Source organism: Phalacrocorax carbo, chromosome 1, assembly GCF_963921805.1.
Source record: "Phalacrocorax carbo chromosome 1, bPhaCar2.1, whole genome shotgun sequence".
NCBI classification, from domain to species: domain Eukaryota; kingdom Metazoa; phylum Chordata; class Aves; order Suliformes; family Phalacrocoracidae; genus Phalacrocorax; species Phalacrocorax carbo.
This window is the reverse complement of record NC_087513.1, coordinates 130385974-130458062: the sequence shown is the minus strand read 5'-3', so window position 1 is coordinate 130458062 and position 72089 is coordinate 130385974. Positions and strand designations below refer to the sequence as shown.

The following is a 72089-nucleotide window of genomic DNA, read 5'->3' as shown; positions in this document are numbered from 1 at the left end:
TTAACTAAAAACACACCTACTATTCTGTTTTATGACTGATGATTCCGAACAGGAAAGGAAAGAAAGAAAAACCTTCTAATTCACTTTTTCCTATTTACTGTTTCCTTTTTAACACTTCATTCAGACAAGAACAATGAAAGGCCTTGTCAGGCTCAGCCTCTGTTTATGGCTACCTTTCAGTTCTCAGGTACTAGTGCCACCTTGCCTCACATACAGGAACAAGGGGAGTATGTTTAAAAATCTATGTGTTTTAATTTTGTGGGGATTTGACATGTCACTAGTGAAAGTGCAGTAAGTCTCCAAGCTTCTGCTTCTGCTATAGACTAAACTAGTGATCATGATCAAGACAATATGACAGGGATTATTAGTCATATTATTACAATTCATATTCACAAATTAATTTTAATCCTGCATGTACCTATTTGCTTTCAAAGAACTATCAAGAATGCAAACGCCACTTTTATATTTAAATCCCTAAAAAGAAGCCATCTACAAAAGCCACTGCAGTTCACCTCTATAATTTCGGGGGCAGATTAAGGAACAGTGCAAATTTTTACTTACACCAAATAAAGTAAGAAGCAATCCAGCATGTATTTGCAACCTTATTCACTGTATTCTTACTGCATGCTCTTTCACAGCCACCTATTCTCTACAAATGGGGAGAGTGAGGGTCAGAGTGGGAAGGATGAAATAGTGGGATGTGGAAGAAGTAATCCTGAAGTCACTGGAGTAATCAATATATAGGTAATATTTTCAAATTCCATACATGTGTAAAAACAAAAACTCAGGATTTAGATATAAATCTGCATATGATATATGAGACTTTTTCTGGAATGACTCCCTGAGAACACATACTGCTGCCCTACTGCTGTGGTTTTCAAAACCCACATCTTTTCTAAAAGGGAAAATGTCTGCACCTAGCAGATTCTAACTTTGTGTGGGTGTGTAACCGACTTGGTTACCAAAGAAACTACTTCATGTTCTACACCACTTAAAACTAATATTACTATTAGAATAAATAATTTGAAGGAGAGGAAGGAGGGGTGGGGGGGCAAACCATGACTGCACTGCAGATTTGTAACAACCAATTAATGGCCAGAGAGAGAAATGCCATAGCCTCTGTCACAAAATTTTCAGTTTCTCTACTCCGACCAAACAAGCCTTTGCTCTCAATGCAAATATTTCAAAACCAAGCCTACACTGCTGTGTTCACGCACCACTGCACTGCCTACATGACGCGTTTTCTGCATAAGTGAAGGAAAGTTGCAGACATCTTGTACTGTTGCCAAGACACTCTGACACTTGCTCAGAGACACTCGGCGGCGGCGGCTGCTGCTGCCGCTGCTCAGAAATGCTTTGACTTCCCACACTTCAGTGCCGAACCAGGGCTGTCCCTAGCTGCTCACACCTTATGTCTTGCTTTCCCACGGCATTGGATTTGCCTTTCTGCTCTGCAGCAGTATCCACCTGTATCTGGAAGGTGAAAAAAACAAAACAAAACAAAACAAAACAAAACAAAACAAAAAATAGAGCCTGACCATTTATTTTGGGTAGAAATATTGTATTGCTTCGTATTTGATATGCTGGCTGGGTGGCACTCACATGCTTAATGCACCCTCACAGAGCAACACCAGTGGCTTTTTGCAGCTAAGGAGCTGAAAGGTCCAATTCAGAGATTTTTAACTTGTTTTCCCAAAACGACACACGACGCCCGACAGCCGCGCTCCCGCCGCAGCCTGCCGCTGAGGCCACGCTTGGTCCCCAGCCGATCTCCGGCGGCCCTTCGCAGGCAGGAAGGCACGGCCCGGCAGCCAGCGCTCCTCCGCGCTTCTACATCGGGAATAACTTCGATGCCCGTCAATGCAAAGCGGGGGCCGAGACCTTGGCCACCAGCTCGGCCCACGCCGCGGGGCCGGGGCACCACAGGAGGCGCCACCAGCGGCCACGAAATGGCTGCTGGGCCCGGCGAGGCCTCCAGGCGCCGGCCCCTCCGCCGTGCCACCCACCGGCGGGCCAAGGCGGGCGGGCAGCGCCCTCAGGGCCGGCCCCCGAGCCACACAGCACCGCCACGGGCGCGGGCGGCAGCCCCGGCCCCCGCCCGGCCCCCGCCCGGCCCCGCCAAGCCCGCGGGAGCGCTGCGCAACACCGCCGCCCCGTGGCCGCCGCCGCCGCCAGGCCGCCCTCCGCGGCCTCCTCGGGGGCTCCCCGCGCCTTCCCTCCCCGACACCCCTTTTTTGCCTTTTTATCTCCCCCCTGAAGGGAAGGGCGCGGGGCTCCCCACTGTCTATGGGGATGGCGGGTACGGCCCGCGGGCAGAGGCGGTGGGAGCCCACAGCAGGGTCTGAGGGCGGGTAGGGGGGGTGGGGGGGGAGGAGGTGTCGGGGCGAGGAGGAGAGGGAAACTGAGGACAGAGTAAAGGAGAACAAGGAATAGCAGAAAACTCAGGGTCTGATATAGAAATAGGGCGTCACAACGCCTTGTGCACCTGCCCAGAAGAAGCAGGGATGTTGCCTCAACACAGGGCCAGGATTTGGCCCCGCAGGTCAGCAGTGCACTGCTGAGCTCCTTCGCAGGCTCCTTCCAAGAACTGGAGGCGAGGGGAATCTACAACATCGCAGTCAGTGTAAATGGAAGGCACTGTTTTCTTTGCAAGAACTAATCGACATTTTTTTCCAGGTAATCCTCTGTGTTTACAGCCTGTGGCGGCTGATGCATCATCGGGCTGGTGGCATCCCCAATGACTGCTGAAAGCAGCAGAGCCTCAGCAATGGCAAATGGGAAGAAATTACAACGCTTTACCAAGAGACAGTGGAGTTTAGCAATCTCTCTCGACCCTGAACTCCACCTTACTGAAGGTTTCCGTTTCTCATTACCTTTTTTCTCATACCTGTGAGCTTGATTGTGCCAAAGCCTGGCCATTCCTCATATCCTGCTCCCTTTCCTCCTCTCTCAAGCTGCAGCCGGTTTCACCTCTGTCCGGGCCATTCCAAGCCACCTGGACCTCCGGCTACAGATCAGTGACCCAGGGATTAGTGTCACTTATCTTCATTTTCTCTTTCACTCAGAGGATGTCCCGGCCCTGACAAGAAGACAGATAACACATTTCAGAAGCTAAGGCTGAGTTCACCCACCTTACTGCAGCTCCTCCCTGCTCAAGCCCTTTCCTGCCATACTTTTACCCAGGCAAAATCGTGCTTCCCAGCTCTCAAGTATAATAGTCCCCAGGCATTCAGACATAGCAGTGATAAGCAAGGACAAAATCTGATTTGCAAGAGGATATACAGCTACATAACTCATGAATCTTTCCTCTTCTTGTCCTCTTTCCTATTCTTTCCAATCACAGCTTCCTTCTAGCACCTACAGCAAATGATGAAAGGTCTGGCCTCCAGGGAACAGACTCATTCCATATGCAACTCTGACTCCTTCCCTAATTGATCCTGGACATCTAAAAAGAAAGGGCTTCATCCTAAAAAAAAGCTAATGCATTACCATGTAAATAAAATATGTGTGCACACTGAGGCCAAATTAAAGTCATATTGGCATCTCAAATTAGGTGTTTCTGAACATTTCAGTGCTTGACTCTGCAACCTGAATGCTCTTTAAATATATGTATCTGTATAGAAATTCTAGAACAGGGCTGGGGGGGGGGTGTTTTTAAAGCAAATGCCTTCCCCTCCTCCACATGAATTCCTGCATGAAGTATTGTCTCAGAGGACCCATTGGCAGACCTGAACTCTTCATAGACAGACTTTGACCTCACAAGCCGAGAGGGAAACTTTCCAAGGGAGGATGAAAGTCTCCCTTTACTGTGATTGTTTTTACTCTTCTCTGGCAACAGAAGAGAGCCAGGAATACAAAGTGGGGGGTGTATGGTGGTGGTTATAGACACATCTCCCTGTTCATTTTCCACTCCTGTATGTAATGTGTTCCCCAAGCCTGGGATTCACTCTCTTGCTGATATATCCCACCTGCTGGTCCCAGTTCCCTTCTGCAGCATTATGCCCCATCAGCTTCCTAAGATTTTTGTATCTCCATGGACCCTCTGTTCCTCTCCATTCCAGTCAGATTAATTCATCTTCCATGACATCAGAGGAGGATGCAGCAAAAAAACCTAGGAAGACTATCTCCCTGAACTTAGCAGAATTGCCAGGGACCAGAGCAGCCCCTGGCTTCCAAAAAAAGCAATTGCAAAGCCCCAGACTGAGCATGCTAAATACAGGGTGGCTTAAGCAGCCATCTCTTAGGAACCATCTGCTAAGCACGTGCAAATAGTGACTTTTGAGATTATTATGATTTAGTGGTTTTGGGAAGAATTTTACAGGAACAGCAAGAGGAGGCTCTAAGTACTACTGTGACATAAATATTACAGAATAATGAAATACCATTTTTAGTCTTAGGAATAGCATTCATCTCCCGTGAACCAAAATGTAAGCTTGCAGCAGCCTTGAGGAAAAAAAAAATACTCTTAATGATTTCCTCAAATGTACAGTAACAGTCTTTCCTTGTATGATATTCCCATGCAGTCAAAATAAAGTGTGTGCTTTCAGGTGCAAAGCCAAACTCAATTAGTATTATACACAAACCAGAATATACCCTGAATTCTGATCAGAGGCAAGCTGATGATTCATACTGCCTTGGTCTGCACGTTCGTATTTGCTAGGAAAACCAGTGTATGGCTTGATAAGGGGTTTTGATCCAAAAATAGGCACATATGCGATTTTAAACATTTGCCTTAGAAATTAGGTTTTGACACTCTGCTTTAATTGTGTGTCATCTAATGCTGATGGGCACTTACCCGGGTAGAAAACCAGCTCCTCGATTAAAATGTAAAATAACATGTTACATTCGCAGTAATAATATAATTCCATATTCATGAGCAGGAAGTGCTGTTTGGAATGCAGCTTTCACAGAAAGCAAACCCGAAAACCCTATAAAGATCAAATGTACATTATACAGTAGGATAATTCCCTGCTTCTGTTTTTATCTCAGGAACATCAGGAACAATTGGAAAATCAAGCCACTCCTATGAAAAGCATGTAAGAGAAAAAGGAATCTGATGTTTTCTTACTTTGAATACACACCTGCTTAAATATCTAATGCTTCTGACCTGAAAATGTACGCCTTACGAATAAGTTCTATCAAATGCTGCATGCATTTCACCTGCTCATAAAATGCACACCTGTGACTTACTGCAGTGGGTTTCTTCCAGCACTGCACATTCCGTGCTTTGTCATGGGAGATCTTTAGTGCTTAAAAATAAAATCTGGCAGTCTGTTGTCTTATCCTAAACACAGTCCTCAAAGAAATCTTCAGCTACTGTCCTGCATATTCTTTGCATGGCAACATGGGGTAAGCAAGTAACAGGACACTTTTAAGTGCTATTCAAATACGGCTATGGTGATTTTTTTAGTGGATCACATGTAACATACAAGATGTTTGAATGGCCAATCCCTGCTTTAAAAAAATGTGGCTGTTTTGTTTTGTTTGTTTGTTTTGCTAATTAAAGGTCCTAACTGGTCCTCTTCTACTATTTTCTCCTGGTTGTAGCCAGTCCCTGATTTAATTCATGGGTACTTAGACCAATGCAGGGGAAAGACATGTTTGTGACAGACAGAAAGGACAGCAGCAGCAGCTCAAGGCACAGCAGAGAAACAGCACGAACGTACATCCAAACTCTTGTCAAGCATCTACTGGTGCAATTTCCTGGAGTATGTTGAGAAAGCACTGGGGCAGGGCTGTGACAATGGCCGTATGGGATCCATTTTTTTGCAGGAAGCTGAAAATGGGCTGGTTAAAGAGCATTGAAAACCCACTTCCCCTTTACTTTTCATTGTATTGCATTCCTGCAGCTTTCAGTCCTTGGTCCATGATCTGTGCGGCATCCTGTAAATGATGCAAAACCTCTATGATATTGTCTAAAATCTAGTCGATCTGATAGCAGTTCATACTCATTTTCTGAAAGATCAGAGAAAAATTAAGATTTTTTTTCTTAAATGTCCTTTACTGAAGGTCTCTCACTTTTTAGCCAACTACACTGTCAATATGACTCAATAGGCAATCTAGATGCAGGTGGAAGAACGTGACAGAGCAGTACGAAGACGATTCTGAGTCAGACTGTGCTGTCCCAAAGCTGTACATCTGTAATTTATATTTAGATAATTGTCTTTACTAACAGCTTTAGAGACACAAAGCCTAGCCAAAGGCTATAAAGGGGACATAAGTCAGAAACGTGAAGCAGTAAGGCGGGGGAGAAATAGGCTGATCAGCCCTGTCTATACAGTTTGGCTGCTCTGCCAGGGACTACCACCAGGCCCATGTTTTCTCTTCCTGTAGGTGAGCTAGGGAGGAGCTGTCCTCCGTGCTCAGCAATAGGTGTCTCTGCATCTGCAGATCGCACGCTATTTTTCTTATACTTCATCAGATGTGGATGCGTAACACCTAACCTATCTTTTGGCGATATCCCAGAGTCACAGGAAAGAGTGCTGGCTGACAGAGACCTCAAGGACACCTAGTCTGTTTTTCTACCCCAAGGTGGGATTAGCAATACTTACTTCCCACCTTACACATTCATCCAGCTTGCTTTTAAAATCCTCCAATACTGGAGAGCCTTCACCCTTCCCAGGTGACCCTAGTGCTCCACATTAATATTAGAAAGACATTACTGTTGGAAAGTTTTGCTAGTATCTGACTTAAATGTCCCTTTCTTTCATTTAAGCCTGTCTATGTAAATATATATATAAGCATTTACATATGTGCCATGTATATATAAATGGTGTACATGTATGTGTGCATTCACATACATGTGTGTATACATGTGTGCGTATGTATGCACTTATTCCTAAATTTGAAATCAGATCCTAAGCTATTTCAATAGGTCCACGTGTTTTCTTCTGCTTTCACTTGCAACTTACTTGTTTTGTCCAGTTTTGCATGAAGACACATAAACAGGAAAAAAAAACCTGAAACATTCACACTATTCTAGGAGTTACACTCTGCCAAAACCCCAGTGTCTCCAGACACATTACTGAACTCCCAGTTAATGTTTTGTTTTATACTAAAACTTGTTTGTCTCTTAAAGCAGTGCTTTACTCTTAAAGCAAAGAAGCCATATATTTTATACTCTTAACTGTGATAGTTAAATTGTAAATTCCTATTTTTCTAAAATCATTTATCTACAAATGATACCTCTTTCTTCTTTTGCTCCCTTGAATCCTGGTTTCTAGTACCATCAGGGTTATTCTAATATGAACTTTGTATTGTGTACACAAGATAGCACATCCATAGCTGTGCTTCTTCATTGGCTCACAGACTTTTTTCCCAAAGGATATATTGTTTAAGTCTGTCCTCTACTTCTTTGGACAAGTTCATGATCTTGACAAAATTCGTGCATTTCCTATTTTTTTAGGAAGCTGCATCATCCGGTTATCTGATACAACTGCGTTCAATTAACAACCAGACTGGGACACCAAGCAGATTTATTGTGCTGTCTTGTCTGCTTGTTTTGTATCTTAAAATGTAGTATGAAAGCTGTAAATTGACTCGTCTGCTTATATTAGCTGTAACATTTCAGTACATCAGGACCATTTAGACTGCATTTCAAAATAAGGACTTAATCCATCTTTCTGCAAGGAAGGACTTTATTTTTTTCAGGCCATAACTGTTTATGGCAAACAAAAGACCCTTCCCTAAGGCTGGCAGAACTGTCAGCAGTCACTGTCTTAAAATACACAGGTGAGAGGCCACGACTAATAATCTGTTCACAGAATCACAGAATCCCAGGTTGGAAGGGACCTCAGGGATCATCTAGTCCAACCTTCCTGGGAAGAGCAGAGTCTAAACAAGACAGCCCAGCACCCCATCCAGCCGACTCTTGAAGGTGTCCAACGTGGCCCAGTTAACCACTTCCCTGGGATCACAAATATTGGATGGCCTAGCCAAAAAATATATCCAGAGAGTGATGGTTCAAAGGCTTCAGGTTAAGAAGCAAGTCTAAATCTAACATAACATGGGAGAACCCTAATAAATGCAGAGCTGTGTTTTTGTGCAGCCTATGCCAATATGCGAGGGAACAGAACCATCCTTCTCCTCTACTGAGTTTTCATACAAGCAGAGAAAACAAGCACAGGCTCCCTGTTACGTTCTGGTTTGTTTTTTCAATCTGTTCATGTTAATGGTACAATTGGGAATCTCCAATTTTTGTGTCATCACTGCCAGCAGCAGGCTAATGGAGCATCTCAGAGACAGACCACAGAACTGCGGTTCCAGCGACACAGGGCACTTCCCTCTTTTTATTACACTCCATAAAAGATAAGTCACACACGCTTTCTCTTAGCAGTCCTCATGAATCAGCAAAGAGCTGCCGAAGAGTGACCATCAGGGCACTCAGGAAAGAATCAGGTGCCAGCTGTCAAAGTATTTCTTGGTGATTTACATTCTTTTTATGTATCTCTCTATCCAGTAGGAGGGAGAGGCCAGCAAGGAGCAAAATTTACATATTTGCATTTTACAGGACAGGCTGCAAAAAGGAGATGTTGTCATGCAGGAGCAGGAGGGAGGATTTCTTGCCTTTTAGCTGATGCAAAAAGATACTCCAGTTCCTGTGACTTCTCCCAAGATCCGCATTAGCAAGTCCAATTCGGGTATGTAGGTCCCATCACGGGTGGCGGAACATCAGGGCACTGGGGAGTGCAACGCCAAAGTGCTTGCACAGCCACAGCTTTACTTCATCTTTCCCTCTCTCTTCCATTCTGCCTGGTGAACACTAGGGGCTTACATGTGCTGAAGGAAAAATTTCAACACAATTGATTTTGGCAGTAGCCTGTTTTGGGAGGTAAGAAATCAGCCATCTTGAATTCTGGCAATGAAACCTCTGGCAATGAAAACTGTGGATGGAGACTGCAAAATGCGTGGCCATCCCTTGGCAGGGTATCGCTTCATGGATTGTACACTGGGTTAAGAAGGCAGCCGTTGTTCAGATAGCCCCATCCTTCATGCCCCGAAGGACTTGTTCTGAGAGAGATCACACATGCCAAAAATTCTGCTTTGATCCTCTATTTCATTCCTGCTTTTTCTGGTTGCAGAGTTTAAAAATCACCTTAGTTTTAGGGTTCTCAAACTCTGATCATGCTGTTCATGCCCATCTGATCATGCTGTTCATGCCCATGATGCCCCATTCTTTGGTGCCAGCCAAGAGAAGATGGGACGGAGGAGACAAAAACAAAAAAGTGAACAGTTTAGTTGATTAAATATAAACTATTAACTGCACTGAGACCACCTTACAATTTCCCATGGCTGCTTCTAGAAAGCCCTTTTCAGGATAAGCAAATTGTCATCCCTGGGGGAGAAGTGCTGCATATATCAGTGAAAAGAGTGATACTTTGGGGTAATCTTCCTACAGTGATGGGACCCAGGCTGGAAATAAGGAGGAAGCCTCCTTCCGCTTTGCTTCTCTGTTAAATGCAAACAGAAAAAAGCTACAAGTTGTGAGGTTCCCTCACCAATCAGCAATGGGAGATTAACTTTGTCGTTAACCTTGTCTGTGCCCTCACCAATTTAATCAGCATTGGCCCAGGTCCCAGACCAAAGGCCAAGAAATACAGAGCAGAGCTTGGTTGGGCGATGCAATGAGAGCTACCGCTCTCCCCAGCCATCCTGGGATGGCTACATGTCGTTTTGATCCCTTGGCACAAAGCACAATGTCTTTCCACATCACCAGCCAGTCTTCCAGCAGGTATAAATGAGTGTAACACAGAGAACTTCAGTGGAAAAGGTTTTGCATCCATTAAGAATCTAGCTGTAATTATTAAACTCTCCTTGATTTTTTTTTTTAGTTCCCTTTAAAAAAAAACAAAGTCTTTGTTACCCATTTCCTCACTGTGGGTAACCTCATTCTCCTCAAGCTCCAGCTGGAACCTGCATCACACATTGCTCAGTGCTCTGTTGCAAAAATCATTCCCCATTCGCAGCACTAAATCGCCTGCACACACTCCTAAAATATCTTCTCTGGTTCCTCATGCCTAACTAAACAACGCAAAATCCTGATTCTCTGCATACCTCCCACAGCCATCCCAGCTGCTCCTGCCACCTTCCCTTTCCCCTAGGCCCTCTTCACTCATCTGAAGTTACTCATCAGGATTCCCCCCTCCAACACGTCCCTCAGCTTTTTCTTTCATTGCATCCCTTTTGGGGAGGTAGGAGGAAGAGGTTATTTTAAATAAAACCTTGTCCACTTCTTCCTCTCACATTAGTTTTAAAAATTGCCGTCGTAACAAGGTTTGAGCTGATGCATAGAGAGATACTCAATTCTGGACATTCAAACCGTCCTGCTTGTGCTTGCAAAGAGCTAAAGGCCTGTGGCCTGGGCTGTGGGGTGCTTGACCCATCCAGGCCTTGCAGACCCTGGAGACGACAGCATGGCCTCATGCTAAGCCACTAGACCTCTTTGGCCTTGAGAGCTCCTGAGTGGGTCGAGGCAGTCTCTTTGCACAGGTCTGTTTCACAGCGGACACACCTGCTCTTGAGAGCAGACTTGAACCCTGTGCAGATGCCATCTTTGTGAGTCACATCTTCTCCATCTCCCTTTTACACTCTGTCCCCACAAGTAGCTGCCCTGAGGCATTTGCTTTGAAAGGACATAATCATATTGTCCTCCCCCTCATTATCCCTATTCTCAGCATCTGCACCTCATTGTATGGCCATCTCTTCCCATCGTTCTCATCTTAATTTAGTTTGGAAACTCTCTAGAGCAATGAGACATCATTATCTATTTTGTAAAACGCCATTCAGAGCTGTAGCAGAGTAGCACGTACACGTGATAGAAATCCTACCCTTCCATTTCCTCCAAAAGACAGGCAGAGCTAGGTAATGCTCAGCAGGTTAATGTGCACTGCCCGGCACGCGTTACCAGCAAGAGCTCCAGTTACTGGAGCTTTCCCCTACAACAGAGGCGAGAGCTCAACCATGCTTTGCTCCTCACAGAGCACTGTGGGAGGCCTCCAGCTGCTCCGCTCCCGACAACCATATTAGCACAGAACATGTTTTGATGGCAATTTTTGGAGTGTCAGAGCAGGGACGGTCAGTAACAAGGTGACTCCACTATCTTCAGAGTCAGGAGTACGCAGGAGGTTTCCCCTCTGGTTTGCTAACATCCATAGGACGCTGGCGGTGTTGTAAAATTCTCGCTCGGTGCCGTTACAGCACGCACAGCTGAGCTGTGTTTCCAGCAGCACATGTCGAGCTGCCTCACATCCCACCCGTAGATGTCCCGCCCCTATGGGCAACCTCACAGACAAAGGCAGAGCAATTCCCTGGGCCAAGGAGAGGCAGAATTTTGTGGGGTGACAACCCACGGCTACCTCTGGAAAGATATCATTTCTGCCGCAGTTAACAGTGCAGTCTGATGCTGGTTACAGCAGGCAATAAAAAAGACGCTGGTCCGGGAAGACGGAGCACCATCCAGCAGAACTGCTGACACATCATTTTTCCTCCCTGCCCCTGCAAAATGGACATATTCTTCCTGGGGTCACCTATAGCTTACCCAGTGGTAATGTGCTGAGAACTGGGCTGGATGTCAGGTCCTCAAATTATTTTTCCTGAGGTACGCTGGAGAACTGCGAATCAGCCACTGGATGGTTACTGAAATAATTAATAATCCCCTTCATTTTTAATAACAATAAAATATATTTAATTGAGACTAAGAAAAAATATATATCAGCACAGATGATACTGTCAGCAGCAATGACAAAAGCTCTTTAGTTGCTGCTAATGACGTAAAGCACCAGGCGCATCCTGATGTCTCCCCTAACATGCAATAACGCGACTAAGCTATGATCTGTGTACGGCTGGACACGGGCAGCGCGGGGAGAGCGCTGGGCTGGGAGACAAGGGACGTGGGCTCTGAGGCCTGGCCTGATACCAGACTTCACCCAAACTTGGGCCCAATCCTCTCCCATGTCTGCGCTTCTGCTTCCATCTCCATCTTGGAGGTTTTCTTCAAATCATATTGCAATTCATTTTTTTTTCTTAAACCGATGGAGGACTGACACGAGCAGTGGGGACCCACCTCTGAGGGAGCGGAACCGAGCAGGGGCGCGATCGTATTACAAGCCCCAGCATCGCTGGAGTGGGCGCTCGAGGTGCCGCCGCGCTGGCCCTGCAGGCAGAGAAGTGCCTGGAGCGCTTCTGGGACTTGGGCGCAAACCCCAGAAGAACCCGGGGACGCCGGGACCCCGCTGCTGCTCAGTCGAGCCACCCGCTCGCTCGCCGCGAGAGGCGGTGAAACGTGGGAAGAGTTTATCATTCAAGCTGTGCGTCCTAGCTGCGAGTGAGGAGACGGGAACGATGTCAAGGAGGTTTTGTGCGTGAAGCGCCCGTGACAAAACATTAGCTTAGGTCAGACACTACTGAAATGTAAAAGGAAGGATGACTGCCAGCCTTTCAATAACCGAAACAAGGATCTGCTGCCGTTTCATGCAGCAACAGGTGTAACGCTGTCAAACAGAAACTTCCCTTTCACCGATTTGTAAAACCACTGGCCTGGGCAGTAACTGGACTCCCAGCACCCACACCTCTGGTTTGAGAAGGATCGGCGAGGGTACTGCTGACAAGCGGTGGGAAGCGGCGTGCCCGAATACGCCAACAGGCAGAGCTGGCACGGCCAGCACCAGCATTTCTGCTCGTTTCTGTTATTTCATTGCATTTTGTGTTTAAAAACGAGGCCGCCCCCTGCCATCGCGCCCCGCGGGGACGGCGTGTACCTACGCACAGGTGGGCAGCCCTCTCAGCCACAACGCCGCCGGGGTTACCGGCTTGAGATTAGGGGGGCGGCAGCGGGCTCCCGCGGCGCGGCGGGGCAGGGCACGGTCCCGCCAGCAGCGGCGGGGCCGGCGGGCGGCCGGGGCGCCTCCGGGGACGACGCCGGGCGGCCGGGGAGCGCCAGGCGGGCACGGGCAGCCCCGCCGCCGGCGCCGGGCTTCCCTAATGGGCATGTGCGAGGTAGCGCCGCCCGCACATGCCCACTGGGGCGGCGCGGGGCCGGCGGGCTGTGCCGTGCCGTGCCGTGCCGCGCCGCGCTGCTCTGCGCGGGGGGTGCCGCCGCCGCGGCGGGCTGCGGGGCGGGGGCGCGACGGCGGGCACCCCGGGCCGCCCCCGGGGCAAGCGCCCAGACGGTTCAGGCGGCGGGTCCCCGGGACAAAGCCCCCCACGAAACACACCCAACTCCCCCTCCACGGCGGGGCGGAGGCGTGCCCGCTCCGCGCCCCCCACTCGCCCGTCCGTCCGTCCGTCCGTCGGGGGCGCGGGCAGCACGCGCTACCCGTCCGTCCCGGGGGCGGCGGCTCGGGCGGGGCGGGGATGTGGCGGCGCGGCGGTGCCGGCGGCAGCGGGCGGAGCCGGCCGGCAGCCGGGCGGGGCGGGGCGGGGCGGGGCGGGGCGGGGCGCGCCGCGGCGGCGTCCCGAGCGCGGCCCGCGGGGCGGCCCCGGCGGGAGGCGGCGCGCTGCGCCCCGCCGCCCCGTGCTAGGCGCTGCCCGGCCCGGCCCCGCGCCCCTGGGCGGAGGGCGGCGGCGGCGGGGGCGCCGCGGAGGGCTTTCCGCGCCCGCCCCGCCTGCCGCGGCCGGGGGATTAGTCAGCAGTCTGCGGGCAGCCCCGCGCCCGCGCAAACTCTGCGGTGGGGGCGGGGAGCGGCGCCTGCCCCTTCCCCTTTCCCGCGGCGAGGGGCGGTGGGGCGGCGGCGGCGGCGGCGGCGGGGCTCCCCCCCGCCTCCCCCCCCCCCCCCGCCCCCAGCGGTCCGCGCCGCCGCTCCGCGGCGAGGGGCGGCGGGTTGGCAAGTGAGGCAACGAGGCGCCGGGAAACTCCTCTCGGGCACGGCGGCGTTGCAGGAGGACGGGCGCCCGAGCCGCCCCGCGCACGCACACGCACACGGGCGGGCGGGCGCGCACACATACACACACACACTCACCGCACGCACACGCACACGCGCGGCGGCGGCCCCCGGCCCCCCGCAGCCGCGGCCGGCGGGGAGGCGGCGCCCGGCGGGGCTGCCCCATGGTCTTGCGGGGGCCGTGGGGGAGCTGCGGGGGCCCCGGCGCGGCGCTCGCCCTCCTGCGCGCCCTCCGCACTAGGATGTTGCGGCAGGTCTTGCACAGGGGGCTGGGGACGTCCTTCTCCCGGCTCGGCCACTTCGTCGCCAGCCACCCGGTGTTCTTCGCCTCGGCGCCCGTGCTCATCTCCATCCTGCTGGGCGCCAGCTTCAGCCGCTACCAGGTGGAGGAGAGCGTGGAGCACCTCCTGGCCCCCACGCACAGCCTGGCCAAGATCGAGAGGAACCTGGTGGACAGCCTCTTCCCGGTGAACCGCTCCAAGCACCGGCTCTACTCCGACCTGCAGACGCCGGGGAGGTACGGCAGGGTGATCATCACCTCCTTCCGCAAGGCCAACATGCTGGACCAGCACCACACCGATCTCATCCTCAAGGTAACCGCGGCGGGTCCCCGGCCCCGGGCACCGCCACCCCGCCTGGCCCGGCGCCCCGCATCCCGCCCCGCTCCCCGCCAGCCCCGAGCCCGGCCTCTGCCCCCCCCCCCCCCCGCCCCACCCGGCCGCCACCGGCGCTGCCACCGCAGCCACCCGGTCACCTCCCTGCAACAGTTGGGATGCCAGCCCGCCGCGGGGAGCCGACACCGCGCTCCCTGCCCGCGCCGCCGGGCTCCGCCGTCCCCCCCAACCCCCTTGTAAATTTTAAAAATCTTTTTTCCCTCTTTCGGTTGTATTTGCTTGGGCCGAGCGAGAAGGGCAGGCTGCTTGCTTAAATAATTTTTCGGTGCCTCTGTACTCGCCTTGCAGTCGTGCCCGCGAGTTAAGGCGACACGGGCTATGGTAAACTCAAACTTCAAAAACAGTTAGGCACCGAGCTGCCGAGAATGCTTTTGGGGGCCGCTGCTGTGCCTGGACTGCACTTCTGCCTGGAGAGGGGTAGCACAAAACCTCCTTCTCACTGCTCGTGAAGGCAAACGACGTAACTCAGCTGATTATTTTTAGCGGGTAGTATTTTCTTCCCCTCCGCTCCCAACCCACCATCACAGAAAATGCTGGTTTCGTAGACGAAGAAAAAGCCGGCTGAGCTGTAGATTGCAGGCATGGTGCAGCCTGCGCTGCCGGTTCAAGTTAGAGCGGGCAGCATCTTTCCCTGTCACTGGAGTGGCACGGAGCGCGCGAGTCGCAATCGAACAGGACATCTCGCCGTACCGTATGTCATAACATGTCGGAAGTCTGCTTTTGTTGAAGCTGGTACTCTAGTTTACACCCCCGAGGTTTCGAAAAATCTTGGAAGGAAAAACAGGGAGGACAGATGCAGAAACTGTGTGTTAAGAGGGCCAAGTTCACCCAAGAAAAAGGAAAGGAACATTTACAAATAACCAGAGGTGTGGCTAGCGCAATCCTGCACGTTCTCACTGTTGCCTTGTGGAAATCCCACAGACTCAGCATGGCTTTTTTTACCCACCCACACACACACCCCCCACCCCACCCCCCCCCGAATGTCAAACTGTCAGCCCATATGAAAGCCAATGTTAATTCTCTTTAATCGCTTCAGGGAGTGTCCCTTCGAAAATGAGAAAATAGATGCAAATACCTATTGTAAGAGACTTTGGGGAGACCTCGCTCATTGCTAAACAAGGAAATAATTGTTACAGTGGATTTATTTATATTTTATTTCCTCTGTAGACACGTACAGAACTACGGTACAGAGCCACTCGGTTTTTTATGTTTTCCTTTTTTCCTGTTGACATATTAATCAGCAAACAGATTGAATGAGCATTGACTCACAAAGTACAGTAACAGGAATGTTACTGGCGAACGAGAAAACTCCAGAGAGATGATTTTTATTCCTTCATTTTCTTGTACCATGAATTGCATTCGCATCCAGTGTGTGCACATTTACTCAGTCATAGGATAATAATGATAATGGATTTTTTCTCAGTACTGTTTTCTCTAGAGATCTGTAGTTTTATCAATAACATACTGACACACAAATAAATGGTACTCAGAATCTTTCCGCAAGCAAACTTCTGCATAAGATTTATCACATCAGCGAGAGAGCTATAACTTAGAAAGTTCTGTCAGTATTTAACACTGCCTCATTTTTAATAGACAGAATTTGCTAACAAAATGATTTTTTTTCATTTAGTGAGATAATGAACACCATTGCTATTTGACTGTTTAATCTTACTGTAAATCTGACATTGTCAGGCGTATTTGATGCATTATTTCCAACTCTTTACTTATCTAATTAATTCCAGTATGTCTTGTGCAGAACAGCTTATGTCCTTTGAACTGATTATTTTTCTGTTTGTGGGCAGAGCCAGGCTCAGGCAGCTGCCTGTCCAACCCTGCGGACGGCCCCGTGGGTCAAAGCACAGCAAAACAGGAGGGAGGGCTCCTAGCTCCCAGTATTGTTATCTGTGGTGATGCAGGACTACATCGTTTTGTGTCCACAGGGCTCACCAAGGGAATGAGAAAGGGAAAGGTGGCCATCAAGGTTTTCATATATACTTATATATATATTTATATGCAGTTGCATGAAGGGAAGGGAGCAAAGGCAGCCCCAGCCCCAGTCCAGAGCCAACTAACTCAAAGTGCTGTGCTTGTAAATAAGTGTCCTGGGTGAAACCATGGAGTAATCCCACCTACGTTCCTGAAAACGCTGCCGCGTAGGCACAGTAGACACGGCAGCGTTTGCTTATCTTTCCTTGCCTGGAGAAGGATGACCTCCCAGAGGGAGAGGTTTTGCTTTAGCAGAGGCGTCAGGTTGGGCACTGGCTCCTCCTGCATGGTTGTTGCTGCATCTCCACCCACTAGCAGGACGATGGGAGACCCAGGAGGATGGCTGCCCCAGGCAGGTGCTGGTTGCTCTTGCAGCGCCTCTTTCTGGTTTCCTTACCTGCCGTATCCCACCTCATCAGCCAAGGAGGGAAAGGAATGAGCCTTGAACAGCTACAGCTACCCTAGTCACATGGCAAAGGAAGGAGAAGATTTCCTCTGGTTTCAGCAGAGGAAGAAGTCAGCTTCCATTACTGTTCCCATAGTAAAGGGATGCAAAGTTTTGGGTCTGAGCAGTTGAAATTGAAACATAACTGGTACTGTCAAAATTTAATAACTCTAACATCCTAATCAATTAATTAGCTAATGAAGTAACTTCTTTGGTGGCATCTCAAAAATACTCTGAAACAGCTAAGTGCAATTCCTCACGGCCGCATTATCAGCCTGAGAAACTCGCTGTTACCACGCCTGCATGATACCCTGTTGGCTGGCTGGGAAGAGATTTAGGGAAGGGTTCAGCCTCACGATTGTCTCGGGCCCGGATCTCAAGCAGCGCTCCCAGAGCAGGAGCTGCCGTAGGGCTCCCCGCTGACAGCATGCATCTGCCAGCGCGACGCTGGCTGCTCACATGACAGTGGCAGGTCTTGCTGAATGTGGAAGCTGCTCCACACAAGGTCTCTCCTGCTCATTAGCAGGGAGGCATGTGGCTGCCTTATATAATAGTTTCGACTTGGAGATGATGCTGAGAACCCTTTTTTATGTATTATTATTTCTGTATAAATCTCCATCCATAGTTCTCTTAACTCCCCATAAATACTTAAACCATTCTAGGCCTGCCATCCCAATGTTGTGCTTCCAGCTAACATAGTGTTTTGAAGAAGAAAGGGAGAAACCTAAACGTATCCTGAATCTCTGGCCTTGAGTAGATGATCCAACAAAAAGCCTCAGTGGAGTCTCAGATATGCAAGAGATGTATCCTGAGACTGAGATACTGTGGGAGGGCAATAATGAAATTTTACTCGCTGCTGTACCTGCTCTATAGCTGGGCACGGGCATCCTGTGCTGTTGGTGTGCGGGACCTTTATTCCTCAAGATCTCACCCTTGAGAGAGAGAGAGAGGTAGGAAATAAAAACACCTGACTGAAGAAAGTGTGCTTTTTACCCCTGTATTTCCAAGAAGTGCTTGGAGAAACAAACATAATTGGGATATTTGGTGTGGACCATCGTGCAGAAGTTCAGATGATCATGTAAAGTCTGTAGAAATCATCTAAGCATAGAATCCCACCTAAAAATAGTGTTAGAGCAGCCCCCTGCCATTTCATGGCGGTATTTCCACTTGCAGCTAGCAATTAGGTAGGTTGAAGGCGTACGGACTCACTGGAAATACAGACCTAGCCAGATTTTTGAACCCCAGAAAATATATTCTGATTTACCCAGAGTTTGAGACACCCATCCTTTTGAGCTTGTTCATTCCCCTATACTTAGAGTGAGTTAACTGTGTTATACTACAAAAGACTTCTTTTTTTAAAATGAAAGGTTTCCTTTTTTGCAGAAGAATATCCTCTCTTCCACTTACGTTATTGTGTTTATAACAATAACACAGTACTAATATTTTTTGGCAAAAACTCCACTTAAGATGACAAGACGCAAAGATGAAAAGGGATTGAAATGTAACATGCCTTTCTGAAGGAGATTGTATTTGCAGTTTGCCTCTATGAAGATCTGTAGATGAGGGGGTTTTTTAAAGAAACCTCTCCTAACTACTTGTTTTCAGATAGTGCTTATATATCACCCCTCTCATATAAAGTAGCCATAAATAGATCTAGATAACTGATTATTAAATATCTATTGAACATGCAAGCAAATAGTAAAATTAGGTATTTCTGTCTGAGGACACATTTATTTAAGAGCTGCATAACTTCTGATTACTGCAGAACAAAATAGTTTAACTTCAAAATTTTGTAGACCTCATATTTCTTGGGGTTTTATCTCCTGTCTCTGCTCCTTAATTATTAATGTTCCTGTTAACGCGGGTGCCTGCATGCTCTGGCTATGGTCTTCCTGGATTTCCCCACTTATTTTCTACATGTGAGGAAACTCTTGAAGGAAATAATCATATATATGTCCCCATGTCTGTGTTGTTTCCAATTGCTTTGCTGTACAGATATGGCATGCTTAAGCCATTATTTTCAGAGTCAGTGGGAGTGGGTTCTGGTTGTTCAGCAGAGCCAAAAGCTGCGTCTGTCATGATCCAGGCTAATGCAAGGTACCGTTTATTTCAAAACTTAAATTACTTCTGCATGCCTGGACACAGGCAGTCAACTGTGGGTCTAGCAGTGGATAAAGTAGGTCTCCACCTTCTCTAGGTAGCTCCGGCACTAAAAACACTTCTACGGAAACAGTCAACAGAACAAATAGTAGATTCTGCTCAAAAAAAAAAAAACCAAAAAGAAGGATGAAGTCATGTCTTTAGAGCAAGGCTGTAAGATGAGGGGAAGAGTCCTAATACAAGAAAAACAAGGGTGTGAAAGCAGCAGAAGTGCAAGCCTGTTGTCATAGCAGCACAATGCTGCAGGGCTAAAATGTATCTTATGCGAAAACAGATGAGAATTAAGATACGCAGGTAAGATCTGGGCACAGCCAGGAAAGAGGAAGATAAACAGCATGCTGCAAGGACGGCGTGGAAGCGTGTGCAGAAACCCCTCTGAGCTCCCAGTGTCCGCAGCAGCAGCTCCTCGGTGTGGTTCCTGCAGGCGAGAGGGTTTGAGCACTCCCGCAGGCACTGGCCAGCAGCTGGAGCAGAAGTCCTGAAGTCGCCCGTGCCTGGGAGGACGACCACATCTCGTGGTACCTGCCACCCCCCTGCCCTGCTTTAGCAGCACCAGCCGGGATGGGGCCCCTCCGCTCTCCCTCCCGCCTCACGCCATAGTGCGATGCTCCCCTGCGGCTCTGCGCCCCGAGCTGCTGCCAGCCAGGCAGCCTGTGCTAGGAATGCCCCGTGCCCCATGTGCATCACCCTTCCTGCCTTGGAAGGTCAGACCTCACCTCCTGTCTAACAGAGCTCATGGGGAACAGATTTTCTCAGTACATGGCTGGACGTGTGTGACAGGGAGTGTCACCCCTCCAGGTGACCCTCTGGGAAAGCACAGCAAGCAGGCAGGGCAGGCGTCAGAGGCCGGGGACTTCCATGTGTCACAGCCACCAAGGCCAGGCCATCGGCACCCCCAGGCAGCACTGCAAGGCTTGAGGAGAGCTGCCGGGGCTCCCCAGCGACCATGTTTGGGCTTCCCAAAAGCTGTGACTGGGCCCTGCCTTTAAGTTGGGTTTTACAGCAGGAGAACCCCCTCTCTCCTGTTGGAAGGGAGAGTGAGAAGCCGAGTCGTTAATTAACACAATATGAACTTGCAACTATTGAGGTTTCCCTGCAGCCAGGAAGGGGCCATTGGTCACACTTCTGCTGGAGGAGCCCATGACAAGAGCCTGCACTGTGTGTCCAGCCGCCAGAGAAGCAGTGTAAGGATGGAGGGGGCGTTATGGAGAGCTCTGGGACACATGGAGAAGGCCAGTGGTGGTAGAGCTGATGCAAGGTTAGCTGCAGGAGCAAAGTTTTCATCTTGTTTTCCCCACCGTGAAAAATCATTCTCAGCCACACACCAAGCTGCGCAGAGGGGTTGCTGCTGCCCAGGCGTTCCGTCCTCCGGCAGCAGTCAGCCTGAAAATGGGAGTGGGCTTCTCTCAGTGGGACAAATTCAGGCAGAATTATCTGGGCGATTGTCAGAATTAAGATGGTTTTGATTAGAAAAGCTTCTCCACTTCAGATCAGAAAAGAAAAATCATATCTAGCAATTTTCTGTAGCTACCAAGAAGACAGATGGAAATGTAAATGCACACACATCTGCCACTTTGAGCACTAATAGTTGTCCCTCAGTTGATGACTTGTAGTTTGAACAATTTTTAGATTCTATTTACATGAAAATTGTTTGGAGAAAATATAATTCACCCTGTTTTGGACGGCTAAAAAAATTACTTGCAAAAATACATAGCTTGCATAATTAGTATCTTCACATCTTTTCAGGAAACCTGATTGTAGGACTGCTAGAAAAAGAGCCCAGCTACCCATAGTGATCCTCACTGCACGCTCTCCAGCTGCAATTTCTAATGTTTATTCTGAGCCGTTAGGATCTGTTGGCTTCCTCCATCGGCTGTGCGCACGCTCTCCATCCCTTGGCCAGACTCGCTTGGGCAGGAGGCTGCTGCCCACCAGCCCCCTTTGAACCTCTGCCCTGGACCTATGGTCTCAGACTGAGAGCAGGGCACAGCCTTATTTGGGGGCTCCCTTGCCTTCCCTCTGTGCACCTTCTTCTGATAAAAATACACTCTTAGTGGTTTAATTCTGCCCATGTTTGCAGAGCCCACTGTGTTTTTGTTCAGGAATTAAGCTGGGAGCTGTGCAAGTCTTTTCCCTCTCATAACCCTTTTACATTTTGGCTGAGGCCATCTCTTGCAGAGAATAGAAAAAGCACTCTGCAAAAATATGAGATTACTGAGATCATAGAAAAAGTGGAGAAATTTATAGCTATCCATTAAAGGCTGCTTCTCTTCTTCGTTTTCCTTGGCACAAGTAACCTGTAAAAATTACCAGAAGAGTAAACCAGCTTCACATGAAAATGAAGCCTATGTTTAAAATCATTGTCTTCATCCTGCTTTCTAGTTTTTCAGTCTTGAACCCAAAACAGTGATGAGTTTTTAAGCAGTAATACATAATGTGTTCATTCTTCACTTTATTTCTGAGCCTTCTTAGGCTTTCCTCCACAACCATGAGATCAGACATTCCTTTTTTTTTTTTTTCATGAAAGCTGAGGTTTTTAAAAAAAAATCACAATACTTCAGGTTCCAGGCCTCAGAGAAAAAACAGACTTGGTCAAAATGACAGTAAAAAGATTGTAAGAGTTGGCAACACTGACTAGAGTGAAGCTTATTTTTAATTCAAACTATCAGACGTAGACTGAAAGACTAAATGGAGTCAAATAATAGCAACAACAACAACAAAAGTAATATGGCATTGCAAAGATCTCACTCCTGTGAGTAAAACATGTCTCTCTCTGTGCCAGATCATTTGCAGTACAGGAGGACATCCGTATATCTAGCTAGTTTTGTCTAGTTGGCCATTCATTGTATGTCAAGTAACAAAGCATAGTCAAGTCCTTACGATGAGCAACATCCCCTATAAAACACCACATGTCACCGCTCAGCAGCAAAACCAAACATATTTTTGTGGTATATATGATAAGCAGGAGGTAGTTGTACACATCCTTCATATTAAAATGGTGGCTGCGACTCTGGTCCAGCTCCCACAGGAGCTGGGATATCTTTCCGTGAGGTGGGAGTAGGAGTTTAGCAAGACTGAAGTGTCCCGTTGCATGTTGCTGTCGCTCTCACCATGGAGTTTCCCGGGGAGCAAAGCTGTGCCGCCAGCGAGGTGAGACCCATGTGGGACACCGGTGGCCGTTGCTGGGCCCTGGTGCCTTGTACCCTTTGCCCATAGCTTTGATCGGGGTAGTAGATTATGTAATGTGGGCTTAAAGGATTTCAGGGATTGGACCATTTTGCAAATGAATCAGCAGTTTCTAACCCCTCCCTGCTGGGATGAGATCTGTTTGCTTCACAGGGAGCCTGCAGACTTTTTTGTTACCTGATTAAATTGACAAAATTCTGGTAATACCTGCTCACTTTTAAATTAAAGAAAGGACTTCCCAGCAAAGCAAAGGGGCTAGAGGTTTTCCTTGCCCCTTATAGCTCCCTGCATCTTTTGCATGGATTTAAGAATAAAATCAAGCTTTTCTTTCTGTTCCGAATATACATCTCTAAGTACAACCCCTTTGCCTTCAGGGCCAGCTTTGCTGCCACTGTTGAAAGTTGTGCCAAGCTCTATACAGGGAAGATCTGTCTCGCAGAGCCCGGTGCGGAGCTTGGCCATCCCAGGACAGACAAGCCGAGCCTACTGGGGGGGCTCTGGTTCCTGGCTCCTGCCTTCCTGTGCTGATGGCAGAGGTGGGAGGACCGGCAGCCAAAAACAGCTTGCAGAAATCTTTGCAGCCATGGCTCGCTGAGGCACTGGAGCAAATGGTTTAGCTCAGGATAAGTGGAGGGATTTTATGTTTTGCCTCCTGGCATCCCCTCCTGGGCCCACGGGCAAAGCCAGCCAGCGGCGCAGTGCGATTTTGCCACCTCTCATCTGTCAGCTGTGCCACGGGCTGAAACATGGTTTGGTGTGGAGGTGTGAGACCAGTACAGCCCTCAACCGGACGTATTTGCAGAAAGGGATTTGTCTCCCGGTTGAAGCCATCTTTCTGTCTAAAATTAATAACCGAGTGAGCATGGGACTTCGAGTAAATAAAGACAAAGACCAAGATGTTACCAAATGCAAATGGCTAAAGGCTGGAGGAGGATAAAACTCTGTTCTAGAAATCTCTGGTGTGGTACGGGACACACATAAACACTGTATTCAGGAGGGATAGGGGAATTGAAAGTGATGGTCACTGTTTAAACAGCAATGATGGGGGGAGGTGGAAGTTGTTATTTCATGCCTGAGTGCTTTCAGGGACAGTGTGCCACCGTGGCAAGGGAGCTTAGGCGATGCTGTGCGGTTCTTATGCTGCAGTGCTCTGGCATCTCGGCAGTAAACTGTTTTTTGGTTCCTTGCACTGTTAGCTAGCTGAAAAAGCTGTGAGTGATGAGCAAGCAGTGCATGTCTCCCTTCAAGAAAAAACAGTCATTCAGCTTTTGTTATTCCTTTAAATCTCCCTTTCTCCTAATAGGATTGCTAAGGATAAGAAAAAAGCTGGATAAATGAGAATCTGGTGGTCAGTCGTTTGTTCCACTACTAGGTGCCAGGTTTATTCGGAATATGGTTCCTTGCTATTAAAATCTGCTGCACTGAGGAGTGCAATATGCATTATGCATTAGCATATTGCTAATGTTGTCCCCATCACACAACGGCCTTTACCATCTCCTGCTAACAAACCAAAGCTTCCTGGGGGACCTCCTGGTGTATCGTAGGCAAGCCAAATTGCAGACTGTGTAATCCCTTGAACTGCTAGGACATGCCCTTGTAACCTCTTGGACCTTCTGTTTTCTGTGGAAGCCAGTCACTGGAAGCTATGGGTGTGGGCTTTGGATGCGAGTGGAAAAATTTGCGTGGCCTCAGTTAAATTCCCAGCATGGCAGCAGAGAGGAGAGTGCCGTGGGACTGCAGTTCTTGGCAGGGAAGAGGCGGCAGCCCCACAGGGCACAGGCTGCCACGGTCAAGCAAAGGGAGAGAGACAGCCTGCAGCCATGCTGCAGCACACCCCTGCCCTGCACAGAGGCGACGGAGGGGTTTTTTCTAGGATCTGGTCTGAAAAAGCAAAGTGCAGGTCAAGTGATGTGTTTGTCTTGAGGATGCAAGTCTGAGTCAGGCTTCCTGGAGCTGCATCCTTGGGCGTGCTGCAGCGGTGCTCAGCATACTTTGCTAGGATGGAGGGAATGGCAGTTTTTCCTCCTTTTTCGCTGTTTGCCTCCAATGTGAGACCAAACATCGTGGCCACCGGCAAAGCTTGGAGTATGTCTCAGAGCTGCTCTACATTGCACAAGCTTGCAGCTGGCTCTGGGGGCTGCTCAGCTGCTTGCTCCCCTCTCCTCCCTGAAGCCCCATCGCTGGGAGGTGCGATGGGCACGTCCACCTCCACACGGCGCCCGGTCCAGCCCAGCATGACCTTGCAGGAAGCACCAGGCCACTGCCACAGAACGGGCTCCTGAGCCTGAAATTATCATTTCCAAGAAGAAATGAGTATTTTAGGTATGACATTTAGCTTCTAGCCTTTCGCTAAAGATGAAGTAACGGCTGTGACAGATGAGGTTGTTTTATAAACTGAATATTAAAAGAGAGTGCTTCAGATGTAGAAGGAAGCAAACGTGGCAGTGAGGCAGGGTAGGTAAATAGCAACACATTGTTTGATAAAAGTTGCATGACAGTTAAGTTTTTTCTGTATTGTGTCACTTGATGGATCTTCTCTGAAGGAGTTGTATTGTAAATCTAATACAGGCAGGAAATTCCTTCTATTCCACCTAGTTGTCCTCAGATGTGCTTCTTTATATGACATCTGATTTTACAACTGTTGTCAATGAAAACCATATAGTAGCTGCCATTGTAAAAAATTTAAAATCGGATATCTGTCTTTGACTCAATAAATCAGGGCATTTTCCCCAAACTGTAACAACATACGTTTGAATTCACACCCCAAAACAGCTTTTGCAAAGTGGAGCTTTGCAGAAGCAAACTATAAGGATGGGAAGAATTCCCCATACAGGCTCATTTCTTTGGCACATTCCTGCAAATCTTTTAATTTGTCTCGTTTTATAAGAAAGTTGTGTAAAAGCCCCTAATCTGTTGCACAGGCAGTTATCTGTTCTTCCACCACGATGGAGAATTTTGGCTTCTCACCATGGCCAGGTATTGTGTTCTCACGGTACTATGAAAAGATTTGTTAGTTCAGTTCATTTCTCAAACCTCTCTTTCAATATTGTTGAAAATTCAATTCAAAACCAGTTCAATATTGAACTGTTCGTCTGTCAAAAATGAAAACTACTCAAGTGTGGAAAAATACACCCCCAAGCTGCTAGAGAAACAGGTTGAGAATAATAGGAATTTTGTAATCTTTCCCTATATGATGTCATACCATCCTGAGGAACAGAGGCAGTGTAACTAAATTTATACCCATCACAGATTATGCAATGTAATCACAAAACAGTCGGATTCATAGTATTGTATAAATGGGGTTTTTTTCCCTGCAAATAGGTCTGAAATAACACACAAAAGTCACTATGACTAACTTCAACAGAAGCAGGATTTTAGCTATGATAATTAGACTTCTTGTCCATTGCCACCAGATGCATAAGCTCTAGTCACCAGTACATAAGCTCTACTGTTGTTGTGTACCCTGTCTTCTAGTTTCTTAATCAGTGTTTGTCTTCAGAAGGAACTAGTTCCATTAAATATCACCTAATCCCAGCCTCTTTACTGGGCATAAGAGCCTCCTGCTCTCTTTGGATTGCAGTGGGAAACAGCATATGCAAGCAGAAAAAAAAAAACAGGAATCATCTCCCTGTAGCCAGTTTTCATTGTCTTGCTCAGAATTGGAAGGCAGAAAATAACTATTCTCCCTTCAAGGAAAATAAATTATAGTGATTTTTAATTTGGCTTTTCAGCTCCCTGGAAGAGCTGTGCTCTCCCCGCTTTGCAGGTGAAGGAGGGCTTCTCCTTATATTTTTGTCAGGCCTGGTTGTGTCGCCACATCTTTGCAGTTCTCCTATGACCGTTTCCCTCAGTGTAAAAGGGACCAAAGGATAAATCCATGCAGCTTTAGAGTGGATCCAGGGATTTGCTCCCACCACGGCAGCAGCCATGGCTGCCCGAGCAACCGGGCTGTGCAGGCTGCCACGTCCACGGGGTCGCTGGGACCAGGCAGCACGAGGGGACTGCATCGTCCCCACTGATACCTCAACAAAATCACATATCTCACTGAGCCATGCTTAAATCATGTACGCAGAGGTGTGTAGGGCTCCCCGCAATTTGGGATTTTGGGTACCCCTGTGCCAGCTGGAAAGAGCAGAGCTACCCCCTTCCTGAACTTCGTGGCTACCCATGAAGAAGGGTATCACAGCTGCAGGTAAAGCCTGCTCAGTCGTCTGGCAGCGCGTAACATCGCTTTGACCTCAGCAGCATCCTTACGGAAGGTCTTAGTACTCTCTGTACAACTACAGCGGCACAGGAGGAGTTAACTGGTGATGGTGGTGGGTGAGGCCTGCACGTTTTGCAAGAAGAACATGCAAAAAAACCAGCTTGCACTTTGCTAAGTCTCCCAACATTAGCAAACTCGATATTCTCCTTTTGAAAACCATTGTAACCTCAGCCTATTAGGGCTATTCCCTTACCATCTTTTGGGTTTCTTGCTTCTTCTGTGTTGACTAAAACAGATTTAGAAAAGGTAGCAAGAATTTTGTATACCTTTTCATGAAAAGAGAGTAATTTTTCTGCCCTTCTGATCCTCAAAAATAACTGATTGCACTTTGGGTTAGAGCTCAGGCATGGCAAATTTCAGAAGGATGCAAAACAACTTACAAAGGAGGCTGCACTAAGAGCTGCTAGACCAAACAATAAGCGGTAACAATCTGCAGGCCCTAAAATTAAGGCCTTTCCTGATGAACAGAACCTCCCGGAGAGAGAAGGAGAAAACCAGTGTCATTCTCTGTCATTACTTCCCGCTCTCAGACTTGCTGAGGATTTGATAGGGGAAAGAGGGAGGGGAAAAGAGGGCAAATTAATTAATGCCAGCTATCTTACTTCTACTACGTGAACAATCTCTGCACTTCGGACATGCAGCTGTGGCCTGTCCTTTACTCAGAGCGAGTGCTAGTCCCCTGCTGCTGCCAGCTGCCAGGCTGTCGGCGCATCCTGCATGGGTGGCACCCTGGTCACATTGCTTTTCTGCCTTCTGTACCTGCAGTTTATCTGTTGAGAACGTAATTTGGCAACCCCGAGCAAGACAGCACCCCCGGAAATGGTCGGGCTGTAGCTCTCCCTTTTATGTTCGCCCACATCACTTGAAAGTGGAGGTCCAGGCTTTTCGAGTTTGCTTGTTTAGAGAGGCCAAACTGCAGGTGCACATGGCACAGATGCAAGTCACAACACACCCAAGTTACCAGCAAAGGACATAGAGGAATAATACTGCTATTTTAATGCATGTTTTCTTTTTTTGCAATGACTGTGCTATTAATACTGCAGTCACCAGAACTTTTGTTGTTGTTGCTTAGATCAAATAGGAAAGGGACGGAGGTGAGGAGCCACTGTTGTTCTGGCTGCTACTATGCGAGATGAACTGATGAATAACGTGTGTGATTTCTCTTTCCCTTGTAGTTGCACTCTGCTGTGACCAGGATCCAAGTTCAAAGACCTGGTTTCAATTACACGTTTGCCCATATATGTATCCTGAACAATGACAAGACATGCATAGTGGACGACATAGTGCATGTACTGGAGGAATTAAAGGCTGCTCGTTCTTCTAATCGAACTAATTTTGCAATCACTTATCCGATTACTCACTTAAAGGATGGCAGGGAAGTGTATAACGGGCATCAGCTTGGTGGGGTTACTGTGCACAGCAAAGACCGGGTGAAGTCTGCAGAAGCCATTCAGCTCACCTACTACTTGCAGGCAATCAACTCCTTGAATGACATGGTAGCAGAGAAGTGGGAATCCATTTTTTGTGACACTGTTGAACTTTTCCAGAAATCCAACAGGAAAGTCAAAATGTATCCTTTTACTTCTTCTTCGCTGAAGGAGGATTTCCAGAAGACGAGCAGGGTGTCAGAACGCTACCTGATCACAAGCTTGGTCCTTGTGGTCACCTTGGCCATTCTCTGCTGCTCCATGCAGGATTGTGTCCGCAGCAAACCCTGGCTTGGCCTGCTGGGATTGCTGACCGTGACCCTTGCCACCCTGACTGCAGCTGGGATCATCAATCTCACTGGTGGGAAATACAATTCCACCTTCCTGGGAATCCCCTTCGTCATGTTAGGTAACTATCTCCTATCTCCTCTCTCTTTTGTGTGTTTGTGCCTCCCTGACGCATTTCCCAGCAAGCAGAGAAGCATCACTGCATGGCTCCCGGTGCCTCCTCCCTGCAGCGCCGCCCCGTGTCAAATCCACACAGCCTCTTTTCCTAAACTGTTTGTACTGCGCCGGGACATTAAAATCATGCCTGGGGCTCCGGTGTGGCATAGCACCCTGCCATAGGATGCGGTGCCTGTGCACTAGTGAAGAACAAGGATGTGCAAATGCCACGCCTTGTGCAGGGTGGGAGCCCTGCTGCTGCTTTTCTGTGGTCATTTGATTCTGGTTTTGGTGGCCGGCATCGGAGGGGACCCTTTGCAGAGGTCCCGTGCCGCAATGACAGCATCAGCTGTGCTGGCAAATCAAAGGGGCTGCGTGCGTTGGGCATTTGGAGCATGCTGGCTCCTTCAGAGAGCAGAGCGGTGCTGTCCCGGCTTGGCGGGCACCCGTCCGTGGGATAAGGACGGTGGTCAGTTCTGGGTTGCGTTTCTCCTGAAGCCCCTATGTTGGCTGAGCGTAGGGAGGGTTTCACAGCCCTGGGGTGGAGAGCTTTGCCTCCCCCAGTCAGGGACGGACCCATCCAGTTAGCGCATCCCGCGGCGGAGGGTTACAGAGGGAAGCAGCATTGGCCGTTCCCTGGCTCTGGTGCCAGCAGAGGTGTCTTCATGTCACCAGTTTTCGTACCACCTTCACTCACTGTGGCGTACAGGGTGGTTTCGTTTTGTTTTGTTTTCCTCAAGTGTAGGAAAGAGGAGGCAAGAAGGGCAGTCAGCTTGCTCCCGACCCGAAATCAGTGCCCTCTCCTGTTGGCACCAGGGGGTTTGCAGGGATGCCCTGTGTTGTATCCAAACAGGCAGGAGGACTTCACGGGAGACAAAACAAGCTCTGGAGACTTCACGGCTTCTTTGTTTGTGTTTGGTTCATAACCAGTGTGAAAAGCTTTGTGCACTGTAGGTGTTTAATATGTCCTCGTTCACGCCATTATTCATTTGTGGAGAACAATACATGCATTGATTCGATCACAGCTTCCCCAGCTGAAAATCAGTGCTCAGTAATACTTCAGGTTTCAAGTGTAAGAGTGTCTCCACTGACTTAGTCACATCGTATAGTGATATGACACGTTTCAGCATAGCTATTTTTATATCCAGCACCAGGTTCCTATGCCATGCCCGTACTGTAGCTGTGGTATTGTTGCATTTTAATTAAAGACTATGCTTCAGTGCATCACACTACCAGTTAATGTACAGAATGTATTCAGTGACAAAGAGAATTCAGCTACCTTACATCAGCTCTCATTTTCAAATGACATCCATGAAAATTAAACTGTATCATAATCTAGAGGAAATGCAGCACGAGAAAGTCAGAGTCAAAAGAAGGCTAGCTTTCTGACCTGAGTCTTTGGTTCTTTTGTGGGTTTTTACACCTGTGCGTGTATTATAAAATTCAATTCCTCAAACTAAGTAGTGTATATTACACATAATATTACATAGGAGGGGATTTCCAGATGTGTTGCAAGAGCAGTAGAAAAGCGGTCTGAAGTCCAGACATAAGAAACGAAAGTACCTGAGGAAACCAACTCAGAAATATGAAATATTAGCTCTGCTTAGGGATCAAAGCATCTGATTGCAGGGACAACATTTCAGATCTTTAATTCACTAATAGTGACTATGCTGAGACTTGAAATACTTGAAGTCTTACAGATAACTCTGAAAAGTTTCACACTTCTATTTTAGTGCACCTTTAACTGCCGAGCTGTATAGCCAACTCTGCTTTTCTTTTCCTTTTTTTCCTGGTTGTTTTTTTGGGTCTTGCTTAGTTGAAGGATTCCAGTCTTAAAAGGAGTAAGTTTCAAACATGCAGCTCAGCTCTCACTGCGAACAAGTCAAGACAGAGCAGCCAAATTCTTGTGAATCTTGCCTGCTTCCCCAGCTGCGTAAAATCTCCTGAGGGACAGGAATATCAACAGGTGAACAGAAGGCACTAAAGACGTTCTGGAGTTTTAATGAGGACTGTTTTAAACCAGCAGACGGCTAGAAAGGCGGGGTTTCCTTTTTTCCCCTGCAGTACAACAGAAAGATTCAGCATGCATTTCAGAATTTATTTCATGCCTATATGTTGTTTTGCTTATAAAGGATGATTCAATTCAAGGTAACAAAGCTAGAGACACAAACCACCCTCCCATTATAGCCCGCCAAACTACTTCCACTTAATTTCAGTGACCATCAGATTAGATCATAGATTAACTGACCTTTAGAAAGCTAAAGGATTTCTTGCTAACAGTGTAGCCCCATAGCTATTACTCATAATCTCATGGCTAAAAGCAAAAATTAGATAGAAAAAATGATTACACTGGACCCATTTCAGGCAAGGCTCCTTTACTAGTATAAATCATTAATGAAGTTTCCCCAGTTTTTAGCAGCTGAGGATTTTTAACTTTTCATCAGCGTTGCAGAGCCGGGGGGAACACTCTCCAGACATCATCTGCCCTCTGCCACAGGACAAGATTACGTCTTTCCTAACAGAAACTTCTCAGTCTGCACTTTGTCTCCTACTTGGGCCTCTTCCCGCCGTGTTTCGCTGCACTACCGCTACAGCATTTGCATCATGTCTATCCTTAATTCCCCTTTGTAACTCAGTTGTCCTCCTTATTTATTCATTGCATCTGGAAAACTATTTATTTTCTTTTTCTTTGCATATTTGGGACCACTCTCGCTTGCTCAGTCCTCTTCCATTTCATCCCAGGTTTCCTCAGACTATGCTTATCGGACTTCCCGCAATCTTCTTGCTCTTGGCCGCTCCACATCTTCTCTGGAGTGTGGTGCCTAAATCCAGGCTCAGGAATCAGGCTGAGGCTTTCAGCAGCAAGTAGAGTAGGAGGATGATTTCGCACATCTTGCATATGGCACTCCTGTTCATACATCCCGATATGACGTTCGTTTTTTTCTCAGCAGTATGAAATGGTTGGCATTTGGTTGGTGGCACATGGTAATTCACAGATCCTTCGTGTCACTTTCTACCCTGTTTGCACAATCAGTTATTCCAACCAACACACAGAAGGTTAGCCTTGTCCTTGCTGAATTATAGCTTGTTTATCTCACACCATTTCTCCTGTTCATTACGTTCATCTTGATACCATCACTGCCCTTCCAAGACGCATTAACTAAAGTTGGTCAGCAATATTTTTGCAATTATCTGTTTTTTCGTACTTTCAAGAATAACTTTTTAAGTAGTTTAAATACTTTGTCCAGTCACAAGCCTGTTCTAATTATTTGGGCGATACGTCTGCAAAATAATCTGTTCCATGTGTTCTTCAGTACTAGATTTCATTCATCCTGTTTGCAGTAACATACCTTCAGCATCAGCCATTTCCAAGAACAAACAAGCTCTAGTGAAGGGTACCAGCCTCTGTAGGTGTTGAATCCTTAGCTTTTGCATCAATAGGACAATTTTAAGTTATTGAATTACAGTGGCTTACCAAGTTACACTCAAGCTCAGACTGTGTAAGTGTAGGCAGGAACATCTTTTGCCTACCCCACCTGTAAATTATGACATACCGGTTTAAACACCTCATGCTTTGGTTTTAACCACCTTCATGATAGTTTATTCTGATTTATTTTACTCTTTAATTAAGGCAGGTTGCTGTAACCCAGCTCACAAAAAGTAACTCATTAAGTCAGAATTACTCAGTCACAGGTAACTTTACATAGCCTGAGTATGTCACTACCATGACGATTTTTATGTCATGGCAAGTTTCTTTTTAGCCCTCACCGACTGCTAACTGAATGGCCAAAATCAAAGCCAGGAGAGATGTTGCCAGGGACCTCCTTCCCTAGCAGGTACCGAAAGTGCAGGGGTCCCCTTTCGTCGCCAGAGGTCCAGCTGTGAGAGCGAGGCAGGAGCCTTGCCTGGGGCTGGCCCAAGCCCCCACAGAAGGGCTGTGCTGGGGGCAAGCTAGCAGAGGAAGGCAGGCTGGCTGTAGCTGCTCTCTTCCCTAGGGATATCTTGTCAAGTCAAACTGGGGACTTTTCTTCTTCAGCGCTGGATTTATACAGGTACTTGTAACGTGAGAGTGAAGCCTAAAACCTGTGAAACTTGGCAGGCTCCCACCATTCGTCTGGGCGTATTTTGAATTAGCATATGCCTCCCCGGTTTTTTAAAACTATCATCTGCATTTGTGTAAACAAATAATTTAAGGACAAGATTACTCACATGCCTAGTTCATGTGGAATACTTTGCTGAGCTAAGGCTATTGATTTTTGACCCTAAGAACCAAATAATTAAATTCTTCAATTTGGCTGAATTTAAAATAGCTGATTTACAGTGTCAGCTGAAAAGCAGAACTAAAATTCTTATTTCCTATTGCCTGCTCCATTAAAAACTACAGATGTTTGGTCTGGCACAGATGCTAATGTATTCATCATAAGTTTCTCTTACGCATTAAATGCTGTTTAATAACTGCCAATCCTTTAAATATACCAGTTTCCTCAAAAAAACCCACAGTGTTACCAAACAAACCATTGGACAACAAGCAGCACTGGCTGAACAAGTTTTTGGCGTGACTTTTTTTACTTCCCAGAGGTGGAGCACAGCATTTAACTTAGGGACTCGAAAGAAAATTGCAATATTGCCCTTTGTACTGAAGAGAAAACTAGCAATCTGTTTCATATTCCTCTAGAAACTCCTACAGTTTATTCGGGGAGAGGCAGCTTTATTCAGCTGCCAAGTTCGTGAAAAGCGTCGGCTCTGGAATGCCAGGCGCTGCCAGATACGGGCAGGGATGCAGGGCCGGCTCCACGGGCTTATATTTAGCCTCCAATGCTGGCAGGGGAAAACCAGTTAGCAGTTATGAGAGCGGCTTGAGCTTACAGCTTGCTGTAAACGGAAACTATAGCCAGCCTTGAGTGAAACTTGGCAAAACAGGGACAAATGCAAATACCTCTTCTTACCGCCTCCGTCCATCCTCCCATCACGTCCTGTCCTGTCGGTACACCCTTTCTGGGAAGAGAGAAGGGGAAAATGGTCAACAGACCAGGTCCAGGGAGAGACGAGTGGGAAGGAGCAGCTGGAAGTGTCAGGCAGGACCCAGGCAGAGTCCTCCCGAGGTTCAGTCACGGGTGGGGAGAAAGTCAGGGGGAGAAGGAGACTGCACAGGGTTGCGTCTGGCAGGAGGGGGCACAGGAGCAGGAGAGGTGCAGAATGCTTTGGGGGGGTACCCAGGGGTACCAGGGCTCACAGGAGCACCTCACAGATGCAGAGAAGTGCCAGTCGCTTCTCAGAAACACAAATCTGTTGGACGCACCTTCCATGTGGCTTGCCTCGGGGAGAGCCATGCTGGTGGAGGAGTGAGCTGAGATATCTGTACAGGGGCTTTATAGATGCAAAAAGTTGGAGCAGCAAAGATGAGATCTGAGGTCAGAGGCCTTTGGGAAAGAAGGTTGGAAGGAAAACGTTAGGGAACATAAGAAGAGGGGAGGTCAGTGTGTTTGATGATGGGAGTGAAAAGCACAGGAGGGCAAGTGAGAGAATTGCTGAAGGTTAGGGACCATGAAGGCAAGAGGCAGCTACCAACCAATGCAAAAGCCCTGAGAGGACAAGGGTGCTCAGGCCAGCCTGTGCCAGGACATGTGGCTTGCTGGAGCTGCCCCTTGGTTCCAGTAAGACACCCAGCCCAGCTCCTTCTTCAGTTTTCTGGAAGAACATGCTGGTAGGGAATTGCAACATATGCCAGATTTGTACGCCCTAAAAGCATTCGTTATCCTCCCTATCAAGCGCCCAAGTGTTTGCTATATTCAATAAAACTGAAGTGTCAACATTGGTTACATATAGAGAGTTTCAAAGAGAGAGAACCATTCCCTGCACAGGTGTCCCCGGTGCCCTTCCGTCCACACACAAAGGTAGCACACACACACATAACTGTTTGACTTTGTATAGTACTTTTCCACTATTTTCCTGTTGCCAGTTAATAAAAATGCGAAGCTTACTGAGTCTCTCTTGTTTTTATTCCCTGAGCCAATCTTTCTTACTCTTCCTGTCTGGCTGCCCCTCTGCCGTCTCCTTGTGCCGGGAAGAAGCATGTCCTGCCTCAGTGCCTGCTTCAGCTTGCTGCCCCCCTGCCCCTTTCTTCCATCTCATCCATCTCATTTGCAATCTCTGGCAGCCTCCTCCAGCAGGTCTCACCCTTCTCCCAGCTCCAGGCCATGGCATCTCCTTCCTGATGCCTGCACAGCTCTCGGCATCTTTTTGTCTCCCTAAGCTTCCTTCATCTTTTGTCGTGTTTTCCTCACTCCTGCCAGTGTGTCCCCTCTGCCATTTTTTAGTTTCTTTTCTCTCCCATCCTCCCCTCTCCTCAGCTACAGCAGGACCCATTGCTCCTACCCTTTTCCCTGTATTCTTCAATAACTTCCTTGGCTCCCAAACAGGCCCATACCATACCCTGCAGTTGTATCTCAGCTGCTTCAGATTTCCCAGTGACTTCCACCATTCATCCTTTGCTTTTTTTCACACTGCCAGAGGACGCCAAGAGTGCCCTGGAAGTACACTTGGTTTTTTGTCACTCCATCTGCTCAGCTTTCCCAATTCAACCCTGCACAGCTCAGTTACAGTCCTAAAACATTCTAGTTTTGTTCCTTTCATTCTTCTTCTAATAAATAACATTATCCAGTTTTACCTACCCTGAGCAGAATCCCAGGCACAACACTTTCCTTCTCTCCTCAGTCCCTTAATCTCTTCCTGAGCTCTCTGAGCAGCCATGCATCTCCTGCAGTCCCTCAAGCATCACCTGGCATTTCTGTTCCTCAGGGGGAAAAGCAGAAGTAGGCCCTCAGGCCACCCTCCTCACTCAACGTACCAATGAGTCTTCTCACCAAAGCCAGTGTTCTCCACCCAAAGGCAAGGTGGTTAACCACTTCCCCCACCTGCTGGTCTCCCTGCCTCCAGTTCTCCTGTAGGATGATGCCCCAAGCCCCTTGAGGAACCTGAACACCAAGAAGCCACTAATGCAAGGGAAGGAAATAGGCTTAAAATACAAATGGAGGCAGAGTATTTTAGACACTTGTACCAGCCCTTTCCCATGCTGTGCAAAACTGGCAAGTAGAGCTTGCAGCCAGCCACACGTGATGGCAACACAGCGAGTATGTGTCCATGTTCCTCCCTCATCACCACAGACCCCAGTGAAAGCCTTGCACGGATACATGCTTCTTGGCTTCAGAAGAGTGTCGATGACTCAGTAAATATAATGCTTTTTGCAAACGAGGAGCTGTGTCTGTAGGAAGTCACTCCAAAGAACAGTTTAATATTGAAACCAAGTGCTGTACAATCATTGAGTAAGATCGGGCATTTCCTCTTGACTGGTGGTGCTCCAGTATACACTTGTTTCTTATGAAAAGTGTGTTACAGGGTATGCAGTACATTTAATGAGCATTCATTTATGCAAAGAGTAGCAGAAAGACGTTATACTTTTACTGTCTGCATTCTTTTAACTGCAGAGAAGTCGGTGCGTGCGATGGTTTAATGGAGGGCCTTGTCAAAGAAGTCCCAAACAGTCAAAGGTACTGGGAGTTTGGCTCTGACATCCTGATTTTCTTCAAGTAGCAAAGTCCCTCAAGAGAAACTTCCACATACATGAAAATATATTGAAAGTTCAGAGGTTAGAGAGGAGAAACCTTTTGCTATCTCTAGATATAGATGTAGGAAATAGATGGATACGTTTGTGGTATGCTTTGCATACTGGACTCAGATGGTCGATGAAGACCTGGGGAAGGTCAGCAGGAACTGACCTGACTTTTCATTTTAGGTCTTTCTGTGAGAAAGATGGTGCATATTTCGGTCTTCTAATAAATGACATCCCCAAAATAGGCAAGAGTTGAGAGGCACACGTGGAAGGGAGGGGGACCGCCGTTTTCAGCTCATGAGACCTCTGCATTCTGGCAGAGGATGCTGGCAGAGATGGACTAAGTTAAATTGGAATAAGTTAAGTCTGGGTGCTTGGTGGAAAGGCCAAGCTGAGTCCAAACTTGTAATTATTTTTCTTTTTTTTAATCAGTAAAAATAATAAGTCATATGTGCTTTAACTTTTTGAACATTGTGTTTCACATACAGCTGGTCTATATATTATGAGTAAGAGTAATGACAAACATCACTTAAACAGGAAAATGTAAGGGTATGTCTGAGATGTTTTGGTGCAGCTTTCTCACCAGAAAGGAGGAACCTGAAGTGTGGTAAACCAATCTATATTCCACTGGCCCGTATTCCAGTAGGACAACACTCCTAGAAGCAAATGATAGTTTGGCTTGTGGCATTAGAAAACTAAAACAGATTTAAAACATGATTTTGCCCCAGATATACGCACTGTGTCTTATTCTGTCTTCAGGAGCTGTCACGTACAGTATGTCACTTGGCTCTTTTGTAACACAGTAAACATTAACCTTTCACAGGTGATTGCAGGTAGCTTTCATTTATGTTTAAGTAATTTTTTTACACAGTGTGCATAAAATCTGTCAAAAACTCACTTTGTGGGGAAAATCAGTTTGCAGTTTTGTCTGCTGATATGAATCTAAGCACATCATGTGCAAGATGAGCCCGGTGTACTTAACATACTAACTCTACATCTGAACACATCCTTGACTACTGAGGCTTGAGGTGCATGCATCGTGGGGGAAATTCATCTTGCCAGCCACATCTGTCATTCCTTTACTATCCTGGCATCGGGCTCTCCTGTCCTTTGCGGCTCCCTTGGTGCAGAGGGTGCTCCCGGCTCCCCTCGCACACCCCGGGGTCCGTACCCAGCACCAGCAGCGGTGGCAGGCAGCCACAGCCCTGTGCCCTCCTCTTGTCATCCTCCATGCCGCAAAGCTAAGCCTTTCTCCCTGTCTTTTGAAATAACAGCTTAGGCAGGGTGCGGTGCTTCCTGGGGGAGTTTCTGATGTTTCCAAGTTAAGAACAGCAGAGAAGTATTACTGGAAGGAGCGGGGGGCTCCCGGGCAGGGAGACCCTTTGAAGGCCAGCAGGAGTTAGGTGCTCCCCTGCTGTTTGCCCCAGAACTGCAGGCTTGCACGTACAGCGCAGGTTTGGCTCAAATGCTTTCTTTTTGGATCTGCAGAAGGTCTGGATAGTCAGTAGATGAGAGCGCCGTGCAGACGTAAATATTCCAGCAGCGAAAACCAGATTTTGCTAACGCTCAGCTCCTGTTGTGCTGAACTAAATACGACTTTTAACTTTTGCCAGGTCGCTCATGAAAACAGAGGAAAGCAAGGCACTTGTTTAAACAGAGTTGACAGCCTGCTATTTAAATGCCAAAACAAGCCTTTACCAATTCTTAAGTGGAATTAAATATTCACTTTATATATAAAAGTAGATTTTGAACTATAACTTGCTTTGCTTATCTTTCTCAAAATAAAAGAGCCACTCAAGTTTTCTCTCAAATGTATTTCTTTTTTAAAAAGGTGCTTACTGACATTCTTGCTATCACTGTAACAACAAAATCTCAAACATTACATTGGTTCAATACTAAAAAAGGGTGATCCAAGCAAAAAAATACCATCATTTTTCCAAAGCCTAAACCAGTAATTTTTACTCTGTTGAAATCAATGGGACTATTCAAGATTAACCACATATATGCTGAATTACCCATATAACCATAAGAGGCTATTAATTTGAATTTAATTTGGTATATTTTTAAAAAATAATTTGAAAATGCAATATTAAATTAGAAGATATTTTTTTTTATAATGCATAGCCTTAAAATACACATACTCTGAAAAAGAAAAGCAGCAAGCTGTGTTACTGCCATTGCTGATTAGGGATTGTGGTGGAGACTAGGGCTATGAATACTGAGGCATTGTTTAATTCTACTTATTTAAAAGACTTATCCTTCTCTCTTTCTTTTCCCCTTATATAGGTAGGAAAATGACAGGAATGTCTACATGTGTCTTGTGTATGTTTATTTTTTCAGAGCTAGGGATTTATATGTAGACTGATTTTCATTTCAATTGTCATATGTGGAACATGGTCTTAAAATTAGCTTGTGATTTGTACCACTTTCTAAAATATCGGCTCCTTGTTGCTTGTTTGGCATGATAAAAGGTAGTACTGAGGAGTTCATAATTGGGATGCATCGCGTACCTCAGGCATTGGTAACTGTTTCCTGGCCGTTTAGGGTGAGACCGAGGGCATGAGGGTGACTTCTTTTTGTCAGTGTATTCTTTCTGCAAATGTGTACATTTTAGTAAAACTCAGAAAGGGCTACGCCTGACCAAAACAGACTGTTTCACAGGAGAACAGAGAGCTAATCCTATGCTGCATTTCCAAAAGTTAAGTTGAGAAACATAGAAAACGCAGGATGTTACAGGAGACATTCGTTGCCAGAAGGCTGGGATCAAAACGACTCTGGTGCAGCAGATCCATGAGAGTCTTACGAGGCACCTAGCCCCCTTTCATGCTGCGCTTGGCAGCGCTACTTGAGACCCAAATGAGGCATAAACCTTGCGCTGGATTTCCAGACGCACCCTGTTTTCCTGCCTGTGCATTAAGCAATTTGAGCGCAGGCTTAACGGCCCAGAGAGTCTTTCTGCAGGATCTACAACTAAAAATAACATTGTGGTCTCACAGCATGAAGCACTGAGCAACAGTTGAAGATTTCTTCTCTGCATGCACCAACCAATACAGTGTGTTGTACAGGGACACTTTCTCTTCAGCGGTGAGCTTCTGTGGGCACGGCCACCCACAGCTGTGAAACACAGCAGATACTGGGAGCATATTATTAAACATTTCAGTTTCTCTTATTTTGTTGCCAAGCAGATACAGCACAAAACACAACTCTGTCTCTGGAGACTGAGGCAGGTTTTGAACTGGTGTGAACGCGCCAAGACACTCATGTTTTTGATCCAGGTATTAAGTTGAGGAATACATGGGCATGCCTGGGGCTTTCTGACTGGGGTGGCCAGTGCTGTTGTAAGCAGGTTGGAGAGATCAGCCTGGCAATTGAGGGTGAGTGGCTAATATTCAAATGTAAAGCAATCCCAGAGACTGATCTGCTGGTATCGTGCCTAGATGCCTCCAGATGCCTAACAGACTGACGTACCTGATTTCAGTATGTTTCTCTTTGGGAAGATCCCAAGTCGGATGTTAACATCTGCAGGTATTGTACACCTTAGTGATACATGTGTGGAATTTAGTAGTCTTTAAAACAATAATTGCAAAGACTGAGCCTACCCGCCAGCATCGTCATCATATTTTTGAGGTATGTTGTCATACCTGTAATTCAGTTACAATACAGACATGTAGGGTCTGTGTGACAGGAGGTAAAGAAAACCTTTCAAAAATGTACTGCCTACGCTTATACCAGTACATCCCATCCCATATCACTCTTAGCGTGTACTGCCTGCATGTAGCGTTCAGGCTTACTTGCCCTTTGAACCTGTGCTTAGAGGTATGAAATGAAGTCAGGCTGTGCTTGGGTGGCTGGGACTTAACTCACTTTGCAAATGAGGATGTATTTAAGACTACTCAACTCTCTACAGCCCTCAGTCCCTTTGCCACTATTGCGCTGAGATGAACACTGCTGCCTGGAAACCCATTTGCTCAAACTGTGTTAGTATCCTGTAGGGTATTACTCTACACTGTGAACTGGGCTCCCAGAAATACTCGTGCAAGTGTAGGAAAAGCAAATACAATTTGCAGTGCATTTTCTTTACTCAGCAGAAATGTTTGGGACAGACGTGTCTGCACATGGTGGGAGGTCCAGTAAGATGCACCCTCTTTGAGGTCTGACATTTGCACAGCAAAACTGTAGGGTTGCAGCACTGTTTATGGACCACAAAGGTGGACATTGTTTAGAGTAACCCACGTTTTGTTGCAACATCATGCTAACGAAGATTTAACAGTTCAGCTCAACCCATGCCACTAAATTGCTATAAACTCAGTGAAAACTGTCATATAAGTTAGGCTTGGTGCTAATTCTGTCTGCATGCTGAAGAATCTGGGTTAGCTCTAGTATTTTATTATTTTAGTGGAGAACAGGTATGAAGCCAGGTTTTTGCTTCAACTGGATGCAAATTCTGGTGCTCTGCCTGCATATTCAGTAGCACTTTGAACCTGCTCTATGTTCCGAGTTAAAATTGTGCCTGCTGGGAGAGGCCGCATGAGGCAGGTCACCTATTTAGTCAACAACTGGTTGATTGCAACTCCCGTGACAAAGGGAGTCTGGATTAGCAGTTTCACTTGGCTTTTCAGAAGATGGGAGCTGATGAGCTCACTGATCTAGCTGGAAAAAATAAGTCAGCAAGGGGAAATTATCTCAGCCTCTTTGTTGACATTACTGTGGAAAGCAATCCCAGAGTTGAGCACTGTACATTGTTATTTTTAATACTGTCAGCTAGGAAAATTCATTGCACCTTCATTATATCATATGTTATTACAGGTATCGTTTTGGAAAGGGCAATTCCTGCAGAATGATTCTCATCTCCCATGTACTAATTTTGCACAAGTGCAGTTCTTGAGACCTTGCCTGCATTGGCAGCAAGCTGGGATACGAATTTGTAGCATCCTAGCTATTCTGTGTTAATTCATCCAGTGTTTGTCTCTGTGGATGATATTCCACTCCACTTTGAATGTGAATCAAGCTGTCCTTCACAGCTTTCCACAAAGAAAGCTGGTGCAACATAGCTAGTCCTCTGTAAATTCACCCACTTTTTCACAGCACTCTAAATTCCTCTTGCAGACAAGTGCTCCTGTTCAGTGGGATGATTTTAGGCTTAAATCAACCTGAGACAGCATTCGTCCAGCTGAATGGATAGTGTTACAAGGATGTAGCCATTACAATACAAGCAAAAACCTTAAATCAAAATCCAGGCTTAACCTCAGTAACTCCATCAGAGCTTGCTTCCACTTCAGGTTTTTGCCTACCCCATTTACAAGGCTCCCAAGCCTCCTACCATAACTCATTCCCATTTCTGCTGGTCTTCTGTGCCGTCAGTGTCAGGAAGAGATTTCAGGTTAAAAAGTAACCCTCAAACAGAAAAAAAGGTCACTGATGTTTCTAATCCCAACCATTCCTTTAGTCCATTTTAGACTAGAAACAGGTGAATTAGTAGCAAACTTTGGTAGGGGAGGGGAAGCAGTGCCTGAGAAGGGGGAAACACCTCTTAACCCAGCTTTGCTGCTAGAGGAGTCTGCCCCCTTAGGAAGACAGTTTGGTGCTTTATTAGTCTTAATTCAGGCAGTTAGCGGGCAACATACGTACTGGTGCAGCATTCAGTCTCGCTGAGGTGGAGATCAATCATTATTAGCGTTTTGTGTGTCACTGCATTAAAATGGGATGAATAAAATTAATTACCCCTGAAACGCTAGCTTCCACACAGAAGGCTGGAACTTCACAACCTGTAAGTGAGACTTTATTCAGGGAGATTGTACTCAAGTACCAAACACACACACGCACACACCAACCTTCCAACCAGTAAGAACAAAAAATACTAGAGCCAGAGTGTACTGTTGTTTTCTGCTTTCATAGACAGGTAAAACTGCAAGAAGAGGAACCAAACCTTGTTGTCATTCCCTTTACCTTCTCTTACAGGAGTCGTCTATTTGAATACCCAAACCTTATCTTATCATGATAAGATTGAAACCTCACATGATTTTAGTGCAAAACTGAACATACCCTTTAAACAATTAAAGCAGGCAGCAGCCTTTTTAGGGAAGCAATTAAGCCAAGAAAATAGAGAGCTGGTCTGTGACTCCAGCAACCAGGAGGTCACTTCGCTGCCCTCTCACAGGCTCTGGGGCTGCTTTAAATCCCTTCACCCCTCTGCTTCAGTCCTGCCATTCGCTAGGCAGGAGCGGAGCCAACTTTAAGCATAGGCTGCTGATGCCCATTCATAAAGGCCGCTTGCTTGAGCAACCACTTAGCAGGGGAAAGGATGCGTTTCTTTATTGATATTTTTAAATGGTACTAAAAAGAATGGTTTAAGTGCCTGCACATAACTAGTGTTTAAAATGAGGTAAATAATTTGATAATTTTAAGCAATAGAAAATTTTGCCTTAGTTTTCACAACTTCCTACAAGTGCTTTTTTTTCTCTCATGCATGCTGTGCATTGATTTTGCAGAGCATGTATAATTGCAAGATTTGATTCTGATGGAGGAGAATGAAACTTTTTATAGCATTTTTAGGCTACTCATAAAAGTGCTGTATTTAAGCTAGGCATAATTTATTGGTTTTATAGCTGGCATTGTTATTAGCTTCTAAAATTAGGGATAGCCCACCTCAGCCCATAAAAAATTTAAGCGCCTCAGAAATAACAGTGACTATCTTCTTCGTTTTCTTTGGGTACAAAAGCCAGAATTTCTGTCCTCAGTCATCCAAGACATGTGGTGTGGTAGGAGTATCTCCTACAGTGCAAAGTACTAGAAAAAGAGAATAAAGAAAAAAATATTTTGCTCCCCATTTTCTCCAATACCTTTCTCCTATTCCTCTAAGATTTTCCTTTGCCCACTCAGAACCTCTTTTCGTTAAAAAAGTCCCGTCTTCCTGTGTACTCCTTCGTAGCTCATGATTGTACAGCCTGACTGCAGGGCACGACCAGTGGATCATAATAGCAAACGTCAACAGGAAAAGATCTCCAGTAGCCCGTTAGCTGTTTGAGTTCATATTTGTTATTTACTGAATGACTGTGAATAATGAACAAGTTGCTCTAAATCATTACAGATCTGTGGCTAAACCTCTAGTAAAAAGGGAAGATCAGTTAAAGCAATTACAGAATTTATTTGCAAGGAAAAATTTGCCTTCTTCTGGTTAATATTATATAGAGAAAGCATAGCACCAGCAAGAGAAATAGAGGTAATCGGTGCAAGTCAGTTAGGGATGCAAAAAAATGGAAACTCTGAAGTGACAGAATAGTGAAAGAAATTCTCACAAAATGCTTCCATGGAGCTATCTGCCCTAATCTCTGTGGTTTAGACTTACACAAGCATCAGCAAGTTAGAAAACGTTGGAGATTGTCACCCCAAGTTGTGCTTGCAGTCAGTATTTAGAGGAGTAAATTAGGTTCAGTAAAGCCCATTCTAGCTAAATAAGGCTAATCTTTGGACTGCCATGCCTAATTTGTGCACGAGTTTGGGCTTAATCTTCTTCTCAGAGGATACTGGATCAGGTCAGTAGTGCCACTGATGCAAAAAGTGTGCAAGTTTGTCATTTAGGCTTGTCTTCCTAAAGGTAAATGAGAATTTTGTAGCTATTATACAAATGGACAGAGGAATCACAAATTGTATAATTGAAGGAAAATACCAGTTCCTAGCATGCAGATTGTGGAGCAAATGACAAAAGGAACCTATCCTAAAATAAAAGAGTATGTAAAAGTTTTTGTGTTGGCTTTGTGGAGCACCTGCGGTAATGCTCTTCGTGCATTTACTTGAGCAGTTCTCGCAATCAAAGTCCATTTTAGGGTCGTCTCAAAGATTATGTAAGAGCAAATTGTGTTTTTGTGTTTCCTACTTGAAGGAAGTATATGGTATCAGCAGTCATGTTATCAGACATTATCCAAAATCTTGTTAACCTGTTAAAAAGTCATGCTCAGCATCATATTTAATTAGCTCTAAATTCTTTTATACATTGCAAAGACAAAAGCTTTCCAAATTAATGCAGCTATTTGAGTATTTTTAGACAAGAGCCTATTAACGCTGGAATGTTTTTTTACAAAAACATGCTATAGCTAAAGCTCATGATGGAAGTAATTTGTAAAATTCAGTGACCTCATTTTATACTGTTTTGCTCACTCAAAACTGATGCATATGATGCCATGTGAAATTCTCAGACGAGCCTGTCTGCAGGACTTATGGGAGCTGTAAATGGATTAAACCTCTCGCTCCCCGCTTTGGCAAGTGATCAGTTACATTTAAATAAAGGTCAGTCTGTCTTTACAAAGAACACACTGAAAGCAAGCTTAATAGCTTTCCCTACTGAGCCTAGAACAGAACTATTTGAAGCATAATTAGCAACGGGGTGCCAGTCACTGATTGTGCTTTTTGCTTGATTTTACGTCTGGGAGTTCCAGTATTCCCCATTAGCTTTAAGAGGGGCCACGGTGCTAGTTATCAAATTGACAGTCTTGACCTGGCCTCTGAAAGCAGCTGTGAAACATTGTTTGGGAAAATTAAGATGAATGCCAAATGCCATACCAAGACCGGGAGCGTAATATTGCTACAAATTGGACAGTCGTGGACCATGCCGTGACTCCACATAACAATGTAGGTAGGGTATCTGCTATACATGAGAGCACGGACTTTGTTATTCTAAATGCCAGGTGACCGTGATAAGGAGATACACCAGCTGTCCTATTATCTCATCTTATGAGCTCTGTATTTTGAATTCTTTATAAAATACCCCATGCCTATTCTTTTCGGCATTAACAGAGTGATCAGCTCTGCCATCTGTTAAAATGTAGCTAGGATATTCCTTGCAGGAAGGGTGGAGTAAATCAACTACAGCTGCCCCTACAGTAAAAGCTACTGACCACAAAAGGGTTATTTTGTCAAATTAATTAAAATATTTAGTCTACATGAGGCATTTAAGAATAAATATGATCATAGAACCATAGAATCATAGAATGGTTTGGGTTGGAAGGGACCTTAAAGATCATCTAGTTCCAAGCCCCCTAATATGTTTTGTGGATTTCTGGTTCTTCAGAATACCTCATTTGTTCAGGGGCTTCTTGACCAATATTCATAGACCTTGTGGCAAATGCAGTCATCATCTACAGGTGGAGAGAACAGAGCTGATACAGCAATTTTGGTACTCTGTAGCCAGCCTGAATTTCTAACAAAGACCTCTGAATTACTTTGACCTGCCTGACTGGAGCTTCAGCTTCAAAAATCCAGTGATTGCACTTCAGTGTCATCAGCAACTAATTCAGCACTGATCATTTTTATCTAATGTTATCAGGGAATGGGTAAGAGCAAAACACTGTGGACTGACTGGCTTTTGGGAATTTCTACAGATAATGCAAGAGCCAGAGAAGTAGACAGGGGACAGCAAAACCATCAAAAGAATAAGGAGGAGGAGTAATCAAAAGGCAGCAAAGAGGGTGGGATTAGACAGAAAGGAGCTATTAAGTAAAGATGGACATGATATGAATTATTATGAGAAAATATTGAAGTCTTACATTTTAGGTGTGATACAAAGACTATATTTTCACATTTGTCTCTGTGTAAAACACCAACCTACTTTTATTTCAGCCACTCTCATCTGATAGCTGGTTGATGGCTGCATTCCCAGCTCAGGTCCGGTATGAGAGCGCAGAGGTCTGTGTCCTCCAAATGCGCCTTGGTTATCAATCACAAAAAAGAAACTGTAAGAGGAAGATGAGCAACCAGGGATTAAGATAAAACCATGCACTTTTTCTGATTTACCTGCTTTTGGGGGTTAAACATAGGATTGTAGGTCTGCAGGTCTTTATCTCCTTTCCTGAATGCTATACCCGTTTTAGGAGTTAATTAAATACATTACAAAATGTAGGAACTGCCAAGAAAATAGAGCTGTATTTGGTTTTACAAGCCCTTACGAATATTAAAGTAAGAAGACCAATGCCTTAAGCAGTTCCGTATCAGTTCTACCATTCTGCATCTCTAAAATTTATTTGCGCTTTTTTTCATTTGTTCCATTTCTAGGACTTCTTTTTCCCGATGGAAACTTTGTATAGGAAGTGGAGAAACCAGTGACTGATTTACTCGAAAGTGTTCAGCTTGTATGAAGGTTTCATTTTTTCACAGATGTTCTACAAGGCAGCAAACCAATGCTCTGCTTCCTGTATAGGCATTTCAAGGTCATATTTCTTTGTTTTCACCACAGGTCAGATTCCATCACCAAGAAAAACTAATTTCAAAGCATCTTCCATCACAGGCACTCTGAAATAATGAAACGAAACAGCCAACCAGAAAAAAAAATCCTTTTTTCTTTAACCCACCAACCCTGCGCCAGTGATGCAGAACTCTCCTCAAGCTGTGGCAGTAAGGTTTGCTAGTCAGGTAGCGAATGTGCTCCTGTGGCTTAGACCACCATAATAATTTCTCTCTTCTGCAGGACGTTTACTTCAAGCAGTGATAATGGCGAGCTGTGTCTCCTTTGAGTCTCTTAGCATGTCCACATTACATTTTTCCGCATGTTGATTCGAGTACTTTAAACACTCGCTTTGTTCTCTATTGTAGGTCATGGGTTATATGGGACTTTTGAAATGTTGTCCTCCTGGAGAAAAACTAGAGAAGACCAACACGTTAAAGAGAGGACTGCAGCTGTATTTGCAGACTCCATGCTCTCGTTTTCTCTCACCACTGCCATGTACCTGGTCACTTTTGGAATAGGTGCCAGTCCCTTCACTAATATTGAAGCAGCCAGGATTTTCTGCTGCAATTCCTGTATTGCAATTTTCTTCAACTACCTCTATGTACTCTCCTTTTATGGTTCCAGCCTGGTGTTTACTGGCTACATAGAAAACAACTACCAGCATAGTATCTTCTGCAGAAAGGTACCAAAGCCAGAGGTATTGCAAGAGAAGCCTGCATGGTATAGGTTTCTTCTGACAGCCAAATTCAGCGAGGACACAGCGGATTCAGAGGAAACGAACACTTACGAGAGTCATCTTCTGGTGTGGTTCCTTAAACGCTATTATTGTGACTGGATAACAAACACTTACGTCAAGCCTTTTGTAGTTCTCTTTTACCTTGTTTATATTTCCTTTGCCTTAATGGGCTACCTGCAGGTCAGTGAAGGGTCAGACCTGAGCAACATCGTAGCGACTGCGACACGGACCATTGAGTATACGACTGCCCAGCAGAAGTATTTCAGTAACTACAGCCCGGTGATTGGGTTCTACATCTACGAGTCAATTGAGTACTGGAACACCAGTGTCCAGGAGGACGTGCTGGAGTATACCAAGGGCTTTGTGAGGATATCTTGGTTTGAAAGCTACTTAAATTACCTTAGGAAACTCAACATATCCACTGGGTTGCCCAAGAAAAACTTCACTGATATGTTGAGGAACTCCTTCCTGAAGGCCCCTCAGTTTGCCCATTTTTCAGAGGATATCATCTTTTCCAAGAAATACAACAATGAAATTGATGTCGTGGCCTCCAGGATGTTCTTGGTGGCCAAGACAATGGAAACCAAGAGGGAAGAACTTTATGACCTCCTGGAGACCCTGAGGAAGCTCTCTCTCACCTCCAAGGTGAAATTCATCGTTTTCAATCCATCGTTTGTGTACATGGATCGTTATGCCTCTTCAGTGGGAGCCCCCTTACAAAACTCCTGCATTAGTGCTTTATTTCTGCTCTTCTTCTCTGCATTCCTGGTGGCAGACTCTCTGATCAATGTCTGGCTCACTCTAACTGTTGCCTCAGTTGAGTTTGGAGTTATAGGTTTTATGACCCTGTGGAAAGTGGAACTAGATTGTATTTCTGTGTTGTGCTTGATTTACGGAATTAATTACACAATTGACAACTGTGCTCCACTGTTATCAACCTTTGTCCTGGGCAAAGAGTTCACAAGAACTAAATGGGTGAAAAATGCCCTGGAAGTGCATGGGGTAGCTATTTTGCAGAGCTACCTCTGCTATATTGTTGGTCTGATTCCTCTTGCAGCTGTGCCTTCAAATCTGACCCGTACACTGTTCAGGTGCTTGTTTTTAATAGCATTAGTCACCTTCTTTCACTGCTTTGCCATTTTACCTGTGATACTGACTTTCCTGCCACCGTCCAAGAAGAAGAGGAAAGAGAAGAAGAATCCTGAAAACCGTGAGGAAATAGAGTGTGTTGAAATGGTGGATATGGATAGTACCCGAGTGGTTGACCAAATTACAACAGTCTAACTTGTTTGTTTGTTGCTTTTTTACACTAGGTCTTACTGAGGAAAAAAAAAAAAGAAACCAGTACTGACTAAATATCTGGGGAGAGGAAGAGGTTTGGAGGTTTTCCCTCCCCCCTCTAATCTAAATCCAGGAATATTCAAAATTATGGGAGAAATCAAAAATGATTTTTACAAAAAGAGCTGGGGGAATGTACCTTGCTCAGCTCCTGTAACAGGTATTATGGGAGAATTTGCACACACCTGCAAAGAGGGGTTGAATTTTAGACGCATGAAGTAAGATCTAATGAAAGAAATTGGGTTCCTAAGCAGCCGTCTGCATCGCCAGTACTGCAGATGCTGCAATTATTGTGGCTAAACCCAATCAGATTGAAAGGTCAACTGTCAAGGCTGAAGTAGCACTAAATGTTCGCTGGATGTAAAGGCTTTACAAACTTTCTGCACAGCAATAACTCAAGTCAGTGAGTCAGCTCTTATAGGTCTTAGCCATCACATTTAATTTTTCTTTTCTCCCCTAATCTAAACATTTATGCAAGACTGTATAACAGATAGCAAACTGTACTGGGAAAGAAGGCAGTACACAGCAACCAAACGCTTTCCAAACACTTTTATGTTATAAATCACTTTTTCTTTCCTAAAAATATAATTTTAAAATGTAAATCATCCCTTGTAACATTTTTAATCATGGTTTTATAGCTGTTTCTTTTTCTTATAAAAGCAAAAAAGAACAAAAAAAAGAACAAAAAAATCCCAGTGACTCTGTCACTCTAGAAAATATGTAATTCTGTTTTATACATGTCTCGCTACTAGTTAAACACGTAATCTGCTTTACCAACTGTAATTTTGTTAGCAGTCTACTAACACGTGCAAGTGGAGCTAGCAGCAGACAGAAGATGGTGTACTGAATATTTCAGCACCAAAATCCATGACACAAACCTCAAATACTAAAATGTCATCAAGAAAGTGAATGTTAGGGCTCTTTTAATGAGAGCCTATTTCAGGCCATTCACTGGTAATGCACACTAAGAGGATTAGTGGGTAGTTTTACGTAATGTATAACTTAATCCCTCAATCTTCCGAGAGTACCTGTAAAGCAATAGACCTTGCAGCTATGGGCTCTTCCAAGAGACAGTAGACTGTGAGAGTGGTATGGAACAAACCGAAGGCTGGGACTGCGGTTTAGCAGCAGCACGTTTACCAACGTCCACAAAGAGCCCATATCTAAGGGGCCTATTGAAAGCATCACATCTGAGGGAAGAAAAAAAAAAACTTTAGAAGATTACATTACTGAGTCTTTTTGGAGCTGTGAGTTCTAAATCAATAATTCTGTCAGCATCTGTGATGTGGAGTTATACAGATAAAGCAGCATCTCTTTCCTCCTCCACCCCCTCCACCCTTAAGAGCGACAGGCTCATTACTGTAAGGTTTTATCATGCGGTTGAACCCCAGTGGGGATACGTAAGCCAATTCTGTAGGTTTTGCTGAAAGTATTCTGACTATACATTGACTGTGAAAACCCAGTTGCAGGAAGCTGGCTGGTGTGCCGGGTGGTCTCACGCACATACAGACTGTTGCTCTGTGGTACAAGGTGACTGTATTGCAACAGGACTCCTTTTTACAGCTTGTCCAGAAAGTAAGAGTACTTGAAAAGTTTTCAGCAGTTGGCACAGTGTTTGCCTCAGTTACGGTATCGAGAGGGCAAAGGGATATTGCAGGAGCCACGGGGCTTGGACCACTGGGAGCGCGATGCCTCGGGAGGCTGCCTGTGTTACCTGCACGATGATTAGCACATCTGTGGTCACAAACCCAGGGTGTGCTTCACTGCGTGAAACTTCTCTTTAGTATCCAATCCCAGTGACCCCCCAAATTCCCTGTGCAAAACCCGCAAAAGCCACCTAGTGAATATTAATTTTCAGCAGAGAGATACTCCTGAAGCTTCCTCCCTAGCAGAAAATAAAAGCACCAGATACTTTGCCCTGAAGCAAAATGTTACATACTGGCTAGCAAAACAAGTTGGCAGTGCAGCTGGCACCGTTTACTTTCCCCTGGATAAGTCCCTTCTCTGACCAGAAGGAAAGGAAGCTGTCTCCAGTGCTGCACAGGCTCTTTGCTTGAACAAACAACATTTGCTCTGGTAGCAGCTGGGAAGCTGTAACAACAGCTTCAGCCTTGGCAGAAATCTGGCGGACACCTTGAAGACAGCCAAATGAATGTGAGGCTAGGGAAAAGATCTTTCCCTTCTTTTCTTTAGACTCAGGCTTGGGGCTATGTTTTCCAGCCAAAAATCATTCCTTAAATATACTTCACTATAGATTTTCTGTGATGGTCATTATGTCATTTAAATAACAGTCACCCTATCTCCTGGCTGTTCAGCAGGCAGCTGCAGTGGCATTTAAACTTCTGAGGGCATTAGCAAATTAGTTGAGAGTTATGGAAGAATTACAAACGACTTTTGGCAGCAGCAGTCTACTGGCTTGTGGGACACCTGGAGATGGGAGGTGTGTGAAGTTAGTTGTTTGTACACTGCAGAGAATAATGCGTGGCAAACACTGATTTTTACACCTCTGCTATCCCTCACGCTATCACTTGCGAAAACCCAATGCAAAGATGGCTACCGTAAACCTGTTCGCGTCTAATTGAAATGCATAGATAGGAGCGTCTTTAAAGAGATGTCCAAAGACAAGCTTGTAGTTTCACAGAGCTCTCATTAAACCTTAGTCTTCAGAGATCTTCAAGGAAGGTGATAAAACAAGTGAAAAAATTACTCCTCTATCTCCAAACGTGTCATAAAAAAGGATGTGGAGGCACCCCTATGGCAAAGAGCCACAGTATACGCATGGTGTCCACAGAAGCCAGGGTGAGACGTCATGCAGCCCACTCCCGTGCCCTAAATCATTTCCGAAGGATGTTTGTCCAGCCCATTCTTAAAAATCTTTTTAAGGACAGATTCCTCCCCTAGCAGTTCCCCCCAGTGCTGTGTTACCCCACCAGTAACTAGTAACTCCTGCTGGCTGCCTGGGACTGGGAGGGAGAAGAGGAGCTGTGACCCTCTGCACAGGGAAGGACAGGACAGGCAGAAGACAGTCTCTGAAGCATCCCTGAAACAGAGGAAACCCAAAACAGAGCCAAAAACAACTTATGTACATTTTTCACCGTATCTCGCCTCAAGCCACCACTCCGCTCCCCACTTCCAGGCTTGGCAAGTTAAAACCGTGAAAATGTCCCAGGTGTCCTCAGCCCAGGTCTGTGAGATTTCTGCCTGGATCCTGATGTGTCTGAGCGATGCACCAAATACTCCTTCTCTACAGATAGCTTGAATACCTCAACATGAACCAGAAACGGCATGTTTTCAAGGTTTCAGACTATGCTAAAGCACTTTGGCCTTCCTCCCCTTTGACATTTTCCTCTGGAACAACTATCTTCACCAAAGTCAATTGGTCCTCGCTGTGCTGATTGATTAATGGGTGCGGATGCTGTGCTCTGTTCTCAGTCCAAAGCACTCCCAGTGGCTAACTGTGCTTAAGATTTTGCCCTTATTAGGGAACCTCCATTTTGGAAGACTACCTAGGCTTAAGCAGTTTTTTGTCATACTCTTAAGTGGCTTTTTAGCCCAGGTATCACTGTGGTTTTGTTTGCAATATAGATGACCCAATTTTTGTATTAATTCAGTGAGTATAACAGATTATTATACACTGTCAGGCACTGATGAAAATCTAACAGCAAAAATTTTAAGGCTAACAAGACTGTATAGGACTGTGGCTCACTGAGCACATATATCTTCTAGAAACATTAAAATTTCCATACAGTAAGGTATGGTGTACAGTATATTTTTACTATGGGGTAAGCATGGGGAAAAAGAACGAACCTAAGTGCATATGACCATCAAGATCAATCCAGTTTTCTTGTAACATAATTCATAATGTCTTAGCACAAGTTCATTTTCAGTTTACAAGTACTCTAATTGGAGGAAAAAATGAAGAGAGAAAAGTTGATGTAGCCAGAATAACTACACTATAAAAATTAATTGACGAAGCCAGAATTTTCTGCCCAAACATTTAAGTGAAAATGTTCTAGTTAGATTAAAATTAGAGCTGTGAAGACTGAGAAAAACCTGTTTGGCAAAGAAAAAGAGCTTCTTTTCCAAAGACAAGCAAACACACTTATCATGGTCAACTGCATGAACCTGGAGGGAAAACACTACCAAAGTGGCCTTAGGTTACGTTGAGCCACGTGAGGATTCGCATCTGCTCTCAGAAGCTTTCTGAGGCAGCTCTGAATGCAGGTAAAATGTGTACTGTAAATTGAAAGGTGTACTTCTAAATGCTTTTCTCTAGGCTGACTGTCCTCTTGTGAGCCACAAAATCCCACCTCAACCAACACCTTATTTATTTTTATTCAAAGAGAAAACAAAAGAGAGTGGTGACACAACCGGGCAGAGGTCAGGAGAGTCAGAAGACGACCATGACTTCTCTTAAAACACTTGCGAAAGCCAGGAACAGCTCTTTTGCAAGTGGTTTTTGTGGGAGAACTGGTTGATTCAAAACTGAGCAAACTGGTATTTCTCTTATTTGTTAACTTTGGAAGCAGATAGCACGTTCAAGGAGATGCGGGGAAGGGAAGCAGAGTTAACAGGAGTTAGCCTTGGGTTCACTGTGATCCCCCAGTTTTTGTAAGTACTCTCACGTGGTTGGGAGCTGGCAGCAGGACAGGAGCGCAGGAGGGGCAGGGGCGGCTCTGCTGCGTAGGCGTTGGAGATGCCGGACCAGGCACTGCGGCTGGGGCCCTTCCCATGTCGCTGTCCCACAGCCCGGCGCGGCGGCTCCTGGGGGTGCGCACAGCCTGCAGCATGCACGAGCTGCCATGCATGCACAGCTAGCTCCTCACCTGCGTCACAGTATGGCAGCACTGCCAGGTTTTGCTGAACCAGAGCTCATGTGGTAAAGCACAAGCCCTGTGGGAAGCCACTTTTGGGAAGACCCTGGTCAGAAAGGAATACCCAGAGCCTCTTCCGCCCCTGCCTTCATGGGTATTAAAACCTTGATCCATACAAATCAAACTGGACAATGAGCTACATAGGGGCAAAGTATTTCTTCCATGGTTTTATCGCTACATTTATCACAAAAACTACTTGTCATTTATTTGCTTGTAAATATTTTGAAATGAGTAAGCCTTCCTGGGGTACACAGAGCTCTGATGAGAAAGGGACATGGAGACAAGCGAGCCCCTTTCCCTCCCAAAGGTAGGCAGCATCCTCCACCCACAGCCAGGCACCACACCATCACTGCAGGTCAGCCCCAGGGACCTCAGCCCATGGCAGGGGAAACCTTATTCCCCCTCACCCCTTTCCCAATCTCATTAGAGAATGTGGGGGGCTTTAACTCCAAATTGTGGCAGGGGTAGGTCCCCAGAGAACCCTTGTGAAACCCCTCCGCTGCCAGGAAAGCGGAGGGGAGAACTTTTGCGTTTGGGTTTTTTTTTGTGAAAAACATGGCAAAGACATCCCAGGAGGGGATTCAGAAATGTGTTCCTGCCCATGGCGCATAGGCTGGGACAGAGCAGCAAGCCCCAATGTGCTCCCACTTGCCCCGTCGTGGTCCTGGCACAGCTTCCTGCCTGGAGAGAGGGCACCTCAGCATCACCTGCAGCTGCCTGGGGCAGCCACTTCTCAGGCGTGAATCGGTCTGGTCTTGTGGTTCTGCAAGTCATCACCTTTTTTTAATTTGGGAAAAGGAAAAAAAAAAGGGTCAGCATAAATGATTCTAGATTACTTAAACTCCAAGAAGTCTTAATCTGTGCGTCAAATAAATGGCTTGCAAGATGTCAGGGGTTTTTGTTTGGGCTTTTTTTAACCTATTTTTACTATTTTTGTATTAATTTAGGGAAAAAAATTGTATAATGAATCTCAATGTATAGCATAAGCCTAAAATAAAACGGCTGTCTCTCTCTTTGCTTCCTGTGCTCCCAAACTGCTACAGAAGTCCCGTGCCATCACCAACCCAACAAACCGATTTACCTGGCCTAACCCAAATAATCAGGCTGTGTGTCCTCCCTGACTCCCATCAGAGAGGACTGGTAGAGCAGTTCAGGGGCATCTGCTGCAGCACGCAGCCAGCGACATCCCAAAGACAAAGGGCACACTGCTTCTCCAGTAGCCCCTCTGGTCCCAGGCTGCACGCTGCTCAGCAGCAAGCACAGGGGAAATGCATTCGCTTCACATCTGTTCAATTCCTTGTTATTGAGATCCAAGTCCTTTTCGGGGGGGGGGGGGGGGGGGGATGGGGAGGGTGTCCTAGCTAATCCAGCAGCAGAACCCCAGCCCAAGGAGGCAAAGCAACAGCTAAGGTAAAATCTCGAACTGATTTGACCAAAAACTAATGTTATCTGCTCATACAAGAACTAGACCTACTGAGATCTGGCATGTAGACCTGACTATTGAAAAGAATTATTACTATTAAAAATTTTCTTACAAACACCTTAGCATCCACAAAGTTAGGAGGCCCCACCATCACTGAGAGACCCACCTCTCCTGCTCCCCAGCAGAACCACAGCTGCTACCCCAGGGTCTTCCGATGACTGCAGTCTATCATCGTCTTCCCACACCTAGGTAGACCACCCATTTACACCTTTTCCCAATGCTTTGGGGAAGGGGAGCAGCACCCCTATAGGCCCACCTGGACCAACTGCTTTGGTGGTGAAGCAAACTACCACACCAAGTGACAAGGGTGATAGTTACAGCTGCTCTGTCATGCCTGGTTGCAGCAATGAGATAAAAATCAATTTAGTCCAAAAAGCAGGTGAGCCAGACCCAAGCCTGAGACACTGCGAAGAGCAGCAGGCCTGAGAGCTGGTGGGCTTTTGGCCACCGTGGGCTATTGGTCACCAAGGGCTTTGGCCACTTTAGTTTAATGGGAAGTTTGGGCCTGCAATTTAAAGGTGACTTCTGTCACCTGTTACGACCCCTGGCCTTGTCCCTTCCAGTTGTTCTTTTTTGCATTGCCATAAATTTAGGATCCACAAGCAGTGCTGGCAGAAATTCCAGCTGAAACAGAAAATCAGATTGTATCTGTTTTTTAATTGCTAATCTAATGTAAGAGAGGCTACGTCTAAGCATCACACAGGAAATCAAAGAGTAAAATTCCCATACGAGGCTGGTGTGTCTCATTTGTCTACGTTAGTAAGAGCTGTTCATGCAATTCTCCATAGACCTAATTTACAAAAATCAGGCTTTCCAAATGTGTAATCAGTACATTTTATTCTGAAAATTCATCTGTATGAATACCTTCAGAATAGAGGCGTGTTAAGTCTGATTTTTAGGTTATCAAGGAATACAGTTGAGCCCAACAAATGTTCACGAACGGCACGCCAATTCCACACGCAGTTCTTGTACTGCTGCATACAAATCAGAATATTGTCGTTCAAAAATACCACATCTCCTTATTTGTACAACTAATTTGCACACAGAACTAGGCAAGATTATGGACTCAAAACAGTGAAGTTTGCTCACATTTAAATTCATCCTGTAAACATCACTTAAGCATGTAAAGGTTAATGGCAATATAGACCTTACAGAGGAGAACTGGATTTGTTCTGCTGATTTCAGTTTACTGGCCGAGTAACTGAGACATGTGCCACACACCTAGCTAGAAATACCTGGGAAATAAGACATCTAACAGGCCATCAAGGTCTGCTTGAAAATGTATAGCTATGGGAAATGTAAGAATCGTGTTGAAGACCCTAGTAGCTGGGTAGATGGACTATATACAATACAGTATGTTATAAATGAATGCAGGATAGTCTGTTCTGATTCTCTTCAGCCGCATCAGTCCCCTTAAATATGATCTAGTCTGTGAACAGACATACTTTTGAGCAAGACTGAAACTTATCTTCTTAGAAATTACTGAGTTGCACGGGTGAAGTTTGCTGGAAACAAAATTTTAAATGTATAAAAACAAACTGATGCCAGAAAACACACAGGTGCGATGGGAAATTTGCAAAAGAATATACCTTCACGTACTGATTATATTTCATAATAAACAATCTCTTCACTGATGCTACAAGTAAAAATGATTTTATATGTCAGCTATATCAGAAAAATGAGATGCCCCACTAATATATATAGCACATACATGTCCATACCAATTATGCATTTTTATACGCCCAACTCAACTTGGCTCCATATAAAGAGGAGGAAAAGCCAACCCAGAAACATAGTTCAAAGCTGGTAGGAAGAATGGTTTAGCTGTCCTGAAATTAGTAATGAATCAGCTGGGGGGGTGGGGGGGAGCAACAGAGAAGTTGGTAAGGAGTTTAGGAACAAAGAAGCTAGCTGCAGAAATGCAGAGCTGTTGAGAAAGGAAAATATTCAGCTTTCATTTTGCCAGTTGGATGCGAGAGAATTTATATAAAAACTGAGTTGCAAAGGGATGGAAGGTCTAAGGTAGAATGACGAGTGGGCAAAATTATATGGGTGTATGTAAGATTTGCAGCTGCAATGTGTATTAAGGCTGTGTAATAAAAGACAGGGTCTGTCCATGTACGGAAAATAAAAATTCACAGCTGCCTAATTACATGAGTTCAAAAATAGATTCAGTATTTCGTTGCTTTGGAATAAAAGGTACATATCATTCGTAATATAATCTGGAGCCCAGAGCTGAAGACTTTAGCATGATATATATACAATATCATACAGAAAAAGAGATCAGTCAGATAGATTCTGGCTCATAACTTACTGAAAAATAACAAATGGACCCTCACTCTTTTTTACTACGATTCTTAGAGAAGAGCAGCTGACTTTTAATCTTTCTGGAATAGCCATACCTTCCTGATAAAATACTCATGTGTTGGAAGGGGCTTTTTTTCTTTCCTTTTGAAGATGCTATCAATTTCGTTCTGGACAAAGTGAGCCTTCAGGCACATTACCTACAGTGGGAAGCAGGAAATACCTGTTCTCTTAAGGTGATTCCTGTGCCAAGAACATCTGCAACTGAAGTTCCCTCTTTTCTCTCCTCTCAGCATGCTATTGCAAGCTGTTCCAGACTTGCCGTTTGATAATTTTACCAACCATTATACCGTACCCCTGTCTGCAGGAGAGGTGGGATTCTGCTGAGCCTCTCCTGGTGTTGGCAACAGAGGCGGTGGCCACTTATAATTTCAGGATTATTCCTGCTCATTAGCCCCTCTCATGGGACCCATTTCTGCTGATAGCTTGGATCTTACTCTAACGGTGACTACAGCAGCTGCCACAGGAAAGCCAACAACATTTTGCTGCTCTGACATATCTTTGATATATATGAGTGACATAACATACATTATTAGATCTAGAAAGGAGAAACAGTCAAAGCTCAGTGTCAGAACATCACATTATATTTAATATCACCACCTGTGTGGATGCTATACAGCAGATTTATAATACAGAAGTTGCAGAAATGGAGAGAGTAAAGAGAGAGGGAGAGAGAAAACAGAATTTAAACTACTCATTTGGCACTACCCAAACCTCTCCATCAAAGGAAGAGTTATTGCCTCACAGTCAGTGGTGACACCAAGCCTGAAGAATCTAATTTACAGAAAGAGGTTAAAAGAATTGGGCTTAGAAAGGGGAAATGTGGAGCTGAGGTATGTGACTTCAGAATTACAGAAAGGAATGCTAACACCAGTGAGCTCCTTTTTTTGCCCAGCGTGTGCTTCAAAAGCTAAGATCTCAGAATACAAAACATTTGCAGTGAGAAGCAAATAAGAAGTTTATGGACAATATTTCATAGGTAGAAATGACAAACACATATTGAAAACAGGAAAGTTGAGGCAGACAAAAAGTTGACTGAGGTGAGAAATGCTTACATTTTTTGTAGAGAACTTCATATAAACCCACACAGAAAATCTCCCAAATGTTCTCACAGTCCTGGAGAGCTCTTCAGGTGGTCTGTTCCAGCACCAGGCTGAAAATAAGGTAAGTTTTAAATTATTGACAACTACAACCAACAGAGCTTTAAACTGTGGAGTCTGGGTAAGGAAGAAATGGAAAAAATGATGGGAAAAATACTTTAATGATGTACTTTTTGTCTACATCAGCACCTCACCACAGACTTCACAGGAGTTATCGCTAATAACACTTGTTAAAGCACAGACTGTCACACTCCAGACGACTGTTTTCCTCTTCCCCTTGAAGCCAAAGGCCGAGTTTCACTTAGTCAGTCCACTTTTTAAGGCAGATGGTCCTTCTGACACCACTCAAGTGACCGAGGACCTGGGGGACAGAGGCGAGCACAGGCCAGCACAGGTGCGATGGGAAACAACCCATACCCGAGCCACTGCAGGGCAAAGCTTTATTACTCCTTCACCAGAGAGACGTACAAAAAAGGGCATTCATATTTGTAATGTTTTCAAAAGCTTATAAGAAAAATTGGCCTCTGTGGTACTCTGTTGATGCACTAAAATGTAGATATGCTATGGATGCCATCCAGGCATACTTATGCTTGTGCTTTTCCAGTGCTTGGTAGCCCTCAGCCTTTGGCTTCATGCCACACAGCCCATCTGAGATTCATACTGCAGGTTTTATTGAAATAACTGTTTGGTGAAAGAGCCTTTGTTTAGCTCAAACAAATCTTTTTAAATGTGAACTGTTTTATTCACTCCAGAAGGTTTTCCATGCCTGCCATCTCTGTCCTCCGTTAGTACATTTGGAAATGAAGGTGGCCACAGCAGGAAGGAGAGGATTGGATAGCAAGTAAAAGTCCCATTATTTTTGCTAAGTGGCAGCTGATTTTATGAGGCTCAATTACCAGTGATTTTGTGAGCCTCATTTTCCACTACCAAATTTTCAAAAGGTGCTCAATATTCCACTCCTAAGCCAGGAGAACTATGGGGTTTCAGTATAGTCCAAGCAGAGTATAACAGCTGGCTTCAAAACATGTTGACCAGTGGAGATACAACATTGGAAAGGGGAGAAGAGGAGGACAGAGTTGCTGGATTTGAGATTTTCAGCAGAAAATAGCGTGTTTTATTTTAAGAAAAAGTTCACATTTTAACCTTTGTTCCAATAGGAAAGTCTTACTGAGTCTGACAAATTCGAAGCATATAAAATCATTTATAAAAACTTCTGTGCAGGAGTTGAGAGGCAGAAGGTGAGCTGAGAAAAAACATATATTTTCTGACTTACTTCTAGAATGTCTCAGCCTTGTCACAGACCCAGGTAACAGCAGTATGCCCAGTATCAAAGCAGTGGGCTACCTGTGTTTGGGTACAATTGTTCTATGGTACAGTAAAGTAGTAAATAGTGCCCCAGTAAGGCAGATACCCACGAGGCTTATTTCAAAATGCTGCCGAAGGGAAGGAAGCTATTGAGCTCTACCTCCACCAGCCAGGGAAGATGGGGCAGATGAACCGCAAGCAAGCATCACTTCAAAGGAAGACAATAGCAAAAGCGAACAACAGGAAACACTGTACTCATATGGAAACAAAGATCTGAATGCAGAATCAGCTAAATGTTACCAAAAAATCCCCTGATCCAGGAAAAATAAAGTCAGGGAAATATCATCAAAGTCCAAAACCTCTCTACAGCTTTTAACTTCTTGCTATGGCTTATGTGTAATGTCACCAGTTCCCAGGTGCTCACACATCATTCAAATCCATAATGGTTTCTTTAGACGTAGTTCCCATTAATATACCTTAAGTCAGCCAGTGAGCAAATATAAACCATACTTAGGTGGCCAATCATAGATCTCAGGTAGTCAAGGGTCATCCTTTCCAGCTACGCCCATTTCTGAAATACATGTGGAATATACGTATTTCACAGAATAATGGAAGAAATCCGTAGAAAATTCTAATCTACCTGAGAACAACAATTTGCTTTAAACAGACCAAACAGAATGCAAAAATTGTTTCCAGGAAATACTTTTATAAGCTCTAAATGTGAAGGTAAAATGGCTCTATTCAAGCCTTCTGAAGGGAGTTAGAGAGAATGAGTGTGAAAACACACATGGAGTGCAATTTAAAGAAGCAAGCAAGCAAGCAAATCATGACCTGACTATGTCTATAAAACCTTGGCAGTTGACCTTCACTGGGTGAGGATGGTAAGCGGTTTGGAGAATTAGCATTTCATCAAGTGGTTGAGTATATTTTTACCCTTATCAAAATATGAACCAACTCTTCAGGTAAAAACTGATCATGCAAAATTTGTCCATTTGCCTGCTCTCAGTGAGCGTGAAAAAAAAATCATATTCCTAAATGAATCTGTGATTTCTGCTGACTTTGATTACTTCAGATGTATTTCTGTTAACCACTAAGGGGAAGAAAATCAGAAATAAAAATGCTCCAAAGCTTTTTCTTTTCTCGAGAATCTATCCTACCCCTCCCATTAGCTCCTTCTTTTGCTATGCCAGACCTCTCATGAAATTCCCCAATTTTGGCCAATTGGCTCAAGCGCTCCCCTAATACACTCTTGCAATTGTAAGCACTCAGGGGTTCCACTAAAAGGGTGGCTGGATGCAGCTTCAGGACTAATTGTATCCTATGAGTTATAGAATTATGCACCAACAGCTAAAAGGACACAATTACAAGGTGAACTATTGTGACACACACTGTGTAATGTCATACAATCAAATGCAATGTTTAGTAAACATGAACCTCTTTGTCATTTTGTATTTATTTATACAGGTTTAAAAAAAAATAAAGCACACATTTAAAAATATCCCTTCCTCCATTGTGTCTCTGCAGCATTATGCAACTTCCCGGCAAGGCCAGTGGGTAGGCAGTGACTCGGTCCGTGCCTGGGGGACTAAGCAATGACTAGCAAGGAATATGCAATGCCTGGTTGATTGAATAACACCTGCGAAGAGAGAGCTACAGCCTACCAGAGAGTGGGAGCGAAAAGGAACAGCTTACCAGGGGTGAGCTAGGAGCTGCCTAGGTGGCAAATCCAAACTTCTGCAGATGTAGGAGCTTTAACTAGGTCACTGCTTAAAGGGCTGCATTTTTTCAGCAATGTGTTTACGGCCCATTGTGCCATAATGAAACACCGAAGGGTTTCTAAAGCCTGGGGTCTCTCCTCAGCCACAAAGCCCATGGGAGAAGTCTTCCACGTGTGGTTGGAGAAAAGGTAGATCTCCGGCATGCCCTGAAAACAGGGAGGTGATGCACAGCTCTGCAGAAAGCCAGGCTCCTCCCCGTTTGCCCAGGGATCCACCAACTGTCCCACCGAGTCTCCGTGACACGCAAAGGCACTGCTTCACAGACCTCCAGCAGGACTGTCCCCCTCTCCTCTGGGAGTGACAATGCACATTTCCAGACAGCTCTGTCTTTCTGTAGAGACAGATTTTCCTGGCATCTTGCCTGCCCGCACTGCCATCCTCCTTCTCTCTCCTCATTTATTCTCATCCTCATTTATCTCACACACATGCACATAAGATATTCCACTGCAAAAGGGTGATCTCAGCCCATTCCCCTCCGGCTTAAGCCAATACAACGTCCATTGGCAAAGGAAAACAATCTGTAATTCTGGCAAAATGAACAACTTCCTGCATTCCTCACTAAACCACAGAAACGGAGAAAGATGATATAACATCTGATATCCAAAATACTGCTGAGGGAGCAAGGGGCAAGCATACTACTAATTTTTACAAAAAATGTACCGTGAGTCTAGTGTAAGTACAATGAGTGCTAGAATTAAATCATACATGGAGAGGCCATATAATTATTTTTTTCAATGGTTACGGAATCGTAGTATTCTTTGTGGTAGCAGTTTTGATTGTGCTTTGAATACAAAGAAATTACAGTGTCAAATTTGGGGGGGGGGGGGGGAAGTGGCTATGAAATGTAATTGTTTTCAAATCCCAGAGTTATTGTCGCACAATAGGAATTATCATGTCAAATTTCAACTCCATCTCTGTAGTCTATCACTACACATTTGCACTCTGTGTGTGTATGTACGCATACTTTTTGCGCACTCAGTGTTACCCTTAGCAGACACGTGAAAGGGAGATCACACATGGGCTGTCCAGACAGGGCCAGCTCTGTTCAACATTTTCACTACTACCAGCATGAATAGTGGAAGGGAGAGTCTATTAATAAAATATTACCTGTCTAAGCCAGGAACGACTGCAGAATTTCAAAGGTTGAGAACAGAAGTCAAAATGCACTTGACCCATTGGAAGAATGGGAAGAAATTCAGAAAAAGCAAATCCACAGAGGAAAGAGAAATCAGTGGTGGAAACACAAGATGTGGAAAAACTCATTAAACAGCAGTTCTGCAGAAGAGTATCTGAGGTTGTACTTTGTCCCTGCTTCACCAAGAGTGAAAATTATGGCAGTGCTACAAAGCCACCACATACAACCCACACCCTATTTATTAGAAGAATAACATACAGAAGGCATGGAAGACTTTTTTCCTCTGTTCTCCTTGGAGCTGATGAGTCTTCAGGTGAACGCTGTGGGCATGACACTTGGAAAGAGTACAGAATTGAATGAGAATGAGGAATCAGGAAAATACACCTTCTGCAGGAAAGCCTACTTAGTCTAGGAGAGATGAATTTGAAAAAAAGTAACACTTCTCTGTATGAAAAGGATGTATAAGACAGGTATCAAATGTTTCTCATGTCCCCTGAAGGTGGGACAAGACAAAATCAGCTTAATTTGCAGCAAATATAATTCAATTTGCATATCCTAATTCCAAGAATAGGCATGCACTGGGAATATGCTGCCTAGGCTGCCTGTGGAAGAACCTTTAGCAGGATTTAAAGAACAGGTTACACAAAAAACAGCTGGAAACAACCTAGATACTGATTCAGCCCTTTTTCTACAAGAATCCAGTATTTTCCAACTTGAATATGGTATAGTGATTTAGGTTGCCCCAAGCTATGTCCCTTTAAATTGGCTCAGATTGGGTATTCAGAAACAGAGGCACCTAGAATTGCTTGTCATATTACTTATTGTAAAAGCTGAATTCTTGGCCTGTAGAGGCTGGGATGAGTTTTAAACAAATGGGAGATTTATGTATCTGTAGCTAATACTTTTAAGTATAGCAATTTAAAAATTTGTAGCAATTCAGCCACAAGTAAGTGGGGAAAATGTGATGTCTTCTACTGTTTTCTGATGCACTTTAATATGTAGCTGTGAAATTCAAGCTCTTTGGCTCACAATAAAACTCTGCCATAAAACATTCAGTAAGGATGGTCCAGGAAGTACAGAATAACAGCAGAAGAAAGAGACAGATTCGTTTGCTGGATAGGCAGTTATTGGAAGTCTAGGAGAAGAGAAATACCAGACTAAAGGCTGTCTCCATTTCTTTCTTGCAAATCAGTCTTTCGGTGTTTAATGAGTTCCTATCGGCCTATGCAAATAATTCACAATGAATAATTTATCTGATTATTTTTTTCTGTTTGCATGATATCTAAAAGCAAATTAGCTTCCTCTCATATATTCCTTATTCAAAATTATGTTAACACCGCTTTAGGTGAGGGCGTTTTCACTGCAGTTGCTTTGCTCCACAACTGAGTATTCAGACCACCTGAGGCAAGTGTCCCACCAGATGCCTTTTATCCTCGACACAAAGATTCATTCGAGCTGAATTAATCTCCTAACTTGAGCATCTGAATTAGATGCAGGCATCTGCATTAAGTTGGCCAGTGGGAATTACTGCCAGTGTGAAACTAGGGACCCTCTTGGGCTCCCACTTTCCAAATTAGCTGGCTGAAGAGAAGCAAGATTGACCAGGGAAACAGAAGCAGCACTCCTCCAGGCATCCCATTTGTGCACTTACGTCCCCCATATCTTCCATAGTTTTGACTGAGCTGTTCTCATTCACCATTATCATAGAATCATAGAATCATTTAGGTTGGAAAAGACCTTTAAGATCATTGGGTCCAACCATGTACTATGTCTGTGTTTACACTTGCTTTGCACACAAGTGGTAGGAAAAGGATTATGACCTTAGTCTCTAATTCCATTTTAATAGTCCTTATCTGAAGGAAACTACCACTGTACTGGAAGTCTCGCCCATTTCAGGTCAAAGAGGATGATAGGGTACAGCACATGAACCATCAGGAGGAACTCTCCTTCTGCTTCTTGGAACAAAGAATTAAATTCTTGTGCGGAGAACTTTCAATCCACCTCTGTCATGAAATGTAGGGGTGCCAGCCAGCCAGCCAGACCAGCTAACACAGCAGGCATTGTTTCTGTCGTGTAACACACTGAGGATGTCAGAAGATGGCAGAGGACTGGCAAGGTCCTTCAGCAATCCAATTTTAAAGAGGAAAGAAAGCTTAAACGGGACTACAGTTGTTTTTCCAGATGTACTCAGATGTTTTGATGATTGTGTTACATGGAGGTAGTTCTGTAAATTTCCCTGTGAGGTCAGTGGAGACAATTAAGGGGATCAGTAACGGAACATTATGAAATATTTGCATTGCAAGCAGCATTCAAGAGCAAGACCCACTGTATTAGATGTTTAATGCATTCGGCTCCATCAAATGCCTTCTTAAAGAATGTCATCTTTAACTTTTTCAGAATGGAGAATGTCATATACACCACAGCATTTGCCTTTGCAGAATCATCTTCCTCACAAGCCCACCACAGACTTCCTCTTTCACCATTTCAAACTGCTAGAAGAAGTCACTCAAAGTTATCAAGAACATTTTTGTTCACAAATGGAAAGGCTGATTTTCTTTACTGCAAAAGACTGCTGACTGTTTGTGGCTGACCTATTAACGTAAATGTGGGAAAGCTTGCATGGTGGAGGTAAAAGGGGGCAAATGCAAGAACAGAAAGTATGCAAGGAGAGAAAGGAGGTTAACAGAAAAGGGGAAAAGAGAGGCAAAGAAATAAGTGGAATGGGAAAGAAAGCAGAAAAAGAAGGCAAAATATACCTTAGTGATGCCCTCAGTAGAAAGGAAAAAACAGTGAAGAAAAAAAAAAGGATATTGGGAAAATGCCGGGATGACACCATATCTTAAAATAATTCTGAGAAAACAGAAAGTGATGTCAAAATCCCAGTAATTGAATTTTTGCCTTGAAAAGCCAGTGCCAGCTTTGCTTAAATGTTTAGCCACATAAAATCAAACTCCATGTCTCTGACTGCATGCATTTCTCAATTAAGTCAATAAGAATCAATAGCAACAGGAGCATTCAAATCTGTTGTTTTCATCACAGAAAATGTAAACACAATACTCTCTCCATACCTGCACCATTTTTCCATCTCTTTTTAACCTCTAACGCACTCCTAATATACGTCTATCCCAAAACCACTGTTGTTAGCCTTCCTCTATTGATGGCATCCAGCTGAAAAGAAGCCAGAAAGGGAGAGCTCACATATTGTCTGTTCTTAATAAATAATCATTAAAAGATAGACCGGCAGCACTGCAGCATTCTTTTGCCTTGAGTCAGCTGCTCTGTACTTTCTCCCTATTCTTGCATAATTGAATACTACATCTTACCTTTTTTTTTTCCTTTGCACAAGGACTGCTGTTATCTGAAAAATATTGTAACTTCATTCAAATTTCATGAATCCACACTGGGCCTAATGCAAACTAGCCAGGAAGTGGTACAGGAAAATCAAATAAATGAGTAAACCAACACCTCTCCGCTACCCATCAATAGTTCTTGTTTTGCTGTTTCTGTTAACGGCCACCCAGGCCTGCTTAGCCTCCCCCACCCTCTTTGCAAGGGACATTGAAAAAATTTTTGAGTATCCAAAATCTGCTCAATCATTTCATCCTCTTCAGGCTCACAACATACCTCATAAAGTGAGTATTCAAACGCCTGAGTCGTCACAGAGACCACATGATTTGGACCGTTAATGTTTCCATCCATCCACCTGATGGGTCTGATAAGACAACCTGCAAACAGGGACCAGACAAGGTAGCAATAGTGTGCCATAAGAGTCAGAGACATGTTTCACTGGTGGCACCAGTTCAAAGATTTCTCAGTAGTTTAGGCAAAACCTGAATGTCGCTATCATTAGAGCAAATGAGTGAGTAGGTCTCCTTTCAGACAGCGGTGAAACTCAGGTGGTGGTGTTGGTCAAGGGCTGTGGGTAAACACACGGGGAAACCGAGTCACTGGGGCTACGGCCAGGGAGCTGATGAGGTCCATGGCAATCTGGAGGGGCTGGCAGGTGGCCAAAGTGTTTGTGGGGATGCCTGTTTCCCACCTTCCCATTGACATCACAGATGTGGGCGCACAATCTCCCAGCTCTTTTTAGCTCTCTGCTGGGGCTCTGGCCTATAATAGGGGCAGAGCACAGCAGCAGCCCCCTCAACCCGTGCCCTCCAGTGGAGGGGGTCGGGCTGCCAGGCTGCCCTTGCACTGCCCCACCCAAATGGTGCAGCTGCTGGAGAGGAGCCCCACCTCCTCCCAGGCATATGGTTTCCACCAAATCAGCTCAGGTGCTCCACACCGAGAAGAGGACAGGCAGGGGCACTGTGGGCACCGCTACCAGCAGGTTGCCCGATCACCCTGCCTGTCTGCTGGCACACAAGGAAATCAGCACATTACACTCCATGCATCAGTATGAGTGAGAAACACTAATGTTTGAGAGCACGCCTCAAAATGTAATGGCCTTATGTCCTCAAGACCATCTTGTCAGTGCAAAAGCCTAATGAATCTTCATTTTAACATTAGTCCAGATACCAGAACCATGACAATCCGTAGGGAGCCATCAGGCTTGTAGGCTTCTCTATATGTCTCATCTGGGATGGGAAGACAGATAATATACAATCATGTTAATTAGCCAGAAGGAGTGACTTACAGTCTTGTGTACTGTGTGTTTTGAATTCTGACCACAGCTAAGCAAGGGAACAAATGCAGATATGTTCCTGAACGGCCTATACAGTCAAACATATCTAAATCTAGGCCCTAAAACAAGAGAAGGATTTGTCTCTCTTTTAAAAATCAAGGTCCCCAAGCACATAGTATTGAAGGAAAGAAAACTTAATATTTCCCTCTAGAAGTCTTTTAGCAAAAGACTGTGTCACAATGATGTACAGTAGGTAGGGCAAGAAAACAAATTTGGTAGAATAGAAATTGTGAATAAAGATTATTTTTAAGGACAGGGTCCCATAATATTTTTGGTTATGATGCAAAAGCTTATCTTTGATTTGCACGGTATGAGCCTTTCCAGAAATACTGCATTAGTTGTAAAATGCTGGGTAGTAAAGCAGACTCATCCATCAAAAAACAGAACAAGCAGGTTTCTCATTTAGAAAGGGATAGAGTTCACCAAAGCTACAAGGTCAGGTGGAATGAATAAGCAAAATTCTCCGGATTTTTCAGTCACTGGGGTTGTGAGAAAAGCCCTTTTTGAATTCTTCCTGTTTACGTGCCCGTTATGTACCTGCGCAGCTTGAGGTTTCTCGTACACAGAAAGCAGGATACATTAATCATGAGGATGGAGGGCCTGGAGCTGCAGTGCACCACTTGAAAAACCTCTACATGAAAAGCCTCTAATACATACTAGTGCCAGATCAGCTTGGGCTAAAAATTATGTACTGTTCATAATGTTGCATCTGAAAAGAGTAAAATTAGTTGAATGCTTTCAGAAAATTTATTGCATGTCAGCTCCCAGTTTCTTTCCATTTCTGCCCTAACAAAGCATTGTAGTTTTGATCTCTGTCTTAAGCGTGCTCCTCCTGTATTTTCACCAGGCCTACTTGGGTTCTGCCTGCTTTTCTCATGCAAGTTCACCTCAGTGAAATTACCGAGGTGAATAAGGCAAGCAAGATTTTCCCATTACTTCATGGGGAATTCATCTGCTGAGGCTTCTGTCCCTGGCCTCCTCCACGTGGTTACGCACCTAGGCACAATGATAATCTGATGTTTTGATGCACTGCTTTCTCTTCATGCACAGCTGCCAGATGGTGGTGTGTATTAGCTCTGAAGGCAAGCACTAAGCCATAAAGCCTGCTTGTTGTCATACTGGAGTAGAAACAGCCTCAGCCACATTCCCAAGCATTTACTTTTTGTCTGGAGTTCCTTAGATATTTTGGTGCCAGCCATACATCACAACTTTAAGAGCTGAGGTGACAATTCAAAATATGAAAATCATTGCAGAGTAAATGAAGCAAATGATCGTTTTTGACAAATACACATGAGTGTGGCACGCAGAAATCTGGCTTGAATGTCTCTAAATAATTAAATTTATCTACCTCAGTAACTACATTTGAATTGCAAATTAATTCTCCAACTCAGCCCTGCCGCATATGTGCGTACCTACCAGTACCTTGACCTCTCAGTGGCTGCTATCTCTAACGTGCACCAGCACCTTTGGGCAAATGCATTTCAGTGCAGAGAGCCCCGAAGGGAGAGGACACTTGGCACTGCTTGGCAGAAGCAAGTGAGCAGCACTGCATGGCGTTCTGCCGGGTGCCCTCCTTGAGCTTTCTTTCGGTGCCTTTAGCTCAGCACTGCGTTGTGCAGAGCACCCACAACCCAAGGAGCAGCTGACATGCCGAGCACAGGACTTCTGAGGCAAGGCTGCCTTTGCAAACCTAGCTTAGCTCCATCACATGTGTGTTGCGGTACCCTTTAACTGCCTGGTCATACACTATCCTCTCCACAATACTTCTGTCCTTCCTCTTTTTACACAGAATAGATGAGGCATAACTTCTCACCTGATATTCCTCGCTGTGGGAATGGCAAAACAGCATCCAGCACTGAGATAATTCCCTATACTGTTTCCATCTTTGTTCAGTGCTCCACCAATTCCTCCCTTATTACAAGTTACTCAAACTCCATTGCAGAGGCAGAATTATCCATCTCCCTATGTACTCGTCAGCGTATGAGCATTTTCCCAAAAGCGATGACTTCGTTCTCTCAAATGTCCTGTGAGATGAGGAGACTTCCTTACATCCATTTTACAATAAGAGGCAAGAGGCACAGAGATATTAATGTCAACAGGGCTAACTCATTCGAACCGTTTACAGTTCGACTTTTTGAGGGAACTTGGCATTCTATTGTGTTATATTTCTCCAGAGCAAAGCAGAGCTCTCCTGGTCTCCACTGGAAACTCAAAATGTTCTTCATTTCATTTCAACAAGTCAGACTGAAGGGCTCAGATAAGAAATCCAGAAATTGAAGAACACACAGGCATCACCTGTGAAAAATGTCAACGAAGTGATGTGATTTAAATCCCCGTGAAATTTGGGCAGCATCAGGAAGAAAATCAAGTTCTCCAGGGCAGTATTTAACAGCCCATCCCAGGAGACTCCCTTGTTCCACCTTATTCACTGCACACTTTCTCAGTTCCTGCAGTAAATAATGCAGAGGTCCTGGAGGCGACAGCCTCTTTCCCCTGGTAGCTGTGATACATCCCCTGGCCCATGTACCCTGAACTACTCGCAAGGCTGTGGAAAATGCTGTGTCTGAGCAGGTAACCCAAGACTGCACTTGCTACTGTTCAGAATAGTAAAGTCCTGTTTGCACAGGCAACTTGAAAACTGATTTTATTTTTTTCTTGTCCCATGTCTCCCTCTGATGCTTTAATCAACCCCTCATGACAAGTGAGGAAGGGGCTAGGAAGTTCCCAGGTTGCATGCTTGCAGCCCCAAACTGCCCGACGAGGCAGGAATAATCCCCTGCTCAGGTGTCACAAAGATGCCAACAGGAAATGGCCACTCTGGTTTCTTAGTGAAAAGAGCTCCATTCTGCAATGGTAGTAAGTGAATTTTTACCCTTGCACCCCTTACCCTGACCTCTTCTATTCCTCTGGCCAGGTTCAGCCCTCCTGGCAGCTTGTGACTCCTGATGCCTCTGGCTCAGCCCCACCTGAGCCCCCACCCCAGCCCGCAGAGCTCAGTCCTGCCTCCTCATTCCCACCCATCCCTTATCCACTCCCATGTCCCTCTCCACCGTGGACACACACAGAGTGTGCATGCACAGCCCCTTGCACACAGAATGAAATAAGACAGCAGAAACCACAGTCTTTCAGGGGTATTTTCACAGGGAGATTAAGGGGCAAACCCTGACAGCAGACCGGTTCCTCACCCAGCTTTCCAGCCCTTCTCTAGACCTCTACCTGTACTAAAATGTTTGGAGCTTTTACACCTGAGCGAGGCAGTCATCTCTTGCAAACAGCCAAATCATTTCAGAGAATAGAACTTGTGCACACATTTTGACAGTAAAAGTTTTAAATGTAAACTCTTAAATTTTGGCAAATCTATAAACCACAGAAAAACAATTATATGACTATTGCTCTGTCCTGGAGTGAGGCTTGATTACCTGGCTACATTATTTAAGGAAAGCTTTTAGAAACAGAAAGACTATGCATGTGGGATCTGGATAACCAGATAACCTCAGCTGACAAAACAGTAACTAAACGACCACCTATTTACTGTCATTTTCTCCATCAGGTGGCCAATCCTCTGCTAGTCAGAGATTGCAGGGTAAATTCCCTCTATAGTGTCCTTTCTCGGTATCCAAAAGTAAAACCCAAAGCTTTTTAACAGCACTTCCAATTTATCCTTTCCACTAACAGGCAGGACCCTCTCCAAAGTCTTTTCATCTCTCTCTACAAGACTAAATTACATGGACCTAAGCCCAACTGAATCAGACGATTGTGCCCATCTGTACTGTGGAGAGACTTACAGACAGCTTCACTCAACATAAGCAGCATCTGTTCTCTAAACATCATACCTGCTATCCACACCTAAAAATGGTTATGGCTGACTGACAAGCATTATTTTTATAATGTTAGCCCAACCGTATACTATTTATACAATCTGTTTTTTATATATATATGTGCATGTGTTTATTTTAATTAATAAATAGTGTATTAGAATAATATAATAATAAAGTATAGAGTGTTTACATTTTTTATATAATTAATTTATAATCTGTTAGCCCAACTACAGATTTACATGTATATAGAAGTATAGGGCAACTATAGGCTACCTGCTACCACCTGTCATCTCTACTGATACCACAGATCTTACAGAGATCACAGCTAGCCTTTGGGAGGGGTGTAGTTCATGTGGGCATGCTCCATGTATTTTTAGAAGGAGTTTTGTCAACTCTGTCAAATCCATTAAATGAAGAAAGGATGTTATACCAATTCCACGTGTCTCCATTGCTGCAGCCGGATACAAAACGCCAGGTAGCCGTGCTGCCTGATCACAGCTCACAGCCCTACACCAGCCGTGTTGCAGCATCACCTTTCAAATGCAGACAGATCCAGCTTTCTGTGGCATGTCTAGATTGCCATTTAGACCCAAGCCTGAGGTCTGGACCAGAAGCCATCCTGGCAAGGCTCCTGACCTGCCTCACTGCTACAGTGGCAGTACCCTCCTGGCTTAAGATGAGCCAGGGCTCCGGCAGGATCCCAGGTGCCTGCAGCTTCAGGTTGCCTCCAGCAGCACAAGGGAAGCTTCAGAAAACAGTTTGAGCTGGGCAGATGTTCATTTGCAAAAGAATATATAAGAAGTTGAAGGAGCTACTGTCTCAACAGGGAGTTCAGCTGGAGCACTGCAACCATTGCTGAAACAGCTCAAACTTCTTAAACAGCTTTGAGCTCTTTCAGATGCCAGTGCCCATGCCCCAGGTTCGTTCACAGCTGGTGGTTAGTGCCCCAGCACTACAGGCACAGTATTTAAGGAGAGATTTCAAACAACCTGTGTGTCACCAGGGGGTTGGTCCAGCAGGAGCTTGAAGGCTTCACCCACCCAGCAAAGACCCACAGGCTTGGGTTGGCAGTCTCGGTGGGAAAACACATGGGGTCCGGAGCCTGCTCCCAAATTCAGAGCAAAATTGTAGTGTGTATTCCCCTGAATGATTAATGGAGCAGCTACAGAGCTAATCAATAATAGAA

The 72089-nt window shown here is 45.2% G+C and overlaps 1 protein-coding gene across 1 annotated transcript; it reads left to right on the top strand.

Moving 5' to 3' along the window:
• Positions 1–13488: 13488 nt before the first annotated feature.
• PTCHD1 (patched domain containing 1) lies at positions 13489–54247 on the top strand. The gene is made up of 3 exons (XM_064474062.1): positions 13489–14470; positions 27768–28428; positions 46654–54247. Exons 1-3 carry the CDS (start codon positions 14042–14044, stop codon positions 48306–48308), a joined length of 2745 nt encoding a protein of 914 aa, XP_064330132.1. The 5' UTR covers positions 13489–14041; the 3' UTR covers positions 48309–54247.
• The last annotated feature ends 17842 nt before the right edge of the window (positions 54248–72089 follow it).

Excerpts from the sequence above, each read along its gene's own strand:
- PTCHD1 (XM_064474062.1), top strand. The coding sequence starts at position 14,042 with ATGGTCTTGCGGGGGCCGTGGGGGAGCTGCGGGGGCCCCGGCGCGGCG. Across the intron at positions 14,471-27,767 it reads ACACCGATCTCATCCTCAAG|TTGCACTCTGCTGTGACCAG; the intron begins GTAACCGCGGCG and ends TTTCCCTTGTAG. Across the intron at positions 28,429-46,653 it reads AATCCCCTTCGTCATGTTAG|GTCATGGGTTATATGGGACT; the intron begins GTAACTATCTCC and ends TCTCTATTGTAG.